We start from the raw sequence: 72089 nt of genomic DNA, 5'->3' as shown, positions 1-72089 counted from the left end.
AGGATACAACATCTCTACAGACTTGAGTTTCTGCTCGGATTCACCTTCTTCAAGCTTCAAAATATCTGCAACTATGGTGAGGACTCTAAGCTGCCAAAACTCTTCTAAGTATTCTCCTATGTAAAACCTCCCTCAATAGTCAATAATCATCCCCTATATTAGGCAAAAATAAACCCTAAACTCGTGTTAGAACTTTTGGAGGAAGTCTGTGTAATGGTTGTAATTTATTTATATATGTATGTGTATGTGGTAGAAATAAAAATTAAAAAGAAAAGAAAAGAGTTTTTATTAGGTGGGACCCACGTGTTGCATTTTGTGGCCTTAAAGCCATTTTTGGCTTATCAATCCTCACTCTTTTTCTCTCACTCACATTGGAATCTCTCTCTCTTCCTCAAATTTTCTTTTTCTTTTCTCTTTTCTACACAAGCTTCAAATCATGATTTCTCTCTCATTTTTGAGAGATTTTTGATGCCATTTGCAGCATATTAAAGAGCAAGCTGAGATCTACGTTTTGATCAGAGCAAATCTTTGTTTGGTGCACTTTGAAATTTTAAATTTCTAGGGCTTAGAGTGGAAAATTGGGGCTTTTCTTCAATCTAGAGGTAGGGGTCTTCTAATCTATGACTTCTTGGATTTTTTATGAATTGTTCTCTTTAATTTGGCCTTAAGCATGCTTAATTTTAATTATCTTGTCCATTGCTATTGTGGTTGTATGTGCTCAAAATGACGAATGTGTTTTACATGCTAATTGGGTTATATACATGGCTATTTACATTATTGTGAAGAAACATGTCTAATTTTGGTTTATTGTGTGACTTGTGAATTTCCAATTGTTATGGAAATTGATGTTGTGGTTGTGAAATAATTGTTAGGAATTTTTATCAAAATAATAATAATAATAATAATAATAATAATAATAATAAAATGATAATGATGTAGAAGAGCATGTAAAATTTTATTGTTGAATTTGGCATTCGGAAGCATGAACCATTCATGCATTCATTGGGAAAATTAAAAGGGAAAGGTTTGTTTTAAAAACAAATGAAATTGTTTTTGGGAAAAAGTTTTTGAAACAGTGTTTGTGAAAACCATAACGCCTAGAAGGCGCCTAGTGGTCCGTGGTATTAGTGTAGTCTAGAGATAACTAGGGATTGAGCTAACTAGGCCGGATGTGACGCTTTGGAAGTACCTTATGGTCATGGATAGTTAGCCAATCCCCCTTTCGTGACGCCTTGGAAGTGCCTTGGGTCGGATTACACTAACGGTTTGGAAGTTGAAACGGAATTGTTTTGGAAATGGGGAGCGACATGGGCATAGCATTGCATTTCATTGGCATATATGGTGTATTTGTGACTTGGGTGACATTGTGTTTATATTTGACGTTGTGGATATAGATTGCATCCCCGGTATAGTATAATCCCATTCTCTTGATTTCTATTTTATACGTGGATTCACGGGGTCATAAGAGGTGTGTCTTAGACACCTCCTACTGAGCTTATGCTCACCCCATTATTTTAACATTTTTCAGGTTTGGGAAAGGAAGTGGCGGACGGCATTCCTCCACAGGTTTTGATGGATTAGTGTACTGTTTAACCTATTTTGTAGCTATGATCTCATTATTATTATTATTATTATTTTTAAAACCCTTCTATGACTCGTATATTATATATTGATGTAGGAAAGGACGTAGTGTCCTTAGTTGACCTCGGGTTTGGATAAAGACCCAGTTAGCGATTCGGACCCTCGGGTTTGGGTCATTACAAATTTAGTATCAGAGCAATGGTTTGAAAACCAGTAGGACGACGGGTAGAGGCCTACCTAAGGTTATGTGGAAGGTGGATTGCATTGTTTATGTGCTTATGTGTTAAAGTATTTGTTATCTAAGAAGCATACTTACTTGGTTAATTGCTTATGTGCTTATGGTTTTAAAAGGCATGCTTAATTGCTAAGTGGTCACATGCTTACGTGTTTAATTGCTAAAATGTGTGTTATATGGCCATGACGATGAAATGTATAAATAATTGAAAGTATATTATATGTGATATAATGGCAAGTACTGAGCGTGGGTTATGAAATGTGAATGGTGCATGGTAATGTGATGGACAGTTGAGCACGGGTCGTGCAAGTGGGTATTATAGGAAATGATGATGGGGATGAACGGGATGTTTAATTTCACTTAATACATTAATGGACTCATTATTTAAAACTTATGTGATAGGACATGGTCGTGTCAAGGTTTATGTCCCTGTTATTATGTATATATATGTATGTCTTGTATATGTACCTATTTTTTTATGTGTATATGCGGTCAAGCGTGAGATGGTTGTGTGAGTTTTGACCTGAGTAAGCGAGGAGCTCAGTTGCTCCAGGGTTATTCGGTGCCAGTTCTTATTGAACGAGTGGCTTGGACTTCTAGCTCGTGGATTTAGCTATTCAGTGTATAGACATTTTAATCTTCTTGTTACATTTTATGTGGTGCTTAGAGCACGACTTTAAAATGGGTTTATATTTCATGGTAGGGTGGCGGTGTTGTGTGTGAGTTTCATGCATCGGTGTATAGGTTCTTGTGACCGTAAGGATCAAATGTGCGAGTGAAGGTTTTATGGGAGAAAGGTGTTACCTTAGGGGGTTAGTGCTTGTGACTTGGGTCACGGTTTGGTGCGGAGGTTCTTTCGAACCAGTTTAAGGTGGGTGTGGCAGAGGTTGCTTGGGTCACGGGTGTAGTCTATGGGTTGTAAACGTGTATTTCAAGTATTCTGGTATGGTCTAGGGAAACGTGTTGGTTCTAGTGGTTGTGGGGACTTGTTGGACTCTATAAGTCTAGGGTAACGTAGGCATTAACTGGAGTCATGCCAGTATTGTGTGATCAACCATTTGATTTGATTCAGTTCGTGGAATGTAAAAGTCTATTTTAGAAACTAGTTTGTTGAGGAGTGATTCTCATTTTGGAGAGCTACAGGAGTGTGTTGCGGGTAATTGACTCTCAGTGAGTTGATTGCGTGGCTCAATGGATGAGCAGGGTTATTGGTTGTCTCGGTTGTCAAGAGAGTCTCGAAGTGGTGTATAGTGGTCAGTTTTAGCTGTGTAGTGCAAGGTTGCACGATAAGGCAGGTAGTATGGGGTCATTGAAGTACTTGATCGTTTGCGGGTGAAGGATAAATGATAAGTATAGTGTACCAAATGTGTTGTGTTTTGGAAATTAGAAGTTGTGGGCTGGAGTTGTATTCCGGGTATGTTTAGAGTATCAGGTGATTGTGCTTGGTGTTTGAGGATTCAAGTGGTAGATTGTTGATTTGAAATGATAAGGATGAGGTTGATCTTGTAGGTTTAATTAATGATTAGTGATGTTGAACCTAGGGCATGAAGTTTTTTTGTTTAGGCATTCTGATTGCCTTAGAATGAGTGGTTTGAGTAACCGGTTAAACGTTAGTGATTGATTGCATCATTGATGGTTTTAAAGAGACAGTTGGGTGTTGAGCATTCTGGATTTTTAGTGTTTAATTTTTGGTTTTGAGGATTTGTCGGCATGGCATTACCATATGGATATTCTTTTCTAATGGTAAATAGTGGTCATTATGGGGGAGTATCAAAAGTAATGCTGATTCTTTTGTTATGGTGATATTGTCTTAAGAATGTGTAAGGAAGAATCCTTTAGTAGTGGTTTGATGGTCCGGTGGGATGATAAGTTTGAACTATTGTTGGAATGAGTGGCAGTAGAGATGTTATGGTGTTTAGCTGATGAGCGGAATGGTTTAAGATATGATCCAAGGGTGGATTAGAGCTTACGAGTTGTTTGTTGTATGTTGTCAGATAGGTGATGGGATTGTGCACTAGTTGAGGCGATTGTGGACGGTTTAGTCATTAGAGTTAGTAAGGACAATGTAGCCGGTTAGGCACTTTTTCTTTTGACGAGTCAGTGGGTTGTTGTTGCTGAGGTCGCAGGTCTTGTGTGCACGGGGATCAAGGTAGTATCATCTGGGGAGGAAAAGATTGAATTGGTGGTAAAGTGTCTTTTATGATTTAGAGGTTGTCATTTGGGAGTGACTGATTCTAGGTTAAACGGGACGCGATGTCCAAAGGGCTGTGATTGTTTATAGTGTCAGTGTGTCGTGAGTGTTGGTGCTCTTATCTAATTGGTCTTGGTTAGCATTGGTGTTGCGGGGTATCGTTTGTGAGGTTTCTGTGTTGATAGGGTGTGACGGGCTATTAGTGGCAAGGTCGCCTAGAATTGAGTTTGTAGTTCCGTGTGGGTATTCAGTTGGTTCTTCACCTTGTGTATAAGGAATTAGTTTACCTCAGGTGAGATTGGGTGTCCATGGTTGGATGAGTGGTGAGCAAAGTGTGACAAAGTGTCGGGTGCATTCAGGTATGAGTTATCAGTCTTTGGTGAGAACAGGGTCGCTACTCTTTCCATTTGTTCTAGTCCTGGCAAGGACGTCGTTTGTTGTATGTCTTGTCCTTCATGTATGAGTGTGTGCGTCCGTGGACGGACGGACACGTGTGTGGTTTGTTGCACTGTTAGAGTTCGATGGTAGAAGTCCTGGTTGGAGGGATTGACTCACTTCCACGGAGGGAGGTGAAGTCTTTGGGTTTTTGTAGTACTTGTTCTGAGAGTGGTCTTGACCAATGGTGTGTGAGGTACGAATTGCCAAATGGAGATTGTAAGTTTCCAGTGTCTGGTACTTTCGGTGATGGCTAAGGGTGTGTTATGAATTGTAAGCTTGAGGATGGTTAGGTGATGTGATGTGATTCATGTACTCGGATGTTTTTATAGGTGTTTGATTCGAGCAGTGTCTTGAGGACAAGTGTCGATATCGCCTTAGAACTACGTGATTAAAAAAAAAGTGAATGTGGGAATTCCGTTGAGGAATAATGGGAATGATTGATTTTAATTTTAAGGTTTTAGGCATGAGACGGTCGTATTATGTGTTTTGAAGAAGTAAGAATTGAACTGAATGATGTTATGGAGTCGTCTACTTGGTATGGGTGCTATGAGATCATTAGAGAGTTTTTACACTGGTCGATGATTCTAACGTTTGGTGTTGTGTTATTACTAGCTTGTTAGGGTTGTATGATTAAAGCATGATTGGGATTTTTCAAGTAAGTATGTGACAGTTTAGCCGTTGTGGTTACGTAGAACGATAAATTGATAGCGAGTGAATCTCATGGTTGTCTTGTGGACTGTGTGAGAGTGTGTTTGAGGTTTGGACCTGAGGATAGGAACGACGTCTGTGTTGAGACCGGATTGATGACGAGAATGGCCTGGCCAACCATTTCTCCTGAATCAGTCCCTCTTTAGCACGATGTCGGGTCAAAGGTCATTAATTGTTTGATTAATCAGGAACAGTGAGAGTACAATATTGCGCGATGTGTCGGTGTGACAGGGTGGATTCAAATGGTTTGTTTTGGGTGACAGAGTGTGTTAGGTAGTACCAAGTGTCTGGTAAAGGGTTTGCGGTATGATCATTGATTATTGAAGATCTTGTTTTGAGTATTTGGGTTTTAGGTACAAGATAGTATATTTTATTGCTCTGGTGACTCATGATTATGCAGTCGTTGGGAGATTTGTTGTTTAGTCATCTTGAGGATGATAAGTTTAGTGATTGCCACTTAGTGTGGTTGGTAGTCATTGTACGGGTATGTAATGGTGTAGTTAAGTGTTAGGTCGTGAGTGTTCGGTCTGACATAGATGTGCAGATTAGAGTTGAGCTTGATTGTGAGATGGACGGGGTTCTTTGTCTAGAGTTTTGTGTGTTCTTTTAGGGAGGAGTTGAGATAGGATATTATCATGTTCGGTGGTCTAAGGACCGTTCTTCTTTCAAGCTTCAGAGTCTTGCGTAGCAGTGTAGAGTAGAATGATATCCATTGAGAGTCGAATGTAGGGCCTAGATGGTCTCGTGTTCTGATGTCATGAGTAATGAGTACCCTCATAGGGTGGTGACTATTGTGTTTTTGTGACAATGGTCAGTGATTGCCTAGTGACGTCCGGTGTCAAAGGTAATAATGTTGGTGAGTTCATGGTTTTGGGGTTTTATGAGGTGTTCTCGGGAAGGTGTGTGATTGTGGGTCTCCTCCTTTAAGGATGATAGATTTCGAGGATGAAATCTTTTAAGGAGGGTAGATTTCGAAGACGAAATCTTTTAAGGAAGGTAAATTGTAATGGTTGTAATTTATTTATATATGTATGTGTATGTGGTAGAAATAAAAGTTAAAAAGAAAATAAAAGATTTTTTATTAGGTGGGACCCACATGTTGCATTTTGTGGCTTTAAAGCCATTTTTGGCTTATCAATGCTCATTCTTTTTCTCTCCCTCACGCTGGAATCTCTCTCTCTTCCTCAAATTTTCTTTTTTTTTTTCTCTTTTCTACACAAGCTTCAAATCATGATTTCTCTCTCATTTTTGAGAGATTTTTTATGCTGTTTGCAGCAAATTAAAGAGCAAGTTGAGATCTACGTTTTGATCGGAGCAAATCTTTGTTTGGTACATTTTGAAATTTTGAATTTCTAGGGCTTGGAGTGGAAAATTGGGGCTTTTCTTCAATCTAGAGGTAGGGGTCTTCTAATCCATGACTTCTTGGATTTTTTGTGAATTTTTCTCTTTAATTTGGCCTTAAGCATGCTTAATTTTAATTATCTTGTCCATTGCTATTGTGGTTGTATGTGCTCAAAATGTCGAATGTGTTTTACATGCTAATTTGGTTATATACATGGCTATTTACATTATTGTGAAGAAACATGTCTAATTTTGGTATATTGTGTGACTTGTGAATTCCCAATTGTTATGGAAATTGATGTTGTGGTTGTAAAATAATTGTTTGGAATTTTCTATCAAAAAAATAATAATAATAATAATAAAATGATAATGATGTAGAAGAGCATGTAAAATTTATTGTTAAATTTGGCATTCCGAAGCATGAAGCATTCATGCATTCATAGGGAAAAATAAAAGGGAAAGGTTTGTTTTAAAAACAAATGAAATTGTTTTTGGGAAAAAAATTTGAAACAGTGTTTGTGAAAACTCGGACGCTTAGGAAGCGCCTAGTGGTCCGTAGTGTTAGTGTAGACTAGAGAGGACTAGGGATTGAGCTAACTAGGCCGGATGCAACGCCTTGGAGGTGCCTTGTAGTCGTGAATAGTTAGTCAATCCCCCTTTCGTGACGCCTTGGAAGTGCCTTGAGTTGGATTACACTAACGGTTTGAAAGTTAAAACGAAAATGTTTCTGAAATGTGGAGTGACATGGGCATAGCATTGCACTTCATTGGCATATATGGTGTATTTGTGACTTGGATGAGTGTTTATATTTGACGTTGTGGATATAGATTGCATCCCCAGTATAGTATGATCCCATTCTCTTGATTTCTATTCTATACGTGGATTCACGGGGTCATAAGAGGTGTGTCTTAGACATCTCCTACTAAGCTTATGCTCACCCCATTATTTTAACATTTTTCAAGTTTGGGAAAGGAAGTGGCGGACGGCATTCCTCCACAGGTTTTGATGGGTTAGTGGACTGTTTGACCTATTTTGTAGCTATTATCTCATTATTATTATTATTTTTAAAACCCTGGTATGACTCGTATATTATATATTGACGTAGGAAAGGACGGTAGTGTCCTTAGTTGACCTCGGGTTTGGATAAGGACCCAGTTAGCGATTCGGACCATCGAGTTCGGGTCATTACAGTCTGTCTCATGTAGGATTAAAAGAGAACAAAACTCAGATTTCCTACATCTTCCAGGATTTCTCCTGATAAACTTGTGATCAATCCCAATAAGGATGCGATTAATCCGTTTGTGGTGCAATCAATCCCTCCAAGCTGGTATCGATCCATTTACTGTAGATCTTCAAGTCATTTTTGTAGAGTTCTGGGAGGAGTGTGATCGATCCCTTGTGCTTAGGAATGCAATTTTGGCCCTTCTTGAGTTCTAACTCAACCCCGAACAAGCCAGTACCTTCCTTGGACCCTTGAAGCATCATTAAAGGCCCAAATAGGTAGAATTGACTGCTTTTGAAGATGAAGACCTAAAAATAACTGAAACCAAGAAAATAGTATAAGTACTACTAAATAAATATTACTAAAGGACTATTATATGCAACTTAGAGGGCTTGAATGTGCAACACTCTACGCTTATCACATATACCTAGGAAATACGGGTACTACTACACCCTAGTTTAGAGTAGTTAGGTAGACAATTTGTGTTAACCGAAGATCAGCTATACTTAGTATTTGATTGTGTGAATCTTCTTGACAGTATCATTGTAAAATGAAGAATAGAATGAAGGGATTGGAAAACAGATTTTTGGAAAATAAAATGAAAACCGAAGGGATTGGACAAAGAAATTCAAAGAGTGATTAAAAAAAATAATAATTAATTAATTAATTAAAATTAAAATTAAAGAATAGAAGAATATATCAACCTTTTGAAAGCAAAATGGACACATGAAATTATTTTACTTCTAAATCCGGTTGCAGAAAGTTTTGAACCATTTTAATAGCCAATGGTTATTGTTGATCAATGCAAACTGTTCTTTTGCAGTAAGTTTAACTTGGAATAGTTGAGCTTTTTAACCAAAAACTGGGTGATCTCTCTGTCTGTGACACCACACCACAGAGGTAGTTAGCTGCCCCTGACCTCCAGCTTGTTAGCATAAAGTTCCCTGGCTAAAAACCTCTTCATAGCAACCACTTTGTCACAATTCAACAAAGTGGGGGGAAAAATAGATCTCTTTTTTTTTTCCCCTCCTTCTCTCTCTTACCAAACAAGCCGAGTAATTCCACTTTCTCTTCTCTCGTCTTTTCTATACTCATTTTCCGTTTCATTTTTTTCCTCCATCTTTCCAACCAACAAGAAGGACATAATGAAAAATTCTCATCCCTTTTTCCTCCATCTTCTTCTACTTTCTCTATTCCAAGCACAGTAGAAAAGAAAGCAACATTGCGATAATACAAAAATGATTTTAAACATAAAGACAGTGGGAAAGAAAAAAATGCTTTCGTTGTTTTCATGCTCTCTATTTACTTTCGTGCCTAACTTGTTTTAAAATTGAAATTATTTTTTGGAAAAAAAGTTCTCGCCTAACCTTTTTTTTTTTTTCTGTGACTTAAGTGATTGGGATTTGTATGAGTGGAAGCATTACTATGACAGATGCCAAACATAATTTTGAAATCCCATTTTGTACGGCTTTCATGTCAGCTGAACTTTGAAGACTCCATTTTCGTTCTTCGTCTTCTGGTTACAGAGTCAAGTTCTTGCCTAACTTTTTTTGTTTTTTTATCCCTGTAATGGCACTTGGCTGCTTACCAGGGCCGACTGGAGCATTAGCGTCCCCAAAAATTTATTTCGGTTTTCATTAGAATTCATCCAATGGAAAAGCCCCAAAAATTTTTATTTCTTTATACTACAACCTTCTTAAATTTTTTTATTTCATTCTATTATTAGACTCCAATAAATAGAAAGGGCCCCAAAATATTCTACTTTCTTATATAAATTTAATTGTTATTTTTTCCTGCCACCCTCTCTTCTCGTTTTCTTTTTTACACCAGCCTTAAATATTGAATATACATTTAATTCTAAATTGGTGAACCTTTCCATATTCTCTTTAACTCTTCTCTTTTTTTTTCTTCTTTTTTTTTCCCCTATTTCTCACATATTTTTCCTAATCTCTCATTACCTATGATTATAGAGAAAAATAAATTAAGAATATTGTAGAATCAATTGATTTTTATAAATAGTCGACCAAGCTATTTCTTCAATACATTGTAGGTTTGAACAATTTAAAAATATGAACATATATATATTTTTTTTTTTGTTTAATTTTAAAAAGTTAAAATCATTAGACGATGATGGTTTGAGAAAACAAGGTCTTAGACTCTTAATTTAGAACTCTTTATAAAACATGACTAGTCTTCTTATATTGATAATTTAGATTTATTTTCAAAATTAAAAGTTCTAAAAGAAGAAAAAAATATATACCTATAGCAAAGGGAGTATTTTAAAGTTATCTAATATAACTATATTACAAGAAATATTGAATGAATTGACTATATCATCTATTAAAAAAAGATACTTTAACAAAACTTGAATACAAGAGTCTAATTAAAAACTTTGCATCTCAAAAAACAAGAGTGTAATTTTTAAAATAAATATTTTTTTATGTTAATATATTACATATTAAAAAATCACTTTTATGTTTTACATAGGATTTTCATTACATATTAAAAGACCACTCCAGGCAAAACAGCATACAACTGCTTGTCTCTGCCTATTAAGAATACTCTACCCATTAGCTCTTTTCACAATAGCTCACACAAAACCATTGAGTACTGAATCAATGACAAAACCCTCGAAATCATGTCTATATATATATATATATATATATATATATAGAAGAGTCTATACAGACTATATATAAACGCGTGCACAAAAATAATCTCTTGCTCATGTGAGATATTTTATTTGCACCAAATATTGTGACCGATGTATATAACCTATCTAATGGTCCTCCAAGTTTTGAATGTGACCGTTAGGATTCATAGTTGTTAAAATTCCGATTCTGAATCTTAAATCTTACAATTTTATGATTCCAAATTGCCAAACCGATCCCAATTCCATCCAAAATCACTGAAAAATAGAATCTCAGTAAAATCAGTTGTAGCATCATAAGATTGCATAGGATTATTTTGTTCTTCTTCTGAATTTATTTGGACTTATAATTAATTTTGGGCTAATAAGTTTAATCATTTTAAATATAAAGTCCAACTCTCTATTCTCTACTTGTATTAAAAAATATTTGATTTAGAAAGTTAATTTGAGTTAAATTTCTACTAGTTTTATATAATCTTATGATTCTCGATTCTAAACCTATGAACCCTCGTTGATCTTCCGTAAAATCTCGATCGCAACAACCATGCATTAGATTATATCCCAATAGTCACAATACTTTATATGGATAATTAAACAACCATGCATTAGATTATATCCCAATAGTCACAATACTTTATATGGATAATTAAAAAAAAAAAATTTAAAAATAAATAAAATTGACCAGTGATCAAGAGATCAGTTATGCACACAAATATATTTATATATAGAGTATATAACAGTCTAAATCTATACATGTATATCTTGTAGATGCAGAGTGAAGAAAAAAGGAGTAAGCTGAAGTGAGATTCTAGTTTAGAGAGTTTTTACATGTGAGAAGGGTACCAAGAGAAAATAATAAAGTAGATGGAGGACATTTTGGTCCTTGAAAAAAATTGTGAAGAGTGTTTTTGTAATTTGAAGCTTGCTGGGCTTTTGGTAATATATGGCCCATGTGTTGGTAAGTAAGTAATTGTCCCTTTCCATAATTCATAATAACTTGAAACACATTAATAGAGACATTCAAATATGGGAAGAGGACCACAAACTAGGGTGCCTTAACTGATGAGCACATGCACGTGTGCTGCAGCTACCAATCACAATCAATGTCCAAATTAACCAAGAATTCACTGTTTGTATGAATGCATCATTCCCCATATCTCTGAATGAGATTTATCACAAATCTGGCACTCCCATTGTGTGTGTGCGCGCGCGCGCATACATATGTGTGTGTGTGTGTGTGTAGTCTCGTGTAAATGGGCAGGTGTAAATTGGTTGGGACCACAATTAAGTATACAATAAAAGAAACCCTTGCAAGATTTCAATTTCCAGGATTTCCCAATATGAGTTCCATCTACCATTTAAATGCAGACATCAAAGCTTGATATAGTAATGCAATAATATGAGTTTGGTTACATTGATGATCTTATAACACTTGCTTCACATATTGCGACTCAAAAGTGTACAAAATATGGGGTTTTAATTATGAGATTACTCAATGGGAAAAGAGAAGTGGGTGGAGAGAGTTAAGCTCGATGACAAATTCCATGGGTGACTTGGACCCTATTCAACAGTGTTCATTTACTCAAATAATTCAAGAACTGAGATTTAGTGCTTTGATTGATATAAAAATTATATTTAAAGAAACAATGTATACCATTATTCCAACAGTTAGGCCGTTATATTTAAAGAAACAATGTATACCATTATTCCAACAGTTAGGCCGTTCTTTAATATAGATTCTCTATTTTTAATTGCGGTGACACGGAAAGGGCCAATAAGGAATGAAAATTCCCCTGGCGATCTATGATACATAAATGGGAGAAAAATAAAAATCCCCTTATTTCTCTTAACCTTAGATCAATTTACTTTGCCAAAAGGGAGCAAAATTAATGTCTAAACCCTTATTCTTGTTATTTTAGTTAGGTTTAAGTCTGACGGGAATAATATTTCAGAACTAGCAATTCATTTATTTTCAAACCGGCCCATTTACTATCTATTATTTGATTGACTAATCCTTTATATTGAAATGAGTGAGCAGTCAAATGTTTCGGCAATTCCTCATAAGGGGATGACTCGAGAGAATTTTGAATCAGAGCTGTTAAAATTGTAAAGTGGCTTCTCAAATCAGCTGCACTAGATGGCTCCCCTATTGCTATATTTCTGTGTTCGATCAAACTAGACCTTTTCGCCAAGCTCACTGGATTCGGATAATCCATACGGTTTCTGAGGTTTGTTGCTTGGGGGGTAGAATTGTTCAAATGGTCCTTTTTCCTTCAGGCTTAGATGAAGCGTTTCCATACCACATCATTCCCACTGCTGAAATGATCATACCTAGAAGGTTAGAACTACTTACAGATTAAGACCCTCTTTACCGAAGAAAATAAATCCTAAAATCAGGACAACAGTCTTCATATGGCCAAGCACTTGGATGGACACCGCCGTGAATCTGCCAATGGAGATGAGTTGGCTGAGATTGGTCCTAATAGCAATGGTGCGCGATATGGCTATAAGCAACTACATAGAACACCGAAATCAGGCAGGCAAGTTGTATACTTTGTACTTATGATGGTCCATTCCAAAATAAAAAAGTATTCGTACATATATAGAAGTACAGTTTATTAAGAAAAAGAAAATTGAACCTAAATAAATCTTTATGTATTTAAAATTCCAACAAATATGAATCTCGTGATATCAATTGTTTGGCCTGAAAAGAGCGGGTGCCGATTCCGATGGAACCGGATGAGCGTGGCAGGAACTGCAGTAGTTCCAAAGAAAGATCCAAACAATATTCCAGAAGGAAGACTGCGGGACCAGGCGATTGTGAAGAGGTCTGGAATGACCACCTCTGGGTTCTTTTTGCCTTTGATAAAGGACTTCGGGATTGTTAACTGGTTAGGAAAAACTGAGAAAGTAATTAGAAATACTGTAAAATTATCTAATGAAAAGTAAAGTGCAGGACTGAAACTAATCATAATGAAAGTGCATTGCAATGAGAATAAAGATTGTATTGAAATGCGTTTTTGGCATTGAGCAGACCTTCTAAGTTACAATATTATACCCTATTTATAGAATTTAGTAATGGTAACTTGCATGTAACCGCTTGCTTTCTAAGCTTCCATGTGTCCCATGACTTTGCATGTAACCGCTTATAACCGTTTGCTTCATTGGCTGCCATGTGTCCTAAGACTTTCCACTGGAACGTCGTAGTACATTTCCATTGGACCGACTAGCTTCTTAGGCTGCCATGTGTCCCATAACTTTGCATGTAACTGCCCACTTCCTAGGATGTGTCCCATGACTTTGCATATAACCACTTGTAACCACTTACTTCCTAGGCTGCCATGTGTCCCATGACTTTGTATGTAACCGCTTACTTCCTTGGCTACCATGTGTCCCAAGACTTTCGACTGGAATGTCGTAGTAACTTTCCATTAGAATCGACCAACTTCCTAAGCTGCCATGTGTCCCATGACTTTGAATGTAACCACCCACTTCCTATGATGTGTCTCATAACTTTGCATATAACCACTTGTAACCACTCACTTCCTAGGCTGCCATGTGTCCCATGACTTTGCCTGTAACCACTTATAACCGCTTGCTTCCTTGGCTGCCATGTGTCCCAAGACTTTCCACTGGAATGTGGTCGTACCTTTCCATTGAAATCGACCAGGGTAATCTCCTACTGGAAAATGGAAAATAAGGGTGTAAACATTGCCCCCCAAATTTGATGTGCCTGATATTCTTTGAAGAATTGTAAGGCATATCAAATTTTAGATGTGAGTGAGAATTTGCCATGTGATATTCCTATTGTTAAGGAATTGAATAAGTAAAACTTTTCAGCCGGAATGTACCATTGGGCTTAAAAACTTGTAAGCAGTTTTATTTAACTAAAACGAAGATTTGAAGCCTCACGTCTAATTTCGTTGCCCCCTGGGGTCTGGAGGTTTACGAGGGGGACGAATTTGTACATCTTCAGGCCAAATACATAGTTGATTAGCCAAGTTTTGTCCCCCAAAATTATGTGAATTTGGGACAAATAAAATAGTAGCATTTTTTTCCAAAATTGGAAGAAAAATACTATAACCGTTATATTCTTTATGTAGAAGAATATACAATGATTGAGAAGCTTGTGCCGTTTCTGAAGGAAAATCTGGTTGTGGAAAATCTTCTTCCAATGGAAGAAGTGATAACGGCTTCTTATGGAAAGGTTTGTCGACCTTCCTCATTACCAAGCCACAGTCTTGCTGGGAGAAGTCAATAAGTTGGCTTGTATTTTCTGGCTAACCTTTAGGTAGGTTGGCCATTGGATGCCCCCCAAACACCACTGGAATTGGGTTTGGGTCTGTCAAAGGAATACTCCTCCGGCGGATTGGATTTATTCCTTGATCGGGAGGTTTCCTTGGAGGGCGTTCAATTTCGAATGCCATTGGAAAGGCCATAAGTGGCCTTGGTGGTGTGCTCGTAGGCTATTGAATGTTCGAAAGTGAAACATTCTGGACCTAAAATTGAACTTTCTGGACTGCTGCTGGTGGAGGGTTCTGCACCTCACGTGGAACCTGCACCTGCGATGGAAGTGGTTGAGCTACTACCGGTGGAATCGACTTCACTGTTGCTGAAGGGTTCTACACGCTAGGTGGAACTTGTATCTGTGATGGAAGTGATGGTGGAATCAACTTCACTGCTGGTGGAATCGACACCATAGGTGGTGGTGGTTGCTAAGCTCGTGGAAGGGTTTGTACTTGAGATTTGGAGCCACTTCCTTCTACCAAGTAAGGCTTCTGTAATTGCTCTCGTAACTGTTCACAGAAGTCATTCCATTCAACCATGCTTGTCTGCCTTACTAGTTGAATTTCTAGAGCAACACGTGAAAGTTCAATAGCTTGTTCCTTACAAATTTCAGCAATATCTTGAAAAGATTTACAGTGTTCCCTAGAATTTTCGGCAAGATATTAAAAAAATTTGCCGTGTTTTTCTCCTTCTTCAAGAACGGCACGTGAACTTTTTCATCAGGAAGTTCAATAGCCTGTTCCTCTTTAATTTCGGCAGGATCTTGAACAGATTTGCTGTGTCTTTTTCCTCCTTCCATAAAAACACTCCGTTCAGAATGTCCCACCAGGCGTGCCACTATGTTTGGCCTGAAAAGAGCGGGTACCGATTCCGATGAAACTGGATGGGCGTGCCAGGAACTGCAGTAGTTCTAAAGAAGATCCAAACAATATTCCAGAAGGAAGACTGCGAGGCTAGGCGATTGTGAAGAGGTCTGGAATGACCACCTCTGGGTTCTTTTTGCCTTTGATAAAGGACTTCGGGATTGTTAATTGGCTAGGAAGAACTGAGAAAGCAATTGGAAATACTGTAAAATTATCTAATAAAAAGTAAAGTGCAGGACTGAAACTAATCATAATGAAAGTGCATTGCAATGAGAATAAAGATTGTATTGAAATGCGTTTTTGGCGTTGAGCAGACCTTCTAAGTTACAATATTATGCCCTATTTATAGAGTTTAGTAATGGTAGCTTGCATGTAATCGCTTGCTTCCTAAGCTTCCATGTGTCCCATGACTTTGCATGTAACCGTTTGTAATCGTTTGCTTCATTGGCTGCCATGTGTCCCAAGACTTTCCACTGGAACATCGTAGTACCTTTTCATTGGACCGACTAGCTTCTTAGGCTGCCATGTGTCCCATGACTTTGCATGTAACCGCTTGTAACCGCCCACTTCCTAGGATGTGTCCCATGACTTTGCATATAACCACTTACTTCCTAGGCTGCCATGTGTCCCATGACTTTGCATGTAACCACTTGCTTCCTTGGCTGCCATGTGTCCCAAAACTTTCCACTGGAATGTCGTAGTAACTTTCCATTAGAATCGACCAACTTCCTAGGTTGCCATGTGTCCCATGACTTTATATGTAACCGCTTGTAACCACCCACTTCCTAGGATGTGTCCAATGACGTTGCATATAACCACTTGTAACCACTCACTTCCTAGGCTACCATGTGTCCTATGACTTTGCATGAAACCACTTGTAACCATTTGCTTCCTTGACTGCCATGTGTCCCAAGACTTTCCACTAGAATGTGGTAGTACCTTTCCATTGAAATCAACCAGGGTAATCTCCTACTGGAAAATGGAAAATAAGGGTGTAAATATCAATATATATATTTAATCAAAGAAATGATAAAAATGGCATCAGTTGGAGCAGAATGGCAAGGTGTCTGTCTCCCACAATTGGTAAAATATTCTTTAGGTGAAAAATAAAAATAAACGTTGTACCACTAACATATCATATATCATATATCATATTCCACACTTGAAAGATGAATTATAGTACACAACCTTATGTATTACACCATGCCAAAAACAATGATGCAAAAAGGCACGGAGCCACCTTATGGCCAGTGGGAAATTTTTTTAGTTTGCATTTTATACTTATAATTTTGTTAAAATCTTAATAATAACGTCACAAATATTTACTAAAACCCCTCTATATAAATCTGCCCTCATAGAAATTTTAGTCTTCACATTCATGACCCCCCTCCCCCTCTCATTTTAGCAATCCCTCATCCTTTGCACCCAGTAATTATAGTCCTTCGACTCTCTCTTATGAAGATCATAATTGCTGACTTCTTCTTACACTATCATACAGCATTTCAAAAAATGAAAACTCGTTGACAACAAATTTAAATGTACTCAATGAAATATCAATTAAGGGTAAAGTGCAAAAAACCCCCTTCAACTATTGGTCATGTGCAAGTAACCCCCCTGAACTACAATTTGCCCCCTTAGACTATTGAATTTGGTGCAATTAACCCCCAATGTCAAATCTCCGGCCAATTGGTGTAAACGGAAATAGTGAAAGACAATTTTACCCCTTATAAAAACTACGTCGTTTCAGTTAAATTTTCAGCAACAAAAAGCAACCTTATGACCATGGTCTGACACTAGCCAACCCTTTGAATATATTTTATGATAGAGATATTTACATACAATTTGATATCGATTTAGAGAGAGAAAGAGAAGATGAAAGGCGAATGCGTAGAAGAAAAGGATCGCCCAAACAACATGTTCACCAAGCTGAACCAGACCCACAATTTCCACCACCACAATCACTTCCAACTCACCCAAACTTTCGAGGAAACCAACAGCCGTAGTCCGGGCAGCGCCATCACACCACCGTAAGAGGCGGCGACGGAGCCACCATCGAGGTGGTTCGTCATGCCAGAGGACAACCTCCTGGTTCCAAAAACAAACCCAAACCACCCATCATCATAACCCGTGACACCGAGCCTTCCATGAGCCCGCACGTGCTCGAGGTTACCGGCGGCGTTGATGTGGTCGATGCCGTGTCGTTGTTCTGCCGGAAAAGGAATATGGGTCTTTGTGTTCTCACCGGTTCAGGCACCGTAGCGAATGTGACTCTTAAACAACCATTGACCACTCCCGAAGCTACAGTCACATTCCATGGCCATTTCGACATACTTTCTCTCTCTGCAACGGTGCTCCCCAATACGACAAACTGGGTTCATTCAGCGATGGAGCCAAAGGTTATTCCGGCGGCGGTGAAGCCGAAGCTGAAGCCGAAGAGGTGACAGTGACTGCGGGTCTTGATCTACACTACGAGACAACCACCACCACCACCAAATCCAAACCCTAAATTGAAAGCCAAGAACGCACAACATGACCACCGGTCTTGATTTGCAGGCGGTTACCAAATCGTCGTCAATAAATCGATCTGCTGCAATGGTGGCAAATGATAATTTCAGGCCGCGCCGCAACCTCACAGTCGAGCTTCTTTTTCCATCGCCAGTCAAACCATCACGGCCGAACCCTCACCGGACGACCTCTTCACAGCCGACCCCTCCATCGCGGACGAGCTCTTCACAGCCGACCCGCTTGCTCGATTTTGGATCTGTATTTTTATTTTTACTTATTTTTTTTTATCATTTTTTGGATTGTATATTGTGTTTGGGCTTTACAATAGGATACAACAGATACTTAGGCCTTATTTGGTTGCAGCTCGAGCACTATTCCAGGACTAGACAATAATAAGGGTATATGTGTCATTTAATTCACTTTGCTTAAAGGGTTGTATGGTCATTTAAAGAAATTTGGGTAGTCACGTGACCCATCATGTGTGTCTTCATGGTCAAATTCAACCGGCTTATCACCGTACAGGGTTAATTGCACCAAATTGGTTAGTTCAGGGAGGTTATATGCCAAATTAGTAGATCGGGGAGGTTTTCTGCTTCATGACCAATAGTTGAAGAGGTTTTTTTGCACTTTACCTATCAATTAATGTTATAGTTCTTTTGTTTATGGTAGTTGAATTTTTTTTAATTTTATCGTTATTCAAGACCGCCCCCTCTCAAAAAAATTCTGGCTCCGTCACAAGATGCAAGTTTGAAACTTAGACAAAATGATCAAATTAGAAGCATTTTATTAGTCAAAATAATAATGGGATAGATACAGTCGAATTCATTTATTGAAATCCAGAAAATGATCTTTTATGTAATTTGAATTCAGTGGCTCTTAATAAAGCTAATTTATTGATTTCCTAAACCTGAAAAGTTCATGCTCCTTTTAGAGACAATTTGATTCTAATAAAATCTTTTTATTTGTTCTCGTTAATGTTTTATCGTTTGATTTTCTACAATATTTGTTGCCCTTTCTTCGGACAGGAATTGTGATAATTGTGACTGGTTTTCCTTCTTCCACTTGCTTTTCTTTGATCTGCAGCAGCCCATGATGATTAACTATGTATATGAAATATTTGGCATAACAATATAAAATCAATAAATGAAAGTTCATGAGCTCACAAGCCTCACATAATATAGCATATTCATGATATATCTTTCTCTTATCAAATACTACGTACTAAAACTCAAAATTGCAAATTTGGGTTGGTCCAGTGGAGTAGAGGCGCGAGGTAGACGCTCTGGAGGAGGAGGAGATCCCTAGTTCGACACTCAGAAAGCGCATTGAAGGATAGCACTCTTCCTGTATTGTTCCTGTTCGTGACTCACCCGGGAGTTGGTGAGTTGGTGTTCGGGTTTCGCCAGTGTCCCCGTAATTTATCTTCTAAGGGTGCCTTAGGGGAGTTCCATGGTTATCAAAGAAAAAATTTACAAATGCAAAGATAAGCTGTTTTTACTTGTTAGAAATCCTTTCAACTAAGTCTAACAAGTTACAAGAATCTCACGCCCAAAATGTTAAAACGTCCCGGAAACCTAGCTAGACAAGGCATAATATATCGTTACATAATAGCTTGACGAAAGAAACGGATGGAAAAATTTGCTTCATCGCCCATAACAAAGGTTATCGAAAGGAAAAGTTTTATCAAGAAAGCTTCATCCACTGCCATAACTTTCTCCCACGCACACAGTGCACCCAATAATCTGAGTTCATGAGTTACACCTTCTTAATAATCTGCACTACATCTTCGTCTTCAAGTTCATGCTCCTGACGTATAAGAAGGACCAATGTTAATCACCATAACTATCCCCAATATGCATGCATAAATAAGCAAAATAAATAATGATAATAATACAGGAAAAGAGAAGAAAAAAATGAACTTAAAATATAGGATCAGTTTTTGGATTCACCTTGCCGACTCTTTGGGGCTTGTGCTTCACGCTCGAACCCCAGACTAGTGCACTGTGTCATTTGGCCAGAACACACGTCAAATATCAGGAAAACAGTAAATCAGACAAAATTATCAACCATCTTGAAAAATAAATAAATACATTCACTGACTACCCACATAGTCAAGGAAGACAATAATTCAGAGATTCCTGTGATGATAAAAATGATTAGCTAAACAAGACAATTTGGATATTACCAATATAAGTGATCAACTATTTGGTCACTAGGGAACACAAAAAAGATGTGCATTGATCGATTAAATGGAAATAATTTACGAAATATGACACATCTGGATACACAAGTTTCATTTCCAACAAATACTTAAAAAGAGAATTTTTGATACTAGGGATGAATCTGTAACTTCGATTTGTTACTGAATTGAGACAAGTGGATTTTCATTTGCACAAGGTACAAAAAGTTCCAGAGTGAAGAAGTGAGTATATGTAAAAACAGAGATGAAGCATTTATCGTTAATAGTTTTGCTGCAGGCGCAATCATTGAATCCATAATCTGAGGATCCCCTAAACAAAATTACTCCTACAATAAACTGCATAGAGAATGCACACCTATCACAGTGGAAAATGCACCTTTCACTTTCAGGTAAGGCTCAAAGATGGTTAAACATTTTTTTGTTGACTGGTTGTCAATATGAAATTATAATCCAATTCAAGAAATCGTTTTCAAATTATTTGGAATCCACGGCATAAAGTCTCTCACTGTCTCAACTCTGTTACTTTTGGTCTTCCCAATCATTGCTTTCAATGTGATCCATGTTATTCGTTACTCTTTCTTGTGCAATTAGAGGTCTTTGTTAATCGCAGCACACAACAAAATCATTTGAACCGCTTTCTACTTCCACCTTTTCGTGATTGCTTTCATTTCTAGTTTCATCTTTTTCTTGATTTACCATACATCCATCTTAATATCTCTGATTTCAGCCATGTTTATATTATGTTTTTTTAACTGTCTAACATTGTCACACAAAAAATTATTGTTCTAAGAATTGCTTCAAATATTTTCATTTCAACTTTATAGGTCACTCCGATGCACAATAAAGCACTCCCCTACTTAACCAATTACGATTTAGTTTTAAGTGTAGCATTTTCTCCAATCTCTTCCCCCATGAGTAGTCGAATGACTCAAACCTAGGAAACAGAACTGTCCACTCTCTGTATCTCTTAAACTTTGGTAACTGTTTGACCTTCAATACTCACTACATCTCTCTGAATGTTCCTAAGTTCTCTAAAATTACATTCCATATATCAATTATCCTTCGTTAAATCTAAAACAATTCTAAACTTCTTCAACAAATGCAAGTTAATATTCAACCCCACTTCAGTGTCTTCCATTAAAGCAATGTCATCCACAAAGAGCATAAAATATGAAACCTCTTCCAAACTGTGTATTCAATCCATCCATAACCAAGACCAAAGATAAGGGGCTTATTACTAATACAAGCCTAAAGTGGTTAAGAATTTACTTGTGCCTCCTGTAATTATTCTTACTACCACCACGATGCCATGTATCATACATTTCCTTTCAGGTCAATATATGTATGTATGTGTGTGTGTGTGTGTGTGTGTGTGTGTGTGTGTGTGTGACTACTTTCTTTTCTAAAACTGACTGTGTTTTATCTCTAGGAATTCTATGTAAACCACATATGAGACTTCAATGGCCTTGCAACTATATGATAATGTCAGATATTTATCGTATTAGCAGCATTTCAAAATATATATATATATCTCCATAATAGCCCAAGTCAATTTGAACAGTATCAACAGACTCATAATATAGATAAGGACCCCCTGACATTGCTCTATGCCACGGGATTTCTCATGTACCTTGTGCAGGAAATTCTCACCATCCTAATTTTGTCTGAAATTGTTATCCATACTATTAAAACTCAAATTCCCATCACTCTTCTAATAGTTACGAAGAGAAGATGGGAAGACAAGCATAATATCAGATAGTTATAGGCTGATTTTACCTAAGGCAAGTGGAATGCAGCAAATTCGATAAAAGAAAACAGGCAACCATTATAATTTATATGGTTAAGATCTATCCGACAATTATGATATCTTTAGGAGGAGGTAAAGAAGAAACATTGACTATCAAACATGAATCCAAAGGAATCCCTTTTTTGTCCCTTTTTTTTTTACCTTCACTCCCACCTTTACCGGAACCATGGATTTACTGGAACCATATTATGGATTTATATTTCTGAAGTACCAAACATGGCTGAGGTTGATTCTTATTGGAACTCACTCTCCATGCATTAACTATCCCATATGAAAGAAAACAAATTTCTTCTTGTTTATTTTCTTTTCACTTTATGTTAAAATGCTTCCTTCCAGGATGAAAATATAACAAAGCTTTTCACTCCACCCAATCACCATCACAACATCAAACCAGTAGATTTAAAGGAACCATATTCTGGACCTACACTTTCTGAAGTACCAAACACAACAGTAAATTGTTTAGGAGAGGGTTACTTACTACTTAAATTGTTTAAGCATATCCTTGTGGATTCGGTTGCAGAAGTCCTCGACTGTCGTCGTCTTTGATGACAGGATAACAGGATCTTCATAATCTGGATTCATACCCTTGGGCTTTGTGTATATGCGAGTCAAATTAAGATACTCCCAAATCTTCTCCAACAAACCATCAAGATTCCATTCCAGATGAGCACTGCAGAAACTCACAACGAATTACATAAGAGATCATAGATCTATTAAAACAATTTGGCAAAAACACCAGAATTTGTCAACCAAGTAATTTTGCTGAGCACAAGAAACAGAGGAATAACAGTTTCCTGTGCTATCAACTAAAAAAGATAGCACCTAATCATGCATACACAGAGGATAACAAGCCAAAAGGATGTAACTAACAAACTGGCACAATATTGTGAAGCTATTATACAAAGTAAAATGGATTCACAGGTAGACAGCCATTTTGTTGCTAGTGTCACTGTAGTTAAGTACAATGAAATGCAATACATGTTTGGCATCCATGTCCTATGCTTTGACAGGTTAGATTGCAAACTATTAATTTCTAAGTTTTCAAATGCTTGGGCAAGAGAATACAACAAATTCCACATCTTTCTAGCTATCTTGGAATTTTTCAACAGAAATACTATTTGTGCAAAGACAAGAAAATTGCCAGGCGGGTATGTGATCGAATTGTTTCTCATTAAGTAATTGATGTACATATCGTGGAAACAGAAATATTTCATGATTATTGAGAGAAGGAGAAGCATCTTCTCCAAGAAAAGAATTCAATTCTGTGCAACTATGGCTACAATTACCGGCGACCAACCACCGCACTTATGGTTCCATAATCAACTCTCTATGGATTGCAAAACTAGTGTATTTTATAACATGAAACAAAGCAAATTTTGCTCTGTGATGCCTCAATTGGAATCAAGATTCATGATCAGTGTGAATGAAATAATAAAAGCCAGCAGTTAATTCCAGTAAAATGCAAAAAGGAATGGGAATTAGCGAGGGAAATTCTTGCACATTTGATTTCTTTTTACAACAATTTCATGATTCTGAGGGAAAATATTAGTAGTAAAAAAGACATATTAGTAGTAAAAAAGACATATGGTAGGATGCTTTCAGAAATTTTGATTTATTGCTATATTTTTCTAAGATGAACAAACTAAAAAAATGATATTTTCACAACCTAACCATGTAATTGAAATTTATACTTTAGAAACGTGTATTTTCGAGATTGACGAAAAATAAGCCCTTATCACATATATTTTTATGAATGTAAGGGATTACCTGACAGGACAGTAATGTGGAAGTTTATCCAGAATCTCCAGCTCCTCAAGTGTTATCTGATCAATCTTGTTGACAGCATATATGCATGGCATATATACCCTACTGCCCTCAATGACATCTATGAGGTCATCAGCAGTTGCATCATACCTAAGAGAAATATCAGCATTGTGCATTCTGTATTCACTACATATTGCCTTCACAGTTTCAAGGTCCAGATGTGTGTTGGTAACTGTTGATGTAAAATTAATCCCACCCTTGTCTTTCTTCCTGAACGTCAGGTTAGGTGGTTCCTTATTCAACCTATTTTCAAGGGAATAAACATAACGAAATCAAGAATTTCACCATTACTAGGAAGAAAAGAGAGTATGAGCAAAAGAATTAAATTCCAGTAAGCAATTATGAATAAAAGATGTGGACAGGTAATGTAAGATCTAAAAAGTTATTGACGCATTAAACAAGATGAATTGCCTCCAAACACCAAAATGGTAAACAACCCATTATTTAATTATAAATAATTATCTCTACAGTAAGGGTAGAAACAATGTTCATATTCATCTAGTCCGACGTAAATCAGTTTCCGGATTTTTTTGTGTTTTCCAGTGCTTCATTTTCCGTTTTCCCTACGCGACCATCCTCTGATTCCCAAGTGATCAGCCATCGTTGTTCATCTAAAGAATCTCAATCAGATTGAAACGCAAATGTGACAAAGTATCTTTTCAAAGAATTTTTTTTTTTTTTTTTTTTTTATAAGTAAAAATATATTAGAAAAACATTCAAAAGGGGAACGCATCCCTAATACAAGGAGAAAAAATATCTAAGGACCAATAGAATCCAAGAGATCAAAGAAATCGTCAATCGAGGAGCATGCATTTCCTCTTACATAACAGAACAAAGAACGAAGAATATGAAATTTTAAATTAGCCAAAGACGATTCTTTTCCTTCAAAGGATCTGTTATTTCTCTCACGCCACAAACACCACCAGACACAATGTGGAACAATCCTCCAATAATCACGAGCTTGTTCTTTAACAGGACACCTTCTCCAAGGGTTAATCAATTGTGAGGAGTGCTTAGGCATTACCCATAAAAGGCCAAACATGCAAATAATAAAACTCCAACAATCATATGTCACAGGACAATGCAAAAGAATGCGATCCACGGATTCACTATCAGCTTTACATAAACAGCACCAATTAACAATGATGTTGCCTCTCTTTCTCAAATTGTCCAATGTCAAAATCTTTCCCAATGCGGCAGTCCAAACGAAGAATGCGATTCGAAGAAGAGCTTTAGAACGGCAAACAGACTTCCAAGGGAACTCGTGACCAACGAAATTGGACAAACACAAGAACATGGATTGGACACCAAACTTACCATGAGCTAAAGAAACCCACAAAATATCATCACACCCTCTGCCAATATCCTTCTGCCTATACAACGTACCCAAAAAAACACAAGCTTCCTCCATTTCCCAATCCTGAAAGGAGCGCCTAAACCGCACATCCCACGTAACTCCATTGTTATCAAGTTGATAACAATCAATCACGTAGACATGCTTATTGGCTGCAATACTGTAGAGTCTAGGAAAGGAGTGAGACAACAATTAATCTCCGTGCCAAAGGTCCTCCCAAAAACAAACATGTCTGCCATCACGAACTTTGAATATAATGTGTGGAGAAAACATCCCAGCCCTTCCGAATGAATTTCCACACACCAACACCTCCCGTAATAGTGACTGGAAGAGATGACCAACCCCCACTCTCCTTACCAAAACGACCCGAGACAGCTCTTCTCCACTGACGATGGCGTTCCCTTCCAAATCTCCATAACCACTTTCCCAAGAGAGCACGATTAAAAGGAACGATTTTTCGAATGCCTAACCCGCCTAACCTCAACAGTTGGCACACTTGATCCCAATTAACAAGATACTTAAACTCCTCTCCCCTTCCATCCCAGAGAAAATCCCTCTGAATTTTTTCAATCGTTTCAGCAAAAGAGCATGGAATTTGAAACAAAGATAAAAAAATAGGTAGGAAGGGATGAGAGAGTACTCTTAATGAGTGTGACTTCCCCCCCCCCCCCCCCCCCCCCCCCTAGATAGATACTGCTTTTTTCATCCTGCCAATCTTTTCTCATATCTATTAATCATAGGATCCCAATTCCCAACTCGTGTAAAAGAAACTCCCAAAGGCAATCCTAAGTAAGGAAGAGGAAAAGCACCAACTCTACACCCTAGGACAGCAGCTAAGGAGGAAATATCTGGAACATCCCCCACTGGGACAAGCACACTCTTTCCGACATTAATCTTTAACCCAGAAACCGCTTAGAAGCAAGCAAGAATGCACCTCATATATCTGAGTTGAGAAACTTCAACATCACAAAATACCAAAGTATCATCCGCGAACAACAAATGGGAGATCTACATCTGATGTTCAACATCTCTGCCAACTCTGAACCCCTCATGTAACCCAAATCTTCCTATTTTCTCATTAATCTGCTCAGACCTTCCATGACAATAAGGAAAACAAAAGACGATAATGGGTCTCCTTGTCGCAGACCACGCGAGCAAGCAAAAAAACCCGCAGGTGAACATTCACGAGCACAGAAAACATAACTGACGAGATACAAGTTTCAATCCATTTTATCCACTTGTCACCAAAACCCATCCTCCGAAGCAAATACAAAACAAACTTCCAATTAACATAATCATAAGCTTTCTCAATATCAAGCTTACACAAAACGCCAGGAACCCCACTTTTTAATCTAGAGTCAACACATTCCCCTGCAATAAGAACAGAATCCACAATTTGCCTCCCACCAAAAAAAGCATTCTGTGATTCTGAAATGAGACCATCCAAAACATTACTCATCCTGGAGACAAGAACCTTGGCAATAAGCTTATACAAACATCCAATTAAGCTAATTGGCCGAAAGTCCTTAATATCAGAGGCACCGCCCTTTTTGGGAATGAGAGCAATAAAATATGCGTTCAGAGATTTCTCAAATGTGCCATGAGAATAAAAATCCTAAAAGGTGCCCATCACCTCAACTCGCACCACCTCCCAACTCTCCTTAAGAAACCGCATAGTAAACCCATCTAGCCTGGAGTTTTGTCCCCATTACAACTAGAAAGTGCCTTAAGTACTTCCTCCTCCGTGAATGGCATCTCAATCCTATCACTATCCAACGCAGAAATAGAATTAAAAGGAAGACCATTAAGAGTAGGTCTCTAATCCAAAGTCTCAGTGTAGAGCTGCTGATAAAAAGAAACGATTCCCCCGCGCACCTCGTCCTCCCTCCGCAATTCAGAACCATTAATCCGGATACGCCCGATGTGATTACATCTTCTGTGAGCATTGGCAAGTCTATGAAAAAATTTTGTCTTACAATCCCCATCTTTTAACCACAAAGCCCGAAACTTCTGGCACCACGAAATCTCCTCCATAAGAGCAATCTCAGCAAAAACCGCTTGGCAAGAGGCTCTTTTAGAGCGTAATGATTCCCCCCTCTGTCCCACCTCATCAAGACGATCGAGCTAAGCAATATCAGCAAGAACTCTAATCTTCTTCCATTCAAGATTCCCAAACACTTCTTTATTCCAACTCTTTAGCTCAGTTTTAAGGAACTGAAACTTTCTAGCTAACACATAACTAGCAAAGCCTGTGAAATTCACTTCCTCCCACCAAGACTGAACCTTCCCTTGAAAATCCTCGGATCTAAGCCACATGTTTTCAAAGCGGAAAGGAGTGCGTCTAGAACTCAAACCACCACAATCAAGAACTAAAGGCACATGATCAGATGTGACTCTAACCAACACAGCCTGAGAGACATCCGGGAAATGCTCTTCCCACGCCCCATAAATCAGAAAACTATCCAACCGGGAAAAAGTAACTGGTTCCCTACCATTAGACCAAGTAAAGGCCGCTCCTTCCAATGGTAGGTCAATGAGGAAATTACTATCAATGAATTCTGAAAACATGGTCATTTTTGAAGACCACCTGCCCCCTGTGGACCTCTCAAATGGGGACCTAACAAAATTAAAATCCCCACCTAAACACCAAGGCAATGACCATAAATCCTTAACATAGCAAAGCTCGTCCCACAGGACTGGTCTATCACTATCAATAACAGGCTCATAAACACCTGAAAACACCCACCTGAAATTGTCTTCCTCCATCTGAAACAGACAAGACACAGAGAAAATACCCTTCCAACAATTCAAACTTGACAACCACCTTCGATCCCACATGAGAAGAATACCACCTGAAGTGCCTGTTGCGTTCAACACTTCCCATTCCACAAACCTACCTCCCCAAAGACTCCTAACAATCTCAACGGTGATATCAGCCATCTTAGTTTCCTGTAAACAAACAACATGAGCACTCCACTTCCTCAAAGCTACCTTGACAACTCTTCTTCTTTTCGGATCATGTAGAGCATGAACATTCCAAATTATAAGTCGTAGCTTCATATAGAACCAAAAACGATCAATTCTCCTCCTCCTCCCCCGTTTACTACTTCTGGTTCTTCCCCTTTCTTTGGTCGTCCCATTCCTCCCGTCATAATTAACACAAGAAATCAGATTCTTCACTTCCTGTTCACCTTTCCGATGTGAATTTCTGACTTTGACTTCTTTTGTGCCACAATTAGGTTCAGTACAACAATTTCGTGAAGAATAGACAAGGTTTGTTCCTCATAACCTTCTGCAGAGACACCCTAAGCTTCACTTATTGCTCCAATATTCTCAATAACCCATTCCATACCCAGATCACTGGTCGTCTCCAAACAATCTGGCCGCACAACTGCCAGAGGTTCCATTAAAACCACTTCAGATTGATCAAAATCCGTCCCGGAAAAAGAATCTTTTGAACAGTGCTGCTGAGTAGGAACATCAACCACTCCTAACTACATATTCCCCTCTGTTTCCGAAGCATCATGTTAAGTTGACAAAATCACCTCTTCTCAGATGATTGACTGTTCAAACCTTCAACTGCAGCAAAGAGCCGAAGTTCTTTGAGCAGAGCTACAGCTAAATCATTATTCAATTTGAAATGCAGATCTTTCCCGATGCAAACTGTCACTCCATTGAAAAAACCCACACTCCCAGTTGTGACTTTTGAGACATCTAACTCTGACCCATCACACCATGAACCTGAAGACCCAATAAGACTCCTCTGTTGATTCGAAACATCCTCCACAACATCCCTATTACTTACCACTCCACCCGAAGAAGAAGAAGTAGAAGTAGAGAGAGCATTTTGAGAATGATCAGAACTTAAACCTGGAAAAGAAGTGAGAGATCGTGCAACCCATTTCGGTTTTTCAGTCCGAGTCCACCGAGATCTATGGCAACCAACATCCATCATTATCTGCTCGGGTTTCAACAAATGAGTCGAAGGCTTAGCATGGGCTTGTACCTCTTGAAATGGCTTAGAGCCAGGTTTGGTGTTTGGGAAAGAGATAAATAAAGAGTTTGGTCCTTTTCACACCCTTCTATTAGGCCCAGATCTAATAGGCCCAACCTGAATCCGCCCACTTGGCCCGAATCTAAGCGGCCCTTTCTGTACCCATCAAAAAGGCCCAGAACCAAAATTTGCTCTATTGGGTTTAGGCAGAATGAGCCCAAGATTAAGACCAGGCCCAGTCCTCCTGGCCTGTCTTGGCATCTTCTGGCCCATCACACCTCCATCCTCAGCCCAAAAAGACAAATCCTCCCCTACCTTATCATCAAGAGATAAGGATAAGGCCGAATCTGAAGGAGCACCCCGTCGATCTCCACATGTACTCCTTTGCTCAACAACAACGCGTTTGGCTGGCGCGTGAAGATCACTTTGCCATCTACCCCCTATGAACTTCACTGCTTGCTGAATTTCACGATCCTTCAGCCACTGCTGAATTCCAAGAACCCCCTCTTTTCCTTTACTGAGAATCTCATTCCATTTCTCTTCCGACATAAGATGAGATCCGTCACTACCTTCAAGACTCTCTGTTGAAGGAACAAGCTCCGGAGAGATTTCTTCCCAAATTGCGACCTTGTAAAAGAAGGTGTCGTTGTTGATAAACACGAACTTCGGACAATCACGACCGGATCACACTGTTATCCGAACACGATAATCTCTTACTTCCCTTCTGTTTTTTTTTTTTTTCTTTCTTCTTCTCCTTTTGTTGTCATCTTTTCACAAATTCAAACAAAAACATGCTTCAATTGAGGCCATTTTATTGTAATTAGATCAATTGTTCATCATCATCTTCTTCAAGTTGGAAGATGTTGTGGTTGTGCCATTGAAAACAATGACATGGATAATCAAGATGTGAACTGTGAAGTCAGGGTTGCAATGCCATCGAGGACAACCCTAATTGTTGGGATTAGGGTTGCCCTGAGACTGGGATGATCAGAGATTGGTTTGGAAAGTATGGTCATTGCTCAGAAACATCATTTACATCACAGTCTTGAGTTTTCCATTTCAATCATTCCATCGCAACATCAGGATTAGAAATCCAATCACGCTTGTATAAGATGCAAAGGGGAGAGATTAGAAATTCAATCACGCTTGTATAAGATGCAAAGGGGGGAGAGAGAGAGAGAGAGAGAGAGAGAGAGGAGGATAATATTTTAGGATTTTCGCGGAGAGGAGAGGATATTCACAGTTAGAATTTGATAAAAGGAAGGGAACTAAAGAGACGACTTCCTTTTTTCTGATAATATTTTAGGATTTTCGTGGAGAGAAGAGAGGGTATTCACTCTTAGAATTTGATAAAAGGAATGGAACTGAAGAGACGACTTCCTTTTTTCTGATAATATTTTAGGATTTTTGCCGAACACCGAAAAATAAAAGGAAAAAATTATTTTACATGTAAAACGTTTTCTAAGAAAAATATTTTACGTTGCATAAAAAATCAGAAAGAAATTAATTTTTTCCCAATAAACCACTAAAATATGCATTGGAATCCATAGCATGCATTATCTTCCCTAATATGTAACTACATGTTTCAAGTAGATAAGAGGCCGCGAACAGTAAAGTACAAAAATAGCAACATCAATCTTCATGCAATAACATCTGAGAATTTGACAAGAGCAGATTCACAATAAAGAACAGAACAGAAGAATGTAAATGCAATATATTATTTAGAGCTAGTTTTCATATTATCAATTGAACAAGAAAAAAAAAAAAAAAAAAAATTTGATTTCCATTAAACAAATAATTCTAAAACTTCATGCAATCAAGATCTACAAATGTGACATGAGCAAGAATAAACACGACTTCCTCATTAAGTTGAATATGTTTATTTCCAGGAAGAGATTGCTGTTTTCATTTTGAAAAGAAAAAAATTGATGTTTTCATTCTTATACTCCAAAGTTCCAGATCAACATGCAATAAGAATTTTTTTATACAGTAGTGTGATAGAAACAGTATTGCAATCACTAAGGACATGTCCATAAAAGTATACTAATCCCCATCTTCTTTACAATAAAATCCAGAAGGAAGCAACAAAGGCTCCATTTGACTGGGAGCAATGGGTGCAAAACGTAACAAGTAAGAAGATACTGTAATGCATTTTCCAATTACATCATGGGAACGATTTAACAGAAATCCTTCCCGCATCAACACAGGTACCAGTGGAGCCCACACTTCTCTGAAGCAACCAAACATACTAAAAGGTGAAGGAAATAGATTTTACTTTCCTTTTCCATCACCTTCTTGTCAATCAAACACACAGCCCAAATGTTCTTCCCAAAAATTTAGATTAGTGTTACCACAAAATTTTAATCCTAGTTTAAGGATTTACTAGTGGAAGCTGACGATCAATAGAATGGACACGGATTTTATACTCTCATAAGTAGAGATAGTGGATGACCTAAGCTTTCTGCACTAGTTGCCATATAAGTCACAGTTTTTCGTAGTACAAAGATAGATATCTAAGTAAATACTGAATGACCTCAGTGAAGGCATGAAATTAAAGAAGAAAAATGGATGTGAAGGTAGAAGCCGGATATGAAACCCCACGTACAGAATAGCAGCTGTAAAGATGAAGTAGAAATTAAAATTTTAAAAAATAAAAAATAAAAAAATGAAATTACCTTATACCAAATCCCTCAAGCTCTTTCTCTATCAGACGCTTATGAGTTATTGGCTTTATTGCATCAAGAACAATTAAAATAACATTGCATGTCCTAGCTGTACTGATAACCTGGAAAATTGTACATGAACTGTAACCATCTAAAACAAAGAATATTGATCTAAAACTGGAAAATTGTACATGAACTGTCACAATGTTTAAGAATATTGATCTAAAACTAAGCACATGAAAGTTGTACATGTTCCTGTAACCATCTCAAACTAAGAAGTTATGTTTAATATTCAATCTTTCACATGCTGAAGAAAACGTCTCCAAAACAATAATTTAATATATAATAAAATAATTTCCAGTCATTACAGACACATATGATCCAACAGTTCTAGTATCCCATTAGGAATATAATGCTAGCATAGTTACAATTAGTGATAGTGATCTTTCTCAAAATATGGCAGTTGGATGAATAACTAACTATTTAGACCCAAATTTTCACCAGCCTATCAATTTTACCTTTTGGTACCAAATTATAAACCATTAATGAGTAACTGATCTTTAAAAATTCCGGGACAGCTGGACATTATATTCAGAAATAGTATTTATCAATGATAATGTGCAAAGACACCACACCACTTTCCTGTCTCAAGTACAAATATTTCTTACAAGGACTAGCCATGCATGTTTAGCTGCCAGTATGCATTGTGCTAGATATAACCAAAAATCTTACAACAACATTATGGCACTGTTAATTGTCAAAACATTCTTTGTCGGGTTCTAGGGAGAATTGTAAATCAATAAAGGAGTTTGTTGATCTTTTGGGTTTTTTAAGGGTTTAGAGGCCCTATTTGGCCTTGTGTAGCTTTTGAGGTATGCATTCCCCTTTTGAATGCTGTTAATACAATATTTACTAATCAAAATAATAATAATTCTATGTTACATATACTCTTCTAAAGTAGGCAAAGTACTCGTATCCAACACAATGCACGAACATGGCTATAGAATGTGTCTGACACTTTTGTTTGGACATGTATCCAAAAAAAATATCCAATAATTCAATTTCATTATATTACTCTTCAAAACAAGTGGAAATGCCTATATTGAGCACTATGTTACATAAAGACATTACTTTACTCCAGAAAATAAAATAAAAATATAAAATTTTAGCAGTGCCTGATTGTCCTTCTATTTGGAGATTTGACATGTACAACGTGTGGATACATACTCGCACCCAACACAAATACCTGAATCCATGTAACTTAGAAAACATCTACTTCCTTTTCTTCCTAACCTTCATAGAAGAAAAAGTGTATGCAATATGACATACTCAAGTGTTTCGATAGATTGTTTCATCCTAGAAATACTAACTATAGAATGACTGTGGCATTAAGATAGCAAATCTGTTGTTTAAGACAAAATTTATATGATGAGCAGGTAATTTATCCAAATAATTGAACCATAAGAAATCTTGAGAACATTACAGTGTTTGCAGATTGGGAAAACGTACTTTCAACAAATGAAATAAATATCACTCCAGACTTAGCTACAAGGCCAAGAAAACAGAAAGAAACGAAATTTAAGGTAAATTAATATTCATAGAAGACCTCACTAATTATGCTATCTTGGATTTAGACTTCATTGACCATTTAATGGGTGTGTATTTTGCAGTATTGCCAGCAAGGATGGGGAACATAAAATTTTAAGATATGATAGCCGGGAAAAAAGTAAGTGCTGTTAGAAAACAATATTAAAACTTTACCTGCCTTCCTCTACCCTTTCCATCCTTTGCACCCTCAATGATACCAGGGAGATCCAACAACTGCCAATCAAAAAGAAATATATAAATGGCAATATTGCAAGCGAAGAAGCAAACATGAGGAGACTGCAAATTATTATAAAATAAAATTAAAAAAAAAAAAAATTAGTAACAATTTGTGCCTTTCATGACATTCACTACATTATCATTATATGTAAACAAGCAAAAGAAGTTATATGACCATCTCACCATATTCCCTTAACTAGCATTTCCCTTTATGTCTCCCTTAATTAATAATCCCCTGCTTTAACTTTTTAAATTCTTATTATTTTCATTTATTTATTAACTTATTTATTCGTATTCCTGGTAAGTAACAATCCCTTTCCACTCTTCCTTAAAAAATTAAAGCTCTTAATCTTTTTAAGATCTGGGAATGTAACTAGAAAGCATAAAAGTATAATTATTTCATATAAAATTTATTTAATTGCATCATTTATTACACATTATACACAAAATGTGTGCCAGGCTTCCAGCAACTAATTGTTTTGACATAAAATAACAGTGAATGAAGAGCTGCCAAGAATTAGAAGAAACAAACAAAAACACAGAAACTACCTAGAGATTTTTCTTTCCTGGAGCCACAACCACAACTAAGATTATTCAGCCCTAATTAACTTCTGGGGAAAAAAAACACTAAGATTATTCTGCATTAATCGATCCCACTAGCTGAGCCTACAAGAGTACAGTTAAATTGAAATGTAATATTGTTACACTCTTGCTCATTTGTTGGCTCTTCTTATACACACTACACTTCAGCATATACTTTTGCCAAACACCACAACCACACGGGAAACAGAGGGGAACTAAAGCAGCATAACATGTCCTGACTTGAAACAAACGGCTTGGTTACCAGATATCAATGAAACAACAAAATATTAGGACAGCATGGTTTAATTTTTTTTCAAATAAAGATTGATCAACAAACAAAAATAGGTGCAAGACAGAGTTATAATTGTGTCAGATGATGCCTAAGAATTAAAAGTTTTAAGTAGCAAGACCAAAGAAAAATAAAAATCAAGTGTTTATAACAACTGAGCAGAGGATACCCAACATATAATCAATAATGTCCACATTCTCTTTTTATATTCTTACTGCCTTTTTATGAAGTTGTAAAGAATATTGCAGTGTAAACTCATGAATCTAACCAACGGGCCAGTGGCCTAGAGGTATCAGCCTCTTACTTCCCAAAGGGAGGTCAGGGGTTCAAGTCTCAGAAGAGACAAGTGTGTATGAGTACCAACTAGGAGGAGGAAAGGGAAAAAAAAAAAAAAAAAAAAAAAAAAAAAAAAAAACCTCATGAATCTAATATCATGAGTTTAGTATTCAATTGAATTTAGTAATATCTATTATAACATCTATTATAACAAGATGAACTGTAAACACATTCATGGGCAGACAAACATAGATAACAAAAAAAGTATATGAATTCATTTTTAAAAAATTCTTACTACCCTTGAAGAGCAGACAAAACATAAATAACAACAAAAGAGTACGAGTGATTCATTTTTTTAATTTTTACGAGATAGGAAACATTAAAGAAAGAAGGACAAAGATAAATCATTGTTTTTGTATATAGAAAACATTTTTCCGAACGATATATACAATTATATAAAGCCAACAAGGTGACTTCATGATCCCTTCATTTTGAAGCCTTGTCATACTTTGTTTTCACAAAATAACCTCAAGAAACAAGGAACACATGATATATACTCTCCCTTGTTATTAAGTTAAGGGTAAATAAGGAATATTGCATCTTGGTGCATCAGCATCACAATTACTAAATCAAAAACACCTCCCACAACTCTTAAAACTCTCTCTGCAAAGACTAACAACTATTGACAAATTTTCATCTAAACTGTTTGCAAGATGTAAGAAAAATTATAGGAGATAAGGAGCATCTGCAAATTAAGATGAAAAGGGTTACATAAACTATTGCATCTATAATCTCATTTGCATATTGATAGATGTCATCTTCATATGAATCATACACTCAAATGACTAAAGCAGAAAAATACTTCAAATTCCTGGCAGTTAAATCTACTGAGGATGATATTACCTGAATTTTAGCTCCCCGATACATGATCACACCTGGGATGCAAGTTAAGGTAGTAAATTCATATGAAGCAACCTGTAAACCATGAAAAAAAGATAAGGATTTCAGGAAAACCTCAATAGAAGCTTTCACAATAAGCAGGTCTTACATGATGAGTTTGAAGAATTACAACCATCCAAAAACAAGAAGTTTTACAATTTTTTTAATAGATTAAATAATAAAAAGGCAAAAATTTGTATTTAGATCAACCAATCAAACTTCTTTAGATTCTAGCAGGCATATTTAATGGGTATTTACTACAAAAGCTGTTCATTTTAGGGGTCAAGTTTGAGTTTGAGTTTTCTCCATCCTAAACTGAACATCAAAATAGCTTCTATCTACCACCCAATTATAAGATATCACACTGACCTATTGTTACTGTCAGAAGTGGATCTATTCATGCATTTTTTTGACAGATGGAACTGAACATCTTTGTTGAGTTCTCAAGAAGTTCCTGATCACATTCATCGGAGATTTGCTGTGGAACCCTAAGATTGAAGATTCAGCTGCAAACAGGCAGTTCTTTTAAGGAATTGAACATCTTGGTTCCTTTCGTTCACCCTATAGAGGTTAGGTTCAATGGAATTCCTCCTTATGTCTAATGCTGAACTGATGGTTGTATGACATAGAGGTGATGACACATGATCTCATGTTTGATTGTTGGTATTGTCTTCATGTCTGTGGAGAAACAAAAACCATTCCTGATTTTTTGGTTAATTGGTTTATACATATCATTAGATTAGTAGTTTTCCATTTGATGTACAAGGCTGAAGGCTGTACATGATATTTCTTCCAACTTTCAACATAATAAAAAATAAAATATATTAATAATTTTGCAATTTTACAAGTTTATGAACATACAAATCAAATCTCAAGTATGGTGATACAGGCTGTTAACACGATCTTAAATTGGTATGCTTCTGAAGTGGAACTGAGCAGCTAAAATCATGGCAGTGGTATCGTCCATGACATTTATACACTACAGGTCTCAACTTTAACAACATCACCAAACACTGTTTAGTAAGATAACAAGTAACCTCAATTTTTATTTTCTATCACCAAACACTGTTTAGTAAGATGACAAGTAACCTCTATTTTTATTTTCTTTTGCTGAGAAGCCACCTTAGGCATCAAAGTCTTTGGCATGAACACCTACCAATTATTAGTAGAAACAACGGAAGGAACATCAACAAGAGGGGGTGTAATAGCCTCACGGCTCTAAAAGAAAACTTGACATGAAACCATTTCTCCCAAACCAAAACCAAGGGGACAAGTTTAAACTTCAAAGAATAAAAGTTGAATTTAAATTGGTAATTTTTTGAATCAGAAAGTCAATTCGAGTCTTATTGGGTCTTCAGGTTCATGGTGTGATGGGTCAGAGTTGGATGCCTCAAAAGTCACAACTGGGAGTGTGGGTCCTTTCAATGGAGTGACAGTTTGCGTCAGGAAAGATCTGCATTTCAAATTGAATAATGACTCAGCTGTAGCTCTGCTTAAAGAGCTTCGGCTCTTTGCTACGGTTGAAGGTTTGAACAGTCAATCATCTGAGAATGAGGTGATTTTGTCAACTGAACATGATGCTTCAGAAACAGAGGGGAATATGCAGTTGGGAGTGGTTGATGTTCCTACTCAGCAGCACTGTTCTAAAGATTCTTTTTCCGGGACGGATTTTGATCAATCTGAAGTGAATTTAATGGAACCTCTAGCAGTTGTGCGGCCAGATCGTTTGGAGACAACCAGTGATTTGGGTATGGAATGGGTTATTGAGAATATTGGAGCAGTGAGTGAAACTTTGGGTGTCTCTGCAGAAGGTTATGAGGAACAAACCTTGTCTATTCTTCACGAAATTGTTGTACTGAACCTAATCGTGGCACAAAAGAAAGTCAGAAATTCACATCGGAAAGGTGAACAGGAAGTGAAGAATCTGATTTCTTGTGTTAATTATGACGAGAAGAATGGGATAACCAAAGAAAGGGGAAGAACCAGAAGTACTAAACGAGGAGGAGGAGGAGGAGAATTGATCGTTTTTGGTTCTACATGAAGCTACGACTTATAACATGGAATGTTCGTGGTCTAAATGATCCGAAAAGAAGAAGAGTTGTCAAGGTAGCTTTGAGGAAGTGGAGTGCTCATGTTGTTTGTTTACAAGAAACTAAGATGGCTGCTATCACCGTTGAGATTGTCAGGAGTGTCTTTGGGGAGGTAGGTTTGTGGAATGGTAAGTGTTGAATGCAACAGGCACTGCAGGTGGTATTCTTCTCATGTGGGATCGAATGTGGTTGTCAAGCTTGAATTGTTGGAAGAGTATTTTCTCTGTGTCTTGTCTATTTCAGATGGAGGAAGACAATTTCAGGTGGGTGTTTTCAGGTGTTTATGGGCCTGTTACTGATAGTTATAGACCAGTCCTGTGGGACGAGCTTTGATATGTTAAGGATTTATGGTCATTGCCTTGGTGTTTAGGTGGGGATTTTAATTCTGTTAGGTCCTCTTTTGAGAGGTCCACAGGGCAGGTGGTCTTCAGAAATGACCATGTTTTCAGAATTCATTGATAGTAATTTCCTCATTGACCTACCATTGGAAGGAGCGGCCTTTTCTTGGTTTAATGGTAGGGAACCGGTTACTTTTTCCCGGTTGGATAGATTTCTGATTTCTGGGGCGTGGGAAGAGCATTTCCCGATGTCTCTCAGGTTGTGTTGGTTAGAGTCACATCTGATCATGTGCCTTTAGTTCTTGATTGCGGTGGTCTGAGTTCTAGACGCACTCCTTTCCGCTTTGAAAACATATGGCTTAGATCCAAGGATTTTCAAGGGAAGGATCAGTCTTGGTGGGAGGAAGCGAATTTCACAGGCTCTGCTAGTTATGTGTTAGCTAGCTAGGAAGTTTCAGTTCCTTAAAACTGAGCTAAGGAGGTGGAATAAAAAAGTGTTTGGGAATTTTGAATGGAAGAAGAATAGAGTTCTTGCTGATATTGCTGAGCTCCATTGTCTTGATGAGGTGGGACAGAGTGGGGAATCATTACGCTCTAAAAGAGCCTCTTGCCAAGCGGTTTTTGCTGAGATTGCTCTTATGGAGGAGATTTCGTGACGCCAGAAGTCTCAGGCTTTGTAGTAAAAAGATGGGGATCGTAATACAAAAAAATTTCATAGACTTGCCAATGCTCACAGAAGATGTAATCACATCGGGCATATCTGGGCTAATGGTTCTGAATTGTGGAGGGAGGACGAGGTGCGCGGGGGAATCGTTTCTTTTTATCAGCAGCTCTACACTGAGACTTCGGATTAGAGACCTACTCTTGATGGTCTTCCTTTTAATTCTATTTCTATGTTGGATAGTGATAGGATTGAGATTCCATTCACGGAGGAGGAAGTACTTAAGGCACTTTCTAGTTGTAACAGGGACAAAGCTCCACGGCAGATGGGTTTACGATGCGGTTTCTTAAGGAGAGTTGGGAGATGGTGCGAGTTGAGGTGATGGGCACCTTTCAGGATTTTTATTCTCATGGCACATTTGAGAAATCTCTGAACGCATCTTTTATTGCTCTCATTCCCAAAAAGGGCGGTGCCTCTGATATTAAGGACTTTCGGCCAATTAGCTTAATTGGATGTTTGTATAAGCTTATTGCCAAGGTTCTTGTCTCCAGGATGAGTAATATTTTGGATGGTCTCATTTCATAATCACAGAATGCTTTTGTTAGTGGGAGGCAAATTTTGGATTTTGTTCTTATTGCAGGGGAATGTGTTGACTCTAGATTAAAAAGTGTGGTTCCCAGCGTTTTGTGTAAGCTTGATATTGAGAAAGCTTATGATCATGTATATTAGAAGTTTGTTTTGTATCTGCTTCGGAGGATGGGGTTTGGTGACAGGTGGATAAAATGGATTGAAACTTGTATCTCGTCAGTTATGTTTTCTGTGCTCGTGAATGGTACACCTGCAGGTTTTTTTGCTAGCTCGCGTGTTCTACGACAAGGAGACCCATTATCGTCTTTTGTTTTCCTTATTGTCATGGAAGGTCTGAGCAAATTAATGAGAAAAGCGGAAGATTTGGGTTACATCAGGGGGTTCAGAGTTGGCAGAGATGTTGAACATCAGATGCAGATCTCCCATTTGTTGTTCGCGGATGACACTTTGGTATTTTGTGATGCTGAAGTTTCTCAACTCAGATATCTGAGGTGCATTCTTGCTTGCTTCCAAGCGGTTTCTGGGTTAAAGATTAATGTCGGAAAGAGTGTGCTTGTCCCAGTAGGGGATGTTCCAGATATTTCCTCCTTAGCTGTTGTCTTAAGGTGTGGAGTTGGTGCTTTTCCTCTTCCTTACTTAGGATTGCCTTTAGGAGTTTCTTCTACACAAGTTGGGAATTGGGATCTAGTGATTAATAGATATGAGAAAAGATTAGCAGGATGGAAAAAGCAGTATCTATCTAAGGGGGGGAAAGTCACACTCATTAAGAGTACTCTCTCATCCCTTCCTACCTATTTTTTATCTTTGTTTCAAATTCCATGATCTGTTGCTGAAAGGATTGAAAAAATTCAGAGGGATTTTCTCTGGGGTGGAAGGGGAGAGGAGTTTAAGTATCATCTTGTTAATTGGGATCAAGTCTGCCAATCATTGAGGTTAGGCGGTTTAGGCATTCAAAAAATCGTTCCTTTTAATCGTGCTCTCTTAGGAAAGTGGTTATGGAGATTTGGAAGGGAACGCCATCGTCAGTGGAGAAGAGTTGTCTCGTGTCGTTTTGGTGAGGAGAGTGGGGGTTGGTCATCTCTTCCAGTCACTATTACGGGAGGTGTTGGTGTGTGGAAATTCATTCGGAAGGGCTGGGATGTTTTCTCCACACACATTAGATTCAAAGTTCGTGATGACAGACATGTCCGTTTTTGGGAGGACCTTTGGTGCGGAGATCAGTTCCTGTCTCACTCCTTTCCTAGACTCTACAGTATTGTAGCCAATAAGCATGTCTACGTGATTGATTGTTATCAACTTGATAACAATGGAGTTACGTGGGATATGCGGTTTAAGCGCCCCTTTCAGAATTGGGAAATGGAGGAAGCTTGTATTTTTTTGGATCCGTTGTATAGGCAGAAGGATATTGGCAGAGGGTGTGATGATATTTTGTGGGTTCCTTTAGCTCATGGTAGGTTTGGTGTCCGATCCATGTTCTTGTGCTTGTCCAATTTCGTTGGTCACGAGTTCCCTTGGAAGTCTGTTTGGTGTTCTAAAGCTCCTCTTCGAATCGCATTCTTCGTTTGGACTGCCACATTGGGAAAGATTTTGACATTAGACAATTTGAGAAAGAGAGGCAACATCATTGTTAATTGGTGCTGTTTATGTCAAGCTGATAGTGAATCCGTGGATCACATTCTTTTGCATTATCCTATGGCGTATGATTGTTGTAGTTTTATTTTTTGCATGTTTGGCCTTTTTTAGGTAATGCCTAAGCACTCCACATTATGTCTAGGGGTGTTTGTGGCGTGAGAGAAATAACAGATCCTTTAAAGGAAAAGAATCGTCTTTAGCTAATTTAAAAATTCATATTCTTCGTTCTTTGTTCTGTTATGTAAGAGGAAATGCATGCTCCTCGATTGATGATTTCTTTGATCTCTTGGATTCTATTGGCCCTTAGATCTTTTTTCTCCTTGTATTAGGGACGCGTTCCCCTTTTGAACGTTTTTCTAATATATTTTTACTTATCAAAAAAAAAAATTGTAAACAATTCAAAGGTCTTCAAAAATTAGCACCGAAATAAATCTGAGACCAAGCAACATCAGGTGGGTTGAAAAATGTCTTAGTTATGCTAGGAACCATAAATTTGAGAATGGAAGGGGTACTAAGTATCATTTGAGACCGAGCACATTGGGCTGGTTCTTTGAGTACTTATGTTATGCTTGGAATTGTGATTCTTAAAGTACAATTTTATAGAAAGTGCTCAAAGGGTAGCGTAGCTCAAGAACGTTTGGAATTGTAATTCTGATAATAGAGGGGATCTAAATTGATATTGTTGAAGGATATAAATATTAAAGTTACACCTTCTCTAACAGCTTAAGCTTTTGAAGTAGATGGTTGTTAACATGATATAAGAGCCAAAGGTATTGAGTTCAAACCTCACCGTCACGCTAATTAAAAAATTGAAAAGCACGTGTTGGACAAAAAGAAGGCCACACATGAGGGGGCATGTTGAAGGATATAAATATTAAAGTTGCACCCTCTCTAACAGATTAACAGATATATTGATAGGATAGGAACAATTTACCACCAAGGTTATATATCCAAAGGAAGAAATGACCTGACTTGATAATAGTTTTTGACATGCTACAGCAACCAGTAGCATATTACAAACTCATATTCTCAAATAATCAGCCAACAAGTACATTGCACCAATGATTAGAAGTCTCTGTGTTCCCCTTCTGATCACTCTTTAATACAATTTTACTTATTAAAAAACAAAAAGGTATCTATAAGAGACACAACAGAACAAGTTTAAGGAAATAGTAGGTGACCCCCTATCATTGAAAACATTAATCAATAGGCAAATTAGCCCAAAGCAGACAAGAACATTCCAGATCCAAAAGAAGCTTCATGGTATACCATCATCCAGTGCCACTCCCACCTAAGAGGTTTCCTGATATTCTTGCTTATATTTATTTGTTAAGTGAATATTTTGAAATGAGATTAGCGTCCATATTTGGCATGCAAATTACATAAACTCCATTTTAAACCAAGTTATAGCAGAAAAATCAGTGTATAATATGTATCAATGTACGCTTATTCTATGAATTAGATGTACAGCACAGACACGTGCCCAACAGGCACGTATGTACAGCCGTACAGGTTAGGCATTCATATAATGCTACAATTAGTCATTAGAAAAGAAATAACAGAAATATTGCAAGAGCTATAACATATAAGTGGTGAAAATAATAAAAAAAATAAAAAACTACTCACACTGATACTTCCTTTACCAACATGACTGCCAAGATCAAAGTAGGTGATAAGGAACATGCCCCCACGAAGGGCCAACATAGGTATCCTGGGTTTAAGAAAATTACTAATCTTGAACTGTGTCTGATGGGTCACAATATGTTTTTACCCCTTTGATCTCCCTTTGCCAGTTTAACAAAAAATTGTCACCATTTAGTTGGTCCATTTAACTGTTAACATGATGTTTTGCTTTTAAGTCAAAATAAAATTTTTATTAACGATATCTCTAAATCACAAGAAACAAGAAACATGGGTTTAAAACTTATAATTAAGGGAATTCCTCCGACATGAGAAGCTTACTTTCCACAAACCAAGACACAGGTTAACCCTTCCAAAAGCGAGATCAGAGATGCTTCTAGATTTGCAATCTATTCCAGCACGAAGGCCTAAATATGTAGTCGGAACAATTTACTATACTACACTTCCCAAACAAGGAAGAACGTAATAAACCTAGCTTGGATTCTCAAAGAGAAAAAACATTAATATAAGATAAATTAGCCAGGGTTATAACATATAAGTAGTGACCAACAACACTCGGACACATATTTTCCTCACTAACATGATTCCGGCAAAGCCAGAGTAGGTAAGGAGAAACATTTGCACACAAAGGAGTAACATAGGAACTTTGCATTTAAGGGACTTACTAGTCTTTATCAGTGTTAAATGAGTCACATTAGTTTTTTTTTTCTTTCTTTTTTTCTTTTTCTAATCTCCCTTTCAATTTAACAGTTTAGTTGGTTTGTCAAGGTGTCAACATGAAGTTTTGCTTTTAAGTCAAAATTAGATTCAAAAGTGATATGTCTAACTTTCACAGGAATAAGAAACATGGATGAAAATTAAGTATAAGCAGAGCACTTCTAGTTTAAGTGAATTTAATCTCTGACAGAAGAAGCTTACTTTCCACAAAGTAAGACGTTGGTCAACCTTCCCAAAGATAAAGTACAGATGCTTCTAGATTTGCATCATATTCCAACAGGAACACCTAAACATATTATATAATTCACGATATTATTCTTGCCAAACAAGGACAAAAAAAATAAACCAAGTTTGGATTCTGTGAGTGTCTGGTCAAGAATTTGAATACACTCCACTACAAAATCCTAGTGTCCCTGACAAGCAAAGAAACAGGCTTCTCCACCAATAGATATTTTGATTGTGATACGTTTGCAATGATATAGATGTTGCAAACAACAATGGAAGGGAAAATTGTGCTGAGAGTAGACCTTATTGAGGCTTTCCACATTTCTGTCTTGAATACATATCCTAGATTGCAGGGAAAAATTGTAGAGACTTGGTGCTTCTAATTCCACCCTTAGAGTGGGGTAGGGTATACAACAAACAGATGATGCCTTAAATCTCTGTTGTCATGCTTCCATTTTCTTTTTCTTAGTTATTGTATTAGGATACTATTATTTCTATATTGATGTTGTTCAGATTATTATAAAGGGAAAGATAAACATGAAACAACAATGAAGTTACATTTTTTACTTTCTTCTCAAACTTGTGGACCTCGTGGTCTATGTGATTCAAGATTGTTCCCATTGAATCATTTTAAGTAAAACTGAAAAGAGATTGATGAATCAACCTAATTTTCAGTCTTTTCTTTTTTATTTTCATTGGCCAACCTAATTTTTATTCAACATTTAAGGTATTAGGAACTGTCACCACATTAAGAACTTCAAGATATACTATATGGAGATTGCATGCCTGTATGATGCATCCACATGGCATTGCAACTCCTTACTCTCCCCCCAACCCCACCCTTCACAATTTATCTAAAGCTTCTATAACAAAGTCTGGAACATCCTATTCTCAAGAGGAATAATAAGTGAATGTTGACAAATCTAAAAATCGATCTGATACTAGTCCACCTAACAATTAGTAGTTAATACTTGGTTGACCTTGCAGAGTGTAGGTGATGAGTCACAAAATAATTTCACATTTCGAGCATCAAAGTTAGCCATGATTGATGTTTATTTCATAACCATCTAGAAATTATATTCATTACAAAAGTAACTTGGTAAAATTGGCATACTCAATTTGAGAGCCTGACTATCATTATATACAAGCGGAAAATTACAAATATGGAAAAGAGAATAAAATCAAATCAAAATAAAGAGAATAAAATAAAATCAAATCAAATCAGAATAAAAATAAAATCCCTAAAAATTAGCCTATATTGAAGACCCAATAAATCTGCCATAATCGTTGAGTCAACTTATAGATAAGATTTCCAACACTCCCCCTCAAGCTGGAGCAAATATGTTGACTAAGCCCAGCTTGACGATGGAAGACTAGAGAAGAGAAGGCCCAACAGACTTTGTGAACACATCTGCAGTCTGTTCTAAAGAAGGAACAAAAATAGGATTAATGATACCCGATCGAACCTTCTCTCGAATAAAGTAAATGTCTACCTCAATATGTTTCGACCTTTCATGTAAAACAGAATTAGAAGCAAGCATAATGACTGATTTATTGTCACAAAACAGCCTTGAAGAACCTTTTTGTATAAGACCCAACTCTCCCAAAATTGATTGAAGCCAAAGGAGCTCACAAGTACCTTGAGCCATAGCTCGGTATTCAGCTTCAGCAGAGGATCTAGAAACAACAGCCTGCTTCTTACTCTTCCATGATATGAGATGATTACCATAGAAAGTACAAAAGCCAGAGGTAGAACGTCTATCTGTCTTACATCCAGCATAGTCTGCATCAGTAAAGCATGAGAGTCCAGACTGATTTCCTAAGGCATAGAACAGACCAAGACCAGGGCACAACTTAAGGTACCTCAAAATATGGTAGACTGCATCCATATGAGCTGAGCGAGGGGCATGCATGAATTGACTAATCAGCAAATGTCAAATCGGGCCTTGTGTTAGTCAAATAGATAAGACGACCTACTAAACGTTGATACACAGATGGATCTAGAAGTAATTCCCCTGACTCAACAGAGAGTTTAAGATTGGGGTCCATAGGAGTGAAAGCGGGTCGACACCCAAGCATGCCAGTATCTTGAAGAAGATCCAAAACATATTTTCTTTGAGATAAAGAAATTCCACGACGGGATCTAACAACCTCAATTCCAAGAAAATATCAAAGAGGACCTAAGTCCTTCACATCAAAGGACTTTTGAAGATGAAGTTTCGCCTGAGCAATCCCTGAAACATCATCACCTGTGATAATGATATCATCCACATATTAATAACATAATGCAACGACCATCAGAGCGACGTCGAATAAAACAAGTATGGTCTGAGTGGTAGCGCACAAAGCCCATGGATAAAACAACATTGCTGAAACGACTAAACCAAGCTCTAGGAGATTGCTTCAGACCATAAAGAGACTTCCGTAGCCTACAGACTTTCCAAGCATACTCCCCCCTCAGCCCGAAATCCAGGGGGTGGATCCATATATATAGTCTCAAGTAAGTCTCCATTAAGAAATGCATTCTTGACATCTAACTGATGCAGAGGCCAAGAATGGGCAGCAGACAAGGAGACAAGCAGTCGCACAGATGTCAACTTAGCCACAGGAGCAAAGGTAGCACTAAAGTCTTTGCCCGGAATCTGAGTAAAGCCTTTTGCCACCAACCGAGCCTTATATCGATCAATAGAACCATCGGCTAAGTACTTTACATTAAAGACCCACTTGCAGCCAACCATTTTCTCCCCAGAAGGTAAAGCAACAAGTTCCCATGTATTATTATGGTGCAAAGCATCCATTTCTGTTGTCATGGCAGACACCCAATTGGGATCCTGGAGGGATTCTGACACAAATCGAGGAATAGAAACGGTCCCAATCTTGCCCAGGAAGGATTTATATGCACCTGAAAGACCATCATAGGAGACATACTGGGAAATAGGATGGTTAGTGCTATTAGAAAAACCATACCAATTAGGAGGATGACGATCACGGGTAGGATAACGGGAGATACGCTCAGGAATTGTAGGAGCAATAGGAGAAGGAGAGTAACTTGGACCTGGGTCGGAAGATGATTCTGGCAGGGGAGGTTGAGTGCGATAGCGACGAGAGTAGACCTGCAAAGGTGGAGGGGAACCCTGCTTGGATGGAGAAGGATATTCCAGGACAATGTGATTTTCAAAGAGAGGAACAGGACGGGCAATAGGAGAAATCTCCTTCTCCAGATCACAAGAGAGAGAATCCTGTACCACAGAATTAGTACTATAAAAAGGAACAGTTTCATGAAATGTCACATCAAGAGAATGAAACATATGTTTAGTCACAGGATCATAACAACGATAGCCCTTTGACATAGCAAAATACCCCAAGAAAATACACCTAATAGATTTATCATCAAGTTTATGACGAGAAGGACTACGGTTATGAACAAAACAAGTACAGCCAAAAACACGAGGCAGAAGGTGAAACAATGTATAATCAGGCTGGAGAATCTGAAGTGGTGGCTTACCACCCAAAACTCGACTGGGAGTACGATTAATCAGAAAAACAGCTGTAAGAACAGCCATGTGCCAATAGAATTTAGGCACATGCATACCACTCAGAAGACATCGAACCATAGACATAAGATGACGGTTTTTGCATTCAGCCATGCCATTTTGCTCAGGAGTATAGGGGTAAGTGAGTTGATGTAAAATCCCCTTTTTATTAAGTTCAGACCGGAACTCATTCGAAACGTATTCTCGTCTATTATCAAAACGAATATTACGGACAACAGTGTTATACTGGGTTTTGACCATTTGAAGAAACTAGGTAAATAAAATAAACACATCAGATTTCTTTTTCAATAAATAGACCCAAGTACAACGAGAATAATCATCAATAAATGTCACATAATATCGATGTCCAGAGAAAGCAGTAACTGGGGAAGGGCCCCAGACATCAGAATGAATAAGATCAAACATACTAGGAGCACGACTCATATGAGAAATATAGCTAGTTCTAGTATGTTTAGAAAGCTCACAAACTTCACATTGAAACTTATGGTCCTTACATGCTTTATTTAACGAAGGAAACAATAGACATAGATATTGAAAGTTTACATGCCCCAAACGTGCATGCCACAGACTAAAAGTGCAAAAAGAAACATCATAAACACTAGAAGTAGGTAAGACAGAAGCTTGAAGACTCGTTCCTGGTGGTTCCCCAAAGTAGTAAAGCCCATCACGCTCATAACCCCTGCCAAAAATCCTCTTCGAACAAAGGTCCTGCAGCAAACAGTGATCTGGTAAGAATATAACTGCACATTGGAGGTTTTTTGCAAGCCGGCGAACAAATAAAAGGTTAAAGGCAAATTTAGGTACATGAAGGACAGATGAAAGAGTAATATCAGGAGACAGACAAACATCACCCTTACTGTGAATGTAAGATGTAGAGCCATCCGCAAGATACACAGATTGGGTAACAGGTATGACATTAGAAGAAAAAACTGATAACTCACCAGTCATGTGATCATTGGCCCCAGAATCCAGAACCCAAGTGGGCTGCATGGCCTTAACATGAAATGCAGTAGGAGTACCTGTAGCAATAGTTGCAATGGGAGCAGTTGAAGGAGCACAAACTCTAGAAGCAAGGGAGCCAAGCTGGTCTTGGATATGCCCAATCTGAGACTGAAGCTGGCTCAGTCCAGGAAATACAGTAGATCCACCAGTAGTAACAGGAGTTTCTGCAACAGCCGCAGTACGAGAAGAACCAGTTCCAGATAAACGGTTCCTAGAAAATTTTTGCTTCAGTTCAGGATGAAGTTTGAAGCAACGAGCCTTAACATATCCAACCCCTCCACAATGGTGACAAATAATCTGACCTCCAGAAGCTCGTGATCTAAAGTTGGCTGCAGAAGCCATACTATCCCCGGCAAGCTCAGACACTGGTACAGGAACAATTGAGGGCTGAATTAAACGGTGCCTGTGTGCTTCACCATCAACAGTAGCAAAGGCTTCCAACAAGGATGGCATTGGTGATGCATTCAAGATCTGAGACTTTAGTGGTTCAAATTCTAGGCGTAATCCCATCAAAAATTGATAGGTATGCTGACGATCAAGACATTTGACAAGAAGAGAGGCTGCCTCAGAAGGAAATTCACTGAGAGGCTCATATTGAGCTAGTTCCTCCCAACGAGATCTCAAATACCCAAAATAATCAGTTACAGACAAATTCAGGCCTTCCTGCGAGGCCTTAGCAATATCTTGATATAATTCAAAAATACGAGCATCATTCCTAGAATGAGCATACATTTGATTCAAAGCAGTCCACAAGTCATTAACAGAGTCATAAAACATGAATATATTATAAATGCGTTCCTCCATAGAATTAAACATCCATCCTAAAATGGTGCAATTGTCCATATCCCACTAAGCATATTTAGGATCTTTAATATCTGGCCTATTTTCAGTACCCAAAATCCACCCTGATTTGCCTTTTCCACCAACATAGAGGCGGAGGGAACGAGCCCAGGATGCAAAATTACGGCCATTCAACAGCACACTAGTAACTCGTTGAGCCGGTGTGTGTTGCGCCGAAAAGAGAGTTTCTTTATTATTACTTGATTCAGCCATAATATTAAATAGATCAATTCAACAGATTACCAATAATTTCAAATAAAGGAGGAATAGACCTGATTTTGATCAAACCAAGAAGCCGGAGACACGGCGGTCTGATCCGAAAATGCTGCTAAATATCCCGGCAGCCCCAAAAAATTACAAACACGTCTTCTAACCCTTAGTGCATGAAAAAGACTAAGGGAATACCCCTACAGGGGTCGAACCTAGAGGAGATTGACTCCCCCTAGGACTGTCGCAACAGCGACCTAAAAAAGAGAGAAGGTCTGTGAGGAAAAAAAAAAATAGGGAAGGGGCTATAACGAGATAGAGAGAGATATTAAAAGAGGCGGTGAAAGAGGGAGAGATGGGGGAGGCGTAGGTTTGAGGCTCTGATACCAAAAAGTAACTTGGTAAAATTGGCGTACTCAATTTGAGAGCCTGACTATCATTATATACAAGCGGAAAATTACAAATATGGAAAAGAAAATAAAATCAAATCAAAATAAAGAGAATAAAATAAATCAAATCAAATCAGAATAAAAATAAAATTCCTAAAAATTAGCCTATATTGAAGACCCAATAAATCTGCCATAATCGTTGAGTCAACTTATAGATAAGATTTCCAACAATTACTAATTTTACTGAAGTTCGCGTAAAGCCAAAGTTTTTAACCTACTCAACGAAAAAGAAGTTGACACCTGACCCAACTTACATTTTTTTTTTATGCAAGTACAAATGCATTAGAAAGCGTTCAAGAGGGGAACGCAACCTGCAAACAACAAAAAGTCAGAAGCCAAAAAGGAGTCCTACGAACCCAAGGAACCCAAAAAGACAACCATCTCCTCTATCGATTTACAATATATCCCCGTCACCCAACAAAAAAGAAAGCTAATGATGCTAAATTTCAAAGTCCCAATGGGAGATTCCTCCCCCTCAAAGGATCTTCTGTTTTGCTCCTTTCAAACGCACCACCAAACACAAAAGGGTGCCACCTTCCAAAAAACACAGGCATTGGATCCCACTAAACATCCTCTCCAGACGTTAATAAAACCTCTAGAAGACTGAGGCATCACCCAGCTCCAACAGTCGTGAGCCATGGGGCAATACAAGAGGAGGTGATCCACTGACTCTCCAACCTTCTTGCACACATACGAAACCTCCAACGAAGTTTTGTAGACCAAAAATTCAGGATTACGTGAAGACTTTGTATCATAGAAAAGTGAGCTTCTCTCTAGAACTTGAGCTGAGATTTGAAGTGTCCAAGGAGAATTTCATAAAAGAAGACGTAGATTTGTTAATGTATTTTAGAATTCAGTTGGAATTCCTACAACTGCAAGGTTGGAAGCTGATATTCTACTAAAAGGAGAGCTACAACCTCAGAAGATTTTTGTGGAAATCCAGTGCCTCCAAAATTACATTGATTCAAAATCACAGCTTAGCATGATACTCTATTTATTGGTAGCAAGAATCAAATTTCAATTTTGGTTCCAGCGAAGAGCTAAAACATTTCTGTTCTTTTAGTGAATAACAACGAAACATGGATGAAAGACCAAAATTCACCGGTTTCAATCAAAAGGTTGTTTCTGTTGAAAAATACTGGAAAATGGTGGAAAATTAACCAATAAGGGCAAATCTTGCCAAACTAATCAAAATATTTCATCTATATCAACAGCGATCTCGAAAACGGGTAAAAGTATCTAACAATTTTAGCAAAAAAGATTTTGATTTCTTTGAGAATAGCAAATAAGGAGATGACATAGAAGAAAACGATGAAAAAGAGGATATAGGAAGAGCTTACTGTATTGCTTAGTTGAAAAAAGGGTCTAGGGAGGTTCAGAAGTACGCAGCCTTACCTCCACATGTAAAGAGGTTGTTTCCAAATTCGAACGAATCCGTGACCTTCAGGTCACAATGGAACAACCTTACCGTTGCACCAATATCTACTTCATCTATATTTTATAGTTCATGCCACAATATTTGGTATCATTTATACTTGTTCGTTTACTGGTAAGTGTTGCTTGAAATCATTTTGGCACTTATCCACGTTTCCTTTTCCTAATCAATTCTACCCAATTGCTCTATTATGCGGATTAAGATGTGGTAGACTTGAAATATATTCAATTAATCAATTGTTTGGTTAATATTTACTCAAGGATAGATATTATTTTTTGTATCCAAGAATTTCTACGTATTTTCATTTTTTTTTTCACTATTCCCACTCTGTTTACAAAACAGAGTTGTTAGTTCCCTTGAAAGAAAATATTTCCCATCATTGTGATCTCCTTTTAGTTTAATAAAAAAAAATTCTTATAAAAATAATATATATATAAAACAACTAAGACCCCTTTCCAGAAAAGCTTTCTATAAATATAGAAGGGTATAATGTCAAATCACATAATACCCTCTCCCCTCCACCCACCCCACCGCCCCCCACTCTCTCTCTCTCACCCTTTTTCAAAAAAAGCTTCCTATAAATATAGGTCATAAGAGAAATAGGAGATCCTTTGAGGGGGAAGAGTCTCCTATTTGGTCTCTCAAATACAATATTTTGTCATCTTTATTCGTTTGGATTAGTGGGCGAAATTGTATATCCTTGGATAGTCTCTTGGATTTTGTTGATAGTTTAAAGATGTAATGTCGCTGGTAGCAGCTTTTTGTTCTCTTGGGAGCGCTTCCCTTTAGAATGCCTTTAATGAATTTTACTTATCAAAAAAATAAATAAATATAGGTCATAATGTTTACTCAAAGGAAAATATATATATATATATATATATATAGGTCAAGTCAAGTTTTCATGCCTCCTACCATACATCAAATTTTCACACTAAAATACCAAACATACATAGATGCGGCTGCATAAGGAACAACAGTACTCCAGCATATATCATACTGCTATAGCACAATGACAGGTTCCTCTAAAAAAGAATCATGATATCACAAGCAAGGATTTCACACCTCTGAAAAAGTGCCTGTTAATTTATTTAGAAGCGTTGATTTCCCAACTGAAGGGAAACCCACTAGACCAACTCTTGCATCTCCACTTTTTGTAACATCAAAACCTTCTCCAGCACCACCACCTCCCTTTGTCGGGGGCGCAATTAGATCTCTCCGTAGCTTTGCAAGTTTAGCCTAGCATCAAATTAGCAATCACATGCATGTTAGTTTGCCTGAATAAATCAATAGTACAAATTAGATACAATGCATGCAAGCAACAAGCTTACAAAACAATAAGAAACAGATGCACTGAAGTAATACCACTAATGCATTAAGAACATCAAAAAATACTCAGAGAAAATTTAAATCTAATTTTCTAAAAACAGTGATTCTAAGCACATTACATTAAGAAATAAAGCTCAGAAAATTAGTTCCCCTCTTAATTATGTCAGAAACTTCAAATGAAGAATATTCACTTCATGATTTACCCACACAACAATTGGTAATGAAACAAGTGCCATAACAAATGAGGTAGCCCACAATTTACAAAGGTGGAAAACCCTCATCTATGTTCAATTTGTAAACGTCAAAGTAGTAAACTCTTCAACAGCAATTCTAAAAAGAAAAAATGGAATACAAATTAAAGAAATAACATATACTAATAGTGCCACAGCGGCACTGCCTGGTTCAGCAGTAAGACAATTAAGTATTGGTGCCACTGGCACAGTTCATTTGGTTGTGAAAAAATCAAAGTCTATGGCTTGATTGGTTCAGTTTTCTGAGAAGAGTTTGTTGCTATCAGAGAAATGAAAATACAAAAAATTGTTTGGTTGACAGTTTTGCGAAAACTGTTTTTTGAAATTCAGTTTAAAAAAGGCTTCTTCTTTTTTTTTGTAATAAGTAAGAAATGTATAAAAAGCGCTCAAAAGGGGAGCGCATCCCAAGAGAACTACACAAGGACAAAAAGAGCCTCTAAGCCTTCAAAGAGGCCAAAAAATCGACAATATCCTCTAAAGATCTATAATCTCTTCCTGAAACCCAACAAAAAAAAGTGGAAACATTAGGGAATTTAAGAATAGAAATAGGCATCTACTTTCCATCAAAATATCTCCTATTCCTCTCTAGCCAAATACACCACCACACACAAAGAGGCGTAGCCCTCCAACCATCCTGAATATGAGCCCCCACAGAACAACCTCTTCAAGCCTCAATCAACCCTCTAGAGGATCTAGGCATGACCCAAAGAATCCCAAACAGACCAAGCATCAAGTCCCAACAATCCTTGGCCACGGTGCAATGTAAAAGAAGATGATCCACAGTCTCCTCATCCCGACGACACATGAAACACCGATTGACCACCACCGGATTTCTCCTTCTCAAATTATTCTTGGTTAAAATCTTTCCCAAAACAGTCCAAGAAAAGAAGGCCACCTTGAGGGGAACTTTTGAACGCCAAACAAACTTCCATGGGAAAGGACCTCCAGGCTCTTCTGTAAGACACCTGAAGAAGGACCGAACATCAAAACGACCCTGAGCATTGGAAGCCCAAATCCAACTATCAGAATCTCCAACCATAACTCCCTGACGATACAACACCTCCAAAAGACGAGTGGCATCCTCAATCTTCCAGTCCTGAAAAAGACGCCTGAATCGAACATCCCAAACCAGTCTCCCGCTATTAAGATCATAACAGTTAACCACCATGGCCTGCCTATCCGTAGCAATCCTGAAGAGCCATGGAGAGCAAGAGAAAGGTCCCCACACCAGACATCCTCCCAAAAACTAATCCTCCTACCATCCCTAAAGTCTAAAACGAACATGATTGGAGAAGTCAGCCAAACCCTTCCGAATAAACTTCCAAACCCCCACACCCATTGGACCATGCACTTCTAGAGAACACCACCCTCCTCTGCTCTCCCCATACCTGCTCGCAATGACCCTCCTCCAAAGCCAATGGCTCTCCACCCCAAACCTCCACAGCCATTTCCCAAGGAGAGCTTTATTGAAAGGCACCAATCTTCTAATCCCCAACCCTCCATTCCGAATCAGCCTGCACACTTGCTCCCAACAAACTAGGTGAAACTTAAACTCCTCCCCTCTTCGCCCCCACAGAAAATTACGCTGCAAACGCTCAATTCTCTCAGCCACAGAGGAGGGAATTTGGAAAAGAGAGATAAAATAAGTTAGTAGGAAGGTATGAAAGGATACTCTTAATCAGAGTAACCCCCCCGGAAAGGTACTGCTTCTTCCAACCTGCCAGCCTCCTCTAAAACCTATTCACAACTGGATTCCAAACCCCCACACACCTCGAAGGAGTTCCCAGGAGCAACCCTAAATAAGAGATGGGAAAGGAGCCAATACGACAGCCAAGAATACTGGCAAACATCGTGATCTCAGGGACCTCCCCAACCGGCACCAAAACGCTCTTTCCAACATTCACCTTAAGGACGGAAGCAACTTGGAACCAGATCAAAACGCATCTCAGATATCTAACCTGGGACACATCCGAATCACAAAGCACTAAAGTATCATCCGCAAACATCAAGTGGGAGATCTCCAACAGACTAACGGCATCCCTGCCCACCCGGAAACCTCTCAGAAAACCCAACTCAACAGTGCTCCTCATCAATCTACTGAGGGCCTCCATCACAAAGAGGAACAAGAAAGGGGAAAGCGGATCCCCCTGTCTCAAGCCCCTCGAGCTAGTGAAAAAACCCATCGGAGCTCCATTCACAAGAATAGAAAAGCGAACACTGGAAATACAAAAATGAATCTATTTCCTCCAACGCACTCCAAACCCCATCCTCTCCATCAAGCAGAGAAGGAAGCTCTAACTCACACGGTCATACGCCTTCTCAATGTTACATAGAATGCCCGGAACCCCACTTCGCAATCTGGAGTCCACACACTCGCTAGCAATAAGAACTAAATCCAGAATCTGAAGGCCTCCAACAAAGGCATTCTGAGAGTCAGAAATAACGCCATCCAACACTTTCCTCAACCTATAAGCAAGGACTTTGGCAATCAACTTGTAAATGCACCCCCACCAAATTAATAGGGCGAAAATCCAGAACATCCCAGCTCTTCTCAAAAGAGGCCTAAGCGTGGAAAGCATGAAAAGTGCCCATCACCTCCCCTTTAACCACCTCCCAGCACTCCAAAAGGAATCTCATGGTAAACCCATCTGGACCTAGGCCTTTATCCTCGTTACAACTCTTCAAAGCGACCAAAACTTCCTCTTCAGAAAAAGGCTCCTCCAGACCAGAGCACTCCTCACTAGAAATAGAGTCAAACTGAAGCCCCTCAAGCAAGGGTCTCCACCCAGCAGACTCTGTGAACAACTTCGCATGGAACTCAGGAGTACCTTTGCATACCTCTTCCTCCTTGCACAATAACTCCCCTTCCACCCGAATCCTCCCAATATGATTGCCCCTTCTATGGGCATTGGCCAATCTATGGAAAAACTTCGTGTTCCTGTCACCCTCCTTAAGCCACAAAGCTCGAGACTTTTGCCTCCACGAGATCTCCTCCACGATAGCACTCAGCAAACTCAGCCTGACACTCCACCCTCCTAACCTTCAAGGAGTCCACCAGGAACCCTGACCCTTCATCTGGTCAATATCAGCAATCTCAAAAAAAAAAAAACCCAATTCTTCCTCCAAGCAAGATTCTCAAAGACCTCTTTGTTCCAAATGTTGATACTTTCCTTAAGGAGGCGCAAGTTACCTGCGAGCTTATGACTTGGGGTACTAACCACCCCAAACCCTTCCCACCAGAATCGGACCCTATCCAGAAAGTCCTCAGCACGAAGCCACATATTCTCAAATCTGAAAGGAGATCGCCTTCTAATCAGCCCACCACAATCTAACATCAACGGAACATGGTCTGAGATAAGGCGAGCCAAAGTATTTTATATTTCTCCTAAAATGGTTTGTTATTTTCTGATTTCTTGGAATTGTTTTCAGAAAACTGAACCAAATATGCCCTAGGTTTGTCTCAAGTCCTCCCTCCCCAGGACCACGCCGTGGCATGACCTGCACTGGATAATGCCCTTTAGCACACTGGGAATTGAAATTCTAGGACTACAAATGAGTTGAACATGTGAATATCCAAGTGCTTAGGCTCCACTTAGCTGATACAGTTACCAAGCTCGAGCTCCGCTTGAACTTGTCCTAAGCTCAAACTTAATAGGATCCAGAGAAGTACGGGATTGGCTCAGCCTAGCTCGCCAAAATGAACCAAATTCTGAATCTGCTTTTCAGACTCAAATTAACAAGGAAGAAGAGATTGAAACATATATTTGAATTTGGGGCCAACAATTAGATCCAAATATCACAAAAATAGATGCAAATGACAGATAAGTTATGCAGGACAATCCTATTTGGACGTTGAAATTCTCCACTATTAACACCCTTTTTTGTTGGGTTCTAGGGAGAAATTGTTAATCCATAGCGGAGTTTATAGATCTTTTGGGTTCATTAAGGGTTTAAAGGCCCTATTTGGCCTTGTGTAGCTTTTGAGGGATGCATTCCCCTTTTGAACGCTCTTTATATAATCTTTACTTACCAGGGAGACAAAAAAAAAAAAAAAGGGGGGGGGAAAGGAAACAGTGAACTGGGTGAATTTGGATAAGTACGATAAAAAAATTAGTAATCTGAGAAACCCTATGACACAGCTCAAAGAATCATATTTGTTTACCTAACTGAAAATTGAATCAAATGAAAAAATTCCGTAGAATTTTTTTTTTTTTTTTAAATAACAAGATTTCTGTTGTGTTCTTTTTTTTTTTTTTTTTGATAAGTGATTTCTGTTCTGTTCTTTAACAGATATTACGAGAGGGGGTTTGATTTTCTTTCTGGACTTTTAATGGAGAGACAGAGGAAGAGAGAGAGAGAAATAAAAAAAATAGAAGCCCAGATTTCATTGTTGTGGATTCGTGAAGGACACTACAGTATGAATGATTATCTAGTTCTGTTTGGATAATGAAAATTTAATGGCTGAGATACAGTTGATGTGGAAAATCTACGGCCAAGAATTATGTATAATGATGTAGGGGAACCCATGTTCACCAGCCTACCGAGCTAAGCTCTCAGCTTCTTCAGCTTGGGTCATCAAGGTAGCGGGCTTAAAACTAGAGCTATTGTTCAGTTCATTTACTTCGGGAACAAACTTGAACAAGCTCAAAAGGAAGCCAAGGGCCCAAGACGGAGTTGTTCATAAACAGCTCACTTCTTAACAGCTCTGATACAGTTGATGTGGAAAATCTACAGCCATGAATCATATATAGTTATTTAGTGGAATCCATGTTCACCAGCCTACCGAGCTAAGCCCTCAGTTGCTTAAGCTCGGGTCACCAGCTCTTATGCTTGGTTTGTTTGCTTCAGGAACAAACTTGAACAAACTCATAAGGAAGCCAAGACCGAGTTGTTCATAAACAGCTCACTTCTTGTACAAGGAATGCTCATACTGAAACAGAATCTTACACTGAGATTCTGAGATTGACTAAGATCTCTTCCAGAAGGTAAGAAAAACTAAACAAGACAATAATATCCTTGGTGCAGAACTACAAGAACATGAACTTCACAACTGTTGTTCTATCATGCATGCATTGTTGGTCCAAGACATGACAGTAACATATTGTAACCATGAAATTTATTTCAATTCAACTGTCCACACACTACTTATTTTGCAATGAAATCATCACTGAGGTCAAACTGCCCCCAAAACCAAAAGTCAGGGTCACCATATGTTTCTTGAAAAAAAACTAGAGCACAAACCTTCAAGCTTCAAAGGGTCAGTGTCCTCTTTTGTTGGATTTCACGATGCCAACGCATTATAACAATGTTTTTTTTTTTATATAAGTAAAAATATATTAGAAAAACGTTCAAAAGGGGAACGTGTCCCTAATACACAAAAACGAAAGAGCAAAACCAAATCTACGGACCAACAGAGTCCAATAGAACAAAAAATCATCAATCGAGGAGCAAGCGATGCCTCTAACATAACAAAAAAAAGAGCGAAGAATAAGAGACTTAAGGTTTGCAAAAGACGATTCCTTCCCTTCAAAGTTTCTGTTATTTCTCTCTCCAAATACACCACCAAACACAGTGTGGGGCGACCCTCCAAAAATCACGAGCATGACCAGAAACGGGGCAACTTCTCCAAGCGTTAATTAATTGGAAAGAGTGCTTAGGCATTACCCACTGAACGCCAAAAATACTGAATATGAGATTCCAACAATCAGATGCAACAGGACAATGCATAAGAAGATTGTCCACGGACTCACCATCAGCTTTACAGAGACAGCACTAGTTAACAATGGTATTACCTCTCTTACACAGATTATCCAATGTTAGAATTTTTCCCCAGGTAGCAGTCCAAACAAAGAAGGAAACTCTGATAGGAGCTTTAGAGCGCCAAATACACTTCCATGGGAAATTATGTCCAATAAAATTAGACAAACACAAGAACATGGATCGAACTTCGTATCTACCATGAAGAGAGGGGGTCCACAAAATATCATCACAACCTCTGCCAACATCCTTCTGTCTATACAACAGGTCCAAAAAGACGCAAACTTCTGCTATCTCCCAATTCTGAAAAGAACACCTAAAACGCACATCCCATGTAACTCCACTGTTATCAAGATGATAACAGTCAATTACATAAGCATGCTTATTCTCGGCAATGCTAAAGAGACGGGGAAAGGAAAGAGACAACAATTGATCACCATACCATAAGTCTTCCCAAAATCTAACATTCATACCATTACGAACCTTGAACCGAATATGGGTGGAAAACACATCCCAACCTTTCCGAATGAACTTCCAAACGCCAACGCCCCAGTAATAGAAACAAGACGAGAGGACCAACCTCCACTCTCCTCTCCAAAACGACACAAGATAACTCTTTTCCATTGTCGATGACGCTCTTTACCGAACCTCTATAACCACTTCCCCAATAAGGCTCTATTAAAAGGGACCAACTTCCGGATACCTAACCCGCCAAACTTCAACGGTTTGCAAACCTACTCCCAATTAACAAGATGATACTTAAACTCCTCTCCTTTTCCACCCCAAAGAAAATCTCTCTGAATTTTTTCAATTCGTTCAGCAACAGAGCATGGGATTTGAAGCAAAGATAAGAAATATGTGGGAAGGGACAAGAGGGTGCTCTTAATAAGAGTGACTTCCCCCCTTTCGAAAGATACTGTTTTTTCCATCCCGCTAATCTTTTTTCATACCTATTAATCACCAGATCCCAAGTCCCCACTCTACTGGAGGAGATTCCCAAAGGTAATCCCAGATAAGGGAGTGGAAAAGCACCCACTCCATACCTAAGAACAGCAGCTAAAGAGGACATATCGGAAACCTCCCCCAGTGGGACAAGCACACTCTTTCCAACAGTAATCTTAAGACCAGACACTGCTTAGAAGCATGTAAGAATGCACCTCAAATACCTGAGTTGAGAAACATCAGCATCACAGAAAACCAAGGTATCATCTGCAAACAACAAATGGGGAAATCTCAATCTGGTTAGCAACATCTCTGCCAACAGTGAACCCCCTTATGTACCCCAAATCCTCTGTCTTTTTCATTAATCTACTCAATCCCTCCATGACAATAAGGAAAAGAAAAGACGACAAAGGATCTCCTTGTCTCAAACCACACGAGCTCAGAAAAAAACCAACAGGAGAGCCGTTCACAAGCACAGAGAACATAGATGACGAGATGCAAGATTCAATCCATTTTATCCATCGATCCCCAAACCCCATTCTCCGAAGCAAGTAAAGAAGAAATTTCCAATTCACGTGATCATAAGCTTTCTCGATGTCAAGTTTGCATAAAACACCAGGAACTTCACTCTTCAACCTGGGGTCAACACATTCTCCTCCGATAAGAACGGAGTCTAAAATCTGTCTACCACCAACAAAAGCATTTTGTGACTCTGAGATAATTCCATCCAAAACATTTCGCATTCTAAGAACAAGGACCTTGGCAATAAGCTTATAAATACACCCCACTAGACTGATTGGCCGGAAGTCCTTAATGTCAGAGGCGTTGCCCTTCTTAGGAATAAGAGCAATAAAAGATGCATTTAATGATAACAATGTTCTTAGAATGATAACAATGAAAGATGCATTTAAAGATGCATTATAACAATGTTCAAAGGCTTGATAAAATACCAAGAAAATTGTTTATGTAGTAATTTACATACATGCAACATTATTGACTCCTACACCACAGTGAGGGCTATAAATTGACAAACATCAAGAGCCCAACGCAATAAAAGAAACTGGAGCTAATATTCAACAGCATTAAGTCATCTAATATATTTTCTGATCAATATAGTAGATAGATGACATGTACATGTAAAAGAATTACTTTTTTGAACTTTCTATTGGTAATTATAGACACCCCATTTTGCCCCCACCGTTTTTAATTCCATACCCTTACCACACATTTTAAAATCAGCCTTCCTTCGTCTGGATTTCATAAAATTCGACAACCTATACAATCAAGGAGTTCCAAAAGGCTCTGAATTCAGCCCAAAGGTATTCATCATCCTCCATGCATTTCAAGGTACGATCACCTTTCGATCATAGGTTTGATCTAAAGACTGAATACCAATTCAAAACACGATATGACCGATTTTTATCCCAGTCATTGCAATCATCTTTGCAAAGCCCTAATCAAGCTTTTAACTCAATTTGAAGGTTTCAAAACATATTTCCGCATAATAATTTATCAGACACAACTTTCGATTAGATAAGCGGACCTATTTGATAGATCCAATTGTCAATTACGCAAATTAAGGTTTCAAGCCCACACCAATCCCGATTTGTTCCGCTCATCATTGAATTTCAAAAAATTCTCAATCAACCCTTTCATACTAATATTCAAATATTTTGATTCCTAATCAGCCATTTTCACGAAATGATCGAGCTGATCTTGTCACACGATATGTATGAAAATCGCCAGACCTTCTGATTTAAAAAAAGAAAGAAAAAGAAACTCAAAGAGATCAAAACACAGTCCAAAATAGCATTTTTACCCTAGAAGACAGGATAAACATAAAAAAAAAACAGGAATGTCGCATGTATACCGAATGCCGTAGGGGAAGGGGGTATTTATAGACATTTCAGGCCATAACAATATATATATGTATATATACATATATATATATATATAAACAAAAACAAAAAAAAAGGTACGTCGTTTTAGTACATAGATTATGTGACTTAATAATCTTTGTACTAAAATGACTTATTGTGGTCCATAGCCTTTCCATTGGTCAGAATTGTTTATAAATAACCCCTTAATTCCAAAATTCATTACAAGTGCATCTCTCTCTCATTTGAAAGAGCTTTAAGCCTCTTTTACATTCTTTTCACTCTTTCTCTCACAAACATAGCCTTCAAGGTTCCAAACCAACCTTCTTGTGCTCCAAAATTAGTCTACAATCAGCCATTAAACAAGTCCAGAAGGAACCTTCTTCTTTTTCTTTTTTTTTTGATAAGTAAAATGTATTAGAAAGCGTTCAAACGGGGAACGCATCCCAAGAGCTAAACAGAGGCTAAAGCCAGAGACCAGGTCCTAAGGACCCACCCCAAAAAATCAATAAACTCATCAATGGATGTACAATTTCTCCCCAAAACCCAACTAAAGAGAGAGCTAATAATCTAAAACTTCAAGACCCCTAAGGAAGATTCCACCCCTTCAAAAGATCTTTTATTCCGCTCCTTCCATAAGCACCACCAAACACAAAGGGGAACCACCCTCCAACACTCACGGGCGTGGTCTCCCACACTACAGCCTCGCCAAGTATCAATCAACCCTCTCGAGAACCGAGGCATAACCCAATGGACGCCGAAAATGCCAAAGATAAGGCTCCAACAGTCGCGAGCTACAGGGCAATGCAAAAGAAGGTGATTCACAAACCCGCCACTCCTCATGCACAAACAACACCAATTGAATGTAATCTGTCTTCTCTTTCTCAAATTATCTAGGATCAAAATCTTGCCCCAAACAGCAGTCCATACAAAGAAGGTCACTCTGAGAGGAGCCTTGGAACGCCACACCGTTTTCCAAGGGAAATTAGAACCATGAAAATCAAATAGACAACGGAATAAGGAACGAACCTCGAACCTTCCCTGAGAGGAAGGCACCCAAACCAGAGAGTCCGTGCCACTACCATCAACCTCCTGTTCGTACAACAACTCCAACAAACCTGCAACCTCCTCCAACTCCCAATCTTCAAAGGAACGCCGAAAACGCACATCCCATGCCCAAACCTCCTACTGTTATCGAGCCGATAACAGTCAGCCACCAAAGCATGTCTATCCACGGCAATCCGGAAAAGTCTGGGAAAGGAACGAGCCAACGAGTGATCACCACACCATAAATCCTCCCAGAACCGAACTCCCCTGCCATCCCATAATCTGAATCTAATATACTTAGGAAATTCATCACATCCCTTGCAAATGAATTTCCAAACACCCACGCCTCTAGCAAATCTGACTGGATTTGAGGACTAACCGCCTCTCTCCTCCCCGTAGAGACACACAACCACCTTCCTCTAAAGACGATGGCGCTCACTATCAAATCTCCACAACCACTTTCCCAAAAGAGCCCTATTGATTAATGTGTGGAGGGGACGCTATGTGCGGGGTCTTGCTCGTGACTCTTGGAGGATAGTCCCACATTGTGTGTGGTGGTGCACTTGGAGAGAGCGGAACAACATACTATTTGAAGGAAAGGAATCGTCCACGGCGACTCTAAAACTTTTTATTCTTCGCTCCATTTAAAGTCGGGTGAAGAGAAGTTATTGTTCTTCTAATGATGATTTCATAGATTTTTTGGACCTTCTGGGTCCTTAGGTTTCGGTTCTGTTTTTGTATATGGGACGCGTTCCCCTTTTGAACGCTTTTTTGTTTTCTATCCACATTTGCTTATCAAAAAAAAATACCCAGACCTCCCAATGGAATTGGCCTGCACACTTGATCCCAACGAACAAGATGATACTTGAACTCGTCCCCCCGTCCACCCCAAAGGAAGTTTCGTTGCAGTCTTCCAATCCTTTCAACTACCGAGACGGGAATTTGAAAAGGGGATAAAAAGTAAGTAGGTAGACTCGACAGTGTACTCTTCAAAAGAGTAACCTTCCCACCATTCGAAAGATACTGCTTCTTCCAACCAGCCAGTCTCCTTTCAAATCTCTCAATCACAGGATCCCAACCTCCCACCTTCCTTGACGGAGCACCCAACGGCAAACCCAAATAGGAGAAAGGAAAAAAGCCCACCCCACACCCAAGAACTGCAGCAAGAGATGCAGTATACTGAACCTCCCCTACAGGGACAAGCATGCTCTTTCCTACATTAATATTCAACCCAGAAACTGCCTGAAAAAAAACCAAGACACAACTCAAATATCTCAGCTGGGCTACATCAACATCACAAAAAACCAAGGTATCATCCGCAAACAGTAAATGAGAGATCTCCATCTGATGATCCAAGTCTCTACCGACCCTAAAGCCCCTGATAAATCCCAGATCCACTGCCCTTCCCAACAAGCTACTGAGAGCCTCCATAATAATAAGGAATAAAAATGGAGATAGAGGATCATCCTATCTCAAACCCCGAGAGCTACCAAAAAATCCGTAGTAGATCCGTTCACCAGCACAGAGAATCTAACAAAGGAAATACAAACCTCAATCCACCTCCTCCATCTCACTCCAAAACCCAACCTCCCTAGCAGATACAACAAAAAGCTCTAACTGACATGACCGCCTTCTCGATATCAAGCTTGCACAAAACTCCCGGTTCACCGCTGCTCTGTCTAGAATCCACACACTCACTAGCAATAAGAACAGAGTCAAGAATCTATCGACCACCAATAAAAGCGTTCTGAGACTCGAAAATAACCCCATCTAGCACCACCCTCATTCTCAAAGCAAGGATTTTAGCAATAAGCTTATAAATACACCCCACAAGACTTATCGGTCTAAAATCCTTAATATCAGTAACTCCACCCTTCTTAAGGATGAAGGCAATGAAAGAAGCATTCAACGACTGCTCAAGCCTCCCGTGAGAATAAAACTGCTACAAAGTGCCCATAACCTCACTCCTAACCACTTCCCCAACTCTCAAGCAGAAATCTCATAGTAAACCCGTCCGGTCCCGACGACTTATCACCATTGTAGCTCTTCAAAGCCCCCAACACTCCTCCTCAGAGAAAGGAATCTCTAGCCCATCCCTCTCCAACACAGAGATAGAATCAAAATGAAGACCACCAAGCCTGGGTCTCTAACCGACAATCTCAGAGTAGAGCCTCTGATAGTAGGAAACAATCCCCCTACCCATGTCCTCCTCCCTACACATCTCCACTCCATCCACATAAATCTGCCCAATATGGTTGCCCCCTCCTATGGGCATTAGCAAGCCTATGGAAGAATTTCGTATTGCGATCTCCCTCTTTGAGCCATAAAGCCCGGGATTTCCGCCACCATGAAATCTCCTCCATAATGGCAATCTCTACCAACTCCGCCTAACTTTCTACTCTCCAGGAACACTGAAAATCCACAATACCATCCACCCCTTCCAACCTATCAATCTCAGCAATATCGGCTAGCGCCCTGTTCTTCCTCCATTCTAAGTTCCCAAACACCTCCTTATTCCATCTTTTGATCTCATTCTTCGGGAAGCGAAATTTCCCAGCTAAAACAAAACTCTAAAAACGGACCACCGGAGCCTCCTCCCACTAGGACCGAACTCTATCCCGAAAGTTGTCAGCTCTGAGCCACATATTCTCGAATCTAAACGGGGATCTTCGAGCTCTCAATCGCACACAATCCAAAACCAACGAAATGTGATCTGAAGTCACCCTAGCCAAAGCTGCCTGAACAACATCCATAAACTTCTCCTCCCAATTCCCTGTAATCAAGAATCTATCCAACCTAGAAAGAGTAGGCGAAACCCTGCCACTAGACCACGTGAAGACCGCTCCCTCCAAGGGTAAATCGATAAGATGATGACCATCAATAAACTTCAAAAATTGGGCCATAGTCATTGTCCAACTCCCACCAGTAGATCTCTCTATCAGGGACCTTACAACATTAAAGTCACCACTCACACACCAAGGAAGTGACCACAACCCTGTCAACCCCTTCACAAAACTAAGCTCCTCCCAAAGCAACTGTCTCTCGCCATCATCCACCAGCCCATACACCCCAGAGAAAGCCCATCTAAAACCGTCCTCCTCCAAATTAAACACGCAAGAGATAGAGAACGTCCCTCTCTAAATACCCACACGCGTCAACCATCTCCTATCCCACATGACAAGGATACCACCAGAAGACCCTAAAGCATCCAACGCCACACATTCCACAAACCTACCTCCCCAAAGGCTCCTGGCCACCCTATATGACATAGAAGCAATCTTGGTTTCTTGTAAGCACATCACATGAGCCCCCCACTTTCTCACCACCAACTTAATCACCTTCCTCTTGTCCTGGTCATTTAGTCCACAGACGTTCCACGAAATAAATCTGAGCTTCATAAGGAAACAAAGTCATTCACCTCCCCTCCACTCCTCCCTCTTCCTTTCTCCCTCACCGACCCCTCCTTCCCCGCATAATTCATGTAACAAATAAGATTCTTCACCTCCCTCTCCCCTTTCCATGAAGGGGGGTTCAAGAAGGAACCTTCAAATACTTTAATCGAAGAAAAAGCATCCAAAGGTTAGAGGTCCAAGCAGATCTAAAAGAGTAGATAGCATAAAACTTGGTAATTTGAATGAAAACACAAGTTAGGATCTTCATTTCCCCTTCCTTTTCTTTCTAGACATGAATCATGATCAAGTTTTATTTTCCTCTTTTCTCTATTTTGCATGCATAATCTTTGCTTCTACTCCTCTTTTTATTTTTCTATCTTTTAAGACCATGCATGTGTGCAAAACCCCCATTCTCCGGACTCCAACCAAAGCGACTCTGGAGACTCTCGCTGTGAGTAACTATGGGAGATTGAAACACATGCTAAGTGAAACAAAATAGTTATACCTAGCCTACCTGATTTCAACCTTAGAATCATTTAGATCACTTTTTACATTTTCAGATTCCTTGTATTTTTTTTTTTTTTTTGATAAGTAAATTGTATTAAAAGCGTTCAAAAGGGGAACGCGTCCCAAACTATACAAAGACAAAACGGAGCCTATGAACTCAAAGAGCTCATAAAATCAACAATATCCTCAAGAGAGGAGTAGTCTCTCCCCTGACCCCAACAAAACAAATTACAAATGATAGAAAATTTTAACACCCCAATGGAGGATTCCTATCCCTCAAAAGATCTTCCATTACGCTCTCTCCAAAGGCTCCATCAAATACAAAAAGGGATCACCCTCCAAAAAACTCTGGCCTGAGCCCCCACCCATTGGCCCCTCCATATATCTAACAACTCCCAAGATGACCGAGGCATGACCCAATGAATACCAAACAGGCCAAACATCAAACTCCAACAAACATGAGCCACAGGACAGTGCAACAAAAGATGATCCACCGACTCCCCATTAATCTTGCAAAGACAACACCTATTAACAATGATATGCCTTCGCTTCCTCAAATTGTCCAAAGTCAAAATCTTACTTCAAGCTGCAGTCCACACAAAAAAGGCCACCCTAAGAGGCGCCTTAGACCTCCACACCGTCTTCCATGGGAATGGATTCCTTGTATTTTTTAGACCATTTATTACATCGGAACATCCGTCCCTAAGCCAAAACTCTGCCGGATTTTTGATAGACTTAATTTATGTATGATCATGGGTACTGTGTGTGTGTGTGTGTGTGTGTGTGTGTGTGTGTCAAATTTTGGTAGGAATTCCAGAATACTTAAGAGTAAGTTTAATTTTGGGGTTTTGGCATATTTAGACTCTCCACGATGCCAATGACCTTATGCCGTAACCAAAACTCTGCCGGATTTTTGGTAAAGTGTATAAAATAATCAAAATTGGTCAAACTGCGTATAGTAGGAATTCCCATATATTTTGGTATATTTTTATAAGCTTTTTAAGTAGATGTTCACTTCTGCGTTTTAGATTCTGTCCCCATTACAGTTTAAGAATTTGACATCAAGACAAAGCTCGGTGACTCTGTCGGAATTTCGGTAGAGTCTTTAAGAATTGTCAAAATTGGCATTTTAGTTTTTATTTATTTATATTCATCAGTGTTTTAAGGACTTTCAGCATTTATAAAGTCAATTTTTCCTATGAAAAAATCACTTTTATTGCTCTCACCAATCCTTTAGGATGTTCCTTACTTCAAAAGTCCACCAGAATTACTGTAAAGCACTAGGCTCGCCATTGCAACAGCTTTTGGCTATGTTACCACGACTCTCCTATTTTCCTCAACGTACCTGTATCGAGACAACACATCATGTGTATGGATATGGAATATGTGTCCGACAGACTACCCAAATCAGACACCTAGAGCCTTGTATTGTGATGGCGGAAGAAGAAAAGCTCAAATTTGATAGAAACCATTAACCAGGAATTAAAGATTTCAAGCGCTCTTAAACAAGCCACAATATTTAATTTTCCACATGGAACTTGTGGGGGAAAAAAAAAAGAGAGAGAGAAAACTACTAGTCTTCTCTTTTCTACTCACCACAAATGTTCAACATTAGAAAGAGATGAGAGGGACAACAAAAGAAGTCAATAACTAAAAGTTTCAAATATGATGCAAACACTTTTATGAAATAAATGGTGGTAAAAGAAAAAAGAAAGGGGAAATTAAAATAAATAAATAAATAAAACCTAGAGCCTTACGTGAACATGGAAAAATAATTTACACGTGTGATTCCCCACAAAAGCAGCATTTCCAACACAAATTGGAGAAAAAGAAAATAAAAAAAAGGGAAGAAGAAGAATGTGTACCTTGAGCAAGCCCAGGTGATGGGCAGTAGCTTTGTTCTTTTGAGTCCTTGCCATCTGGAACAAACAACAATGTAAAATTCAGATTTATACTTGAATAATTTAAGTTAACATTGTTACCTAGGATCCAAATATGTTTCTCTTAAGAATTCAATTTTTCAATTCAATGATAGATTGTGTGATTACATCATCAATATGGTTCCTTTCTATTGGAAGCGTGAGCATGAGAAACACAACTTCAAAAAATTAAGACTGCTAGGTTCTCAGTAATAATGATAAAAGAAGTATCCTAAAAAAGTTGGGAAGCATTTTTGCGAATTTCTTTTTTGTTTCTAATTTATTCAAATAAAAGAAGATAGGTAGAAGAAACTTTAGTTTCTTTGTTCTCTAATATAACAATCCAAACACTTGTACTGAATAGGTTACTATGTATGCTACAAAAAGCAAAAATATATAATTACTCAATATGTATACTTACATCAACCACTATGATTGCACCATTTACGGTATTGAAATGGAGCCCACAATAAATGCTGCAATCATAGGAAAAAAAAAAACCAACAAACATCCTGACTTTTCCTCCCAAGAACTCAAAGTGAGCTTTGGGTGGCTACTGGTTAGCATACAAATTCTGCTAACTTTTCCTATGATAGGCGTAACTCCATACAATTGCAGAATATTCAGGTAAATCTGTAATACTTGGTAGAACGATGTGCCAAAATTCATGTAAATCTGTAATATTGGCTAATGATCTCACTTCTTCACTTCTTAATGCCTAGTACAATTCGTGTGTGGGCATGTTTCTAATGAGTAGACACCTACATGCCTCATAAGAAACTTAAATATTTTCAACATTTAATTTCGCTGAATTGGACAGGAGAAGAATGCCACAAAACTCATATTTGAGTTAGAAACTTCATTTTAGAGTCTGCGTGTTCCGTAACATAATATATCTAGGAAAAAAGTTCGCAAAAAAGTATAAATTTCTGGTTTTCAGTCCATTTGGTTAGTTAGAACGAACAGAAAGCAGAGAAATCTCATATTTTGCAGTGTCTTGGTTCACGACATTGACACAAGAAATTCCCCTACAATCACGAAATAAAAGCAGAAAATGTAAGAGTTCATATATTCTTCCCTTCTTCACCTCAGTTTCTCAGCAACCAACCAAAAAAATATGAAGAAAATCTTCCAAGTAACCATTTTCTAAGACTCCATGTATATTAATCCAAACTAAAACCAAACGTTTGTGAGCGCGAAAGCAATTAGGGCTTGAAATTGAGAATCGAATTAATCTGTGTAGAGAGAAATTAATTACCTCATCTTCGATGTCTTTGATTTTCTGCATCACAGTCGCCATTGTTGAAGGAGGAGGAGAGCTTCTCGATCTCGAAGTACGGACGTTGATAGATTGGCTTTCGAAAGAGAAAGAAGATAGGAACGGAGTGACGAATATTTTATATAGACACGTATATATAGTATCATTATATCAACAATGCAATTGGGTTTGCGAACAGAGGCGGCAATCTTGTGGGTAAAGCCCAACAGTTTCCCATCCATACCCACTTAAATAGGGTTTTACCTTTTCCAATTTTTATTTTTTCTCTTTTTAATTTTGATTCTGATTTAATTTTTATTTTTTAACAATTTAAGGAAAAGTATTGAAGCTAATAAATATTTAATCCTCTGCTGTCTTTTTTCCTGCCCCTGTAGTCCACATTCTCGAGGCCACCTATTTTGTAGTTATGCTATAAGAGGAAGGTCCATTTTAACGATAGAAATGGTTTTTTCGGTTATTTTTAATGGAGCAAACTTTTTATTTAAAAAATAAATAAAATAAATAAATAACAATTGATAAGTCATTAACACAATCCCTAAACAAAACAAAAGGCTAAACTCATCAAACAAAGCAAAAACCCCTCTTCTATCGTCCAAAGAATCCTAAACTCAAGGGGAGACAGAACCTTGAAATTGGAAGCTTTAGGGAAGAAGAATGTCCAATTTCACAACAAGGGTTGTTTAAATCTTTGTTTGCTATATCAACTTCAGCAACCCACAAATCCTAAATTCAAGCAAGAGTTTCGAATAAAGAGCAACAAAACCATAAAGCAAGATTTTAGGAAGAAAAAAAAAAAAAGGTCCAAATTTGTAACAAGATTACAGGTGAGTCCCTTCTAACATTGTTTATGTTTAATTTTATTTAATCAAATTTAATTAGATTTTTGATGCATATCATAAGCATACAAAAGTGTGTTCGTATGTATATATACTCTCCTCTAGTGTAACCTTAAAATCTTGGCGCATTAGTTTATTAGTTCTGCTATTTAAAACAAAATTCTAACTGACCACATTTGATCCAATTTTCAATGATATAAAACATAAGTCTCTTTTAGCCCAAAATATGTATCACTATCACAAGATCATAGCCCACTGAAGTCTAGGATAATGTCCCCATTGTGATTACCATCTATGTCCACCATGCACCATGTCATACCCTCTCTAATCTTTTCCTATGTCCTACTAAAAAGCCATCTCCTATAAAGATTTTTCCCTTCGTATGGCATACCTTAAATAAATTCATCCACATTTCCTGAAATTGCAATTTATCAGTGTTCATCTATTTCCATTTGGACCTGGATGCATTAACACTAATTATAATAAATATATTTTCTCGCATTATAAATTATAAATCTTATGGGAAAAAAACCCTTAATGTAGTATTTAACTTAGAATCATTGGTTGGATGGCTTGAGCGGAATTATCAATATTAGTAGTATTTAACTTATAATCATTGGTTGGATGGCCATTAAAGAAATCATATGCCAACTGCTTTGGTGGCTGATTTCGTCCCATATAGATGTATCGAATAAATAAGATCATAGCAAGAGCTATAATCAACACACCTCCTGACCACTTCTTCATCTTAAAAAACTTCTTGAATCTCAAATATTATGTATAACAAACTGTTCTCTCTTCAATTGTATAACTAACAAATAAGCATAGCATGTAATAAATCCAATGATTTATCATTTTCCGCAATCATCTTCTTTTTTCTAGTCTAAATACAGATAATCCCTGCCATGATATTTCTTCAAAAATTTAAAAGAAAATCACAATGTTCATAACCCATAAGTAACCAAGCAAAAGGAAGTAAGAAAATGCTAATTTTTTTTCTACATCACACACACACACACACACACACACACACACACATATAAACACAAATAAAAGCATGGACATAATTAGGAATATTCTGAAAAATCATAAATGCACAAAATACATAAACACACACACACATATATATAAAGCATGGACATAATTAGGAATATTCTGAAAAATCATAAATGCATAAAATACATAAATATAGTTAAGGTTAACCTGAAAGCATAGAACTTTGCAATTATTCAAAAGCTAAATCACTAGGATTACAGTAAAGATTCTTCCAAGTCTATGCAATGTCTTCATTTGCATAGATGTTGAAAGTACTTCTCTTAGCTTTTGGAAGCAAAATCTTTGTAGAAAGCAAAAAATAATAAATAAAAAAGTTTTGCTTTGAAAAAGTAAAGAATTGTGTTTGACAATTACACTACCATTTATTAGTAACATTTCACCACCATTTATAAGTAACATCATAGGAGTCTAAAAAGTAATATCACCATTTGTAAAAGGATAACATCACCACTTAGCTAATATATAAGTATATATATATGTATATGTATATATATATACAAGAACGCTTTGAGACTAATGTACTGAATATATATAACATCACCATGTTTAATTGAGTTAGATTTATGTGTGATTATTAGTTTTTCAGCACTATGTGAATACCTTTTTTTGATGGTGAAGGTGGTGAGTGTGACAATAAATATTAAACTTTACCAAATTTGCTCTTTTGATGGTCAAGGTGGTGAGTGTGGCAATTAATATTAAACTTTGCCAGAAAAATTTCAAAGATATGTTAAATAATTTATACCTA

The 72089-nt window shown here is 38.1% G+C and overlaps 1 protein-coding gene and 1 pseudogene across 1 annotated transcript; one reads left to right on the top strand and one right to left on the bottom strand.

The window, feature by feature from the left end:
• Window positions 1–17388: 17388 nt before the first annotated feature.
• LOC132266278 (AT-hook motif nuclear-localized protein 17-like) lies at window positions 17389–17957 on the top strand (annotated as a pseudogene).
• A 1180-nt stretch (window positions 17958–19137) lies between these two features.
• LOC132267275 (developmentally-regulated G-protein 3) lies at window positions 19138–69589 on the bottom strand. The gene is made up of 10 exons (XM_059768400.1): window positions 69429–69589; window positions 68117–68170; window positions 52215–52388; window positions 35738–35809; window positions 33625–33684; window positions 31876–31985; window positions 23796–24095; window positions 22507–22698; window positions 19971–20022; window positions 19138–19827 (listed from the first exon to the last, which is right to left on the bottom strand). The coding sequence occupies exons 1-10, from the start codon at window positions 69468–69470 to the stop codon at window positions 19777–19779; spliced, it is 1107 nt and encodes a 368-aa protein (XP_059624383.1). The 5' UTR covers window positions 69471–69589; the 3' UTR covers window positions 19138–19776.
• Window positions 69590–72089: the final 2500 nt, after the last annotated feature.

The sequence above is a fragment of the Cornus florida genome, unplaced genomic scaffold (assembly GCF_030987335.1).
Source record: "Cornus florida cultivar Cherokee Brave unplaced genomic scaffold, ASM3098733v1 CherokeeBrave_3.0.0_Hap2_Chr07, whole genome shotgun sequence".
Lineage (NCBI taxonomy): Eukaryota > Viridiplantae > Streptophyta > Magnoliopsida > Cornales > Cornaceae > Cornus > Cornus florida.
This window is presented reverse-complemented; position numbering and strand designations above follow the sequence as displayed.

What these genes read in the sequence shown, in the direction of transcription:
- LOC132267275 (XM_059768400.1), bottom strand. Translation starts at nt 69,470, where the DNA reads ATGGCGACTGTGATGCAGAAAATCAAAGACATCGAAGATGAG. An exon ending in TAACAGGCACTTTTTCAGAG is followed by an intron (nt 35,810 to 52,214) that starts GTGTGAAATCCT and finishes CATGGTTTACAG; the next exon opens with GTTGCTTCATATGAATTTAC. An exon ending in CCACATTACTGTCCTGTCAG is followed by an intron (nt 22,699 to 23,795) that starts GTAATCCCTTAC and finishes GAGTTTCTGCAG; the next exon opens with TGCTCATCTGGAATGGAATC.